This window comes from Falco punctatus, assembly GCF_963210335.1.
Source record: "Falco punctatus genome assembly, chromosome: 8".
NCBI classification, from domain to species: Eukaryota; Metazoa; Chordata; class Aves; order Falconiformes; family Falconidae; genus Falco; species Falco punctatus.
In genome coordinates, this window is record NC_137588.1 from 64,148,646 (window position 1) to 64,218,186 (window position 69,541).

The 69,541-nt window shown below is 51.7% G+C and overlaps 2 protein-coding genes across 3 annotated transcripts in view; one reads left to right on the top strand and one right to left on the bottom strand.

The window, feature by feature from the left end:
- Positions 1-1,197: 1,197 nt before the first annotated feature.
- Positions 1,198-40,190, top strand: DPYSL3 (dihydropyrimidinase like 3). Of its 2 annotated transcripts, none has more exons than XM_080400641.1 (14): positions 1,198-1,523; positions 22,606-22,694; positions 25,025-25,209; positions 26,263-26,427; positions 26,584-26,645; positions 27,020-27,100; positions 29,457-29,525; positions 32,034-32,154; positions 34,192-34,348; positions 36,801-36,942; positions 37,292-37,462; positions 38,063-38,242; positions 38,862-39,024; positions 39,493-40,190. In XM_080400641.1, the coding sequence occupies exons 1-14, from the start codon at positions 1,236-1,238 to the stop codon at positions 39,579-39,581; spliced, it is 1,962 nt and encodes a 653-aa protein (XP_080256767.1). In that variant the 5' UTR covers positions 1,198-1,235; the 3' UTR covers positions 39,582-40,190. The 2 variants fall into 2 exon arrangements, with proteins under 2 accessions (XP_080256767.1, XP_080256768.1); XM_080400642.1 differs by lacking the exon at positions 1,198-1,523 and adding an exon at positions 15,364-15,512.
- Positions 40,191-42,966: 2,776 nt separating this feature from the next.
- STK32A (serine/threonine kinase 32A) overlaps positions 42,967-69,541 on the bottom strand; it is a 39,551-nt gene continuing 12,976 nt past the window's right edge. The window contains exons 3-13 of the mRNA XM_080400646.1: positions 66,401-66,456; positions 65,050-65,201; positions 62,254-62,427; positions 58,860-58,897; positions 53,107-53,196; positions 49,599-49,696; positions 47,843-47,959; positions 45,704-45,829; positions 44,658-44,786; positions 44,230-44,294; positions 42,967-43,825 (exon numbers count right to left, since the gene is read on the bottom strand). Coding sequence (XP_080256772.1) covers positions 43,732-43,825; positions 44,230-44,294; positions 44,658-44,786; positions 45,704-45,829; positions 47,843-47,959; positions 49,599-49,696; positions 53,107-53,196; positions 58,860-58,897; positions 62,254-62,427; positions 65,050-65,201; positions 66,401-66,456 — 1,139 coding nt within the window. The 3' untranslated portion in view covers positions 42,967-43,731. The remainder of the gene's footprint in view (positions 43,826-44,229; positions 44,295-44,657; positions 44,787-45,703; positions 45,830-47,842; positions 47,960-49,598; positions 49,697-53,106; positions 53,197-58,859; positions 58,898-62,253; positions 62,428-65,049; positions 65,202-66,400; positions 66,457-69,541) is intronic.

Consider the following 69,541-nt stretch of genomic DNA (forward strand, 5'->3'; position numbering starts at 1 on the left):
CACCGGAGAGGATGTTGGGCTCAGGTCACTCATTCTGTGTAAAGAAATGAGAACCTGGAGAAAGAATTTTAAAGTTAAAACTCCAGTTTTGGTGCTGCGCGATAGATTTCACAGGTTGCTACTCCATTACGTGGCCGATACCCACGCAGGCCAGACCCCTGGCTGTCCCTCTGTCCCCCTGTACTTCTGAACCGAAGTCACAGGGCACAGCGGAGCTCTTAAAGCAGCGCCTCAGCTAGTGGCCACACAGCGCTTGCTGGTGCCCGTGGGGTACAAGGCCAGGTGCTCCCCGTCCCCTCTGAGTCCCCACTCCCCGTGTCCCCACCGAGCCCCCAGTCCCCATCGAGTCCCCAGTCCCTGTGCTCCCCACCAACTCTCTGATACCCACTGAGTCCCCATTGCCTGTGTCCCTGCCGAGTCCCTGCTCCCTGTGTCCCCACCAGGTCCCTGATCCCCACCGAGTCCCCATTGCCTGTGTCCCTGCCGAGTCCCTGCTCCCTGTGTCCCCACCAGGTCCCTGATCCCCACCGAGTCCCCGCTCCCTGTGTCCCTGCCGAGTCCCTGCTCCCTGTGTCCCCACCAGGTCCCTGATCCCCCCCGAGTCCCCGCTCCCTGTGTCCCCTGCCAAGTCTCTGATCCCTGCAGTGTCTCTGCTCCCCGTGTCCCAGTTCCCCGTGTCCCTAGAGCCCGTGTCCCCCCCGAGTCCCTGCTCCCCTGTGCCTCCACTGAGTCTCCCTTCCCCGTGTCCCCCCCAGAGTCCCCACCGTCCGTGTCCCCGCCAAAGTCCCTGCTCCCCGTGTCCCCGCCGACTCCCCGATCCGCGTCGAATCCCCGCTGCCCGTGTCCCCGTGTCCCTGCCGAGTCCGGGAGGGGGTGCTGGCACCCCGCCGCTGCAGGCGCTCGGGACCGGCGGCCCGGGGGCACCGCGCCAGCCGCCCGCGGGGGTCGGGCCGGGCCGGGAGGCGGCTGCACGTGCCCCGTCCGCCGCCGGGGCCCCGCCGCGCGCGGCTTCGAGCCCGGGCTCCGCCACACCGGCGGCGGGAGCGGCCGCGCCGCCGCGAAGCGCACGCCGCCACCCGGGAGCCCCGCGCCGCTGCCGCAGGCGCCGCCGGGGAGCGGGCCCGCCCCATCCCGCCCCGCCGGGGAGCCCCCGCGGCTCCGCCCCGTCCCGGCCCGTCCCGCCCCGTCCCGGCCCGTCCCGCCCCGTCCCGGCGGAGCGGCGCGGCGCGGCGGGCATGGCGGCGGGCGGGCGGCGCGGCGGCGAGGAGCTGCCGGTGTACCTGGCGCGGCCCGGCTCGGCCGCCGTGCCCCGGCAGAAGCGCGGGGGGCTCTTCTGCAGCGTCGAGGGCGCCTTCGAGAGCAAGACCCTGGACTTCGGTGCGCTGCGCGTAGGGCAGCGCCGCGCCCCGCCGCCCGCCCGCCCCGGCCCCGACCCCGGCCCCGAGTCCGAGCCGGGCCCCAGCGAGCCCCGCGCCGCCCCCGACGAGGAGCGACTCCACGACCTGGCCCCCGCGGACGGCAGGGTAAGGGGCCGGGGCGTGGTGCGGTGCGGCGCGGCGGGGCTGGCCCGGGGCAGCCGGGCCCGGGGCGGGCCGGCGGTGGGCTCTGCGCCGGCCGCCCGCGTTCCCCGACGGGGAGGGCCGAGCTGCCGCCGGCTCGGTTTCTCGTATGAACGAATACCGCCCCCCCCCCAAAAAAAAAAATAAGGGTGTGTGTGATTTTGGAGTTGCCAGTCCAAACAGGCAGGTCCTTATCTGCCAGTGGCACAGATCACAACTGCCAGATCAGCAGTGAGGGACAGGTGATGCCCATCCCTGGCAGTGCCCAAGGCCAGGCTGGACGGGGCTGGGGGCAACCTGGGCTGGTGGCCGGTGTCCCTGCCCGTGGCAGTGCACTAGGCTGGATGGTCTTTAAGGTCCTTTCCAGCCTAAACCATTCCATGGTTCTATATCATCCCATCTATCTGGAAGTGGCATCACTGAAAGTATCATCAGGCACAAAGTTTCTCAACATATGCCAAACTCAAGGTAATAAACAGATTCACCACCTCCGCAGCGTAGCTCCTTCTGCCAGGGGCCAAGGTGTCATGCTTTTTTGGCTCTGGTCCCATTTACACCAGCGTGAGTTTGGCAGAAGGATGATTGAATTAACAGTGCCACGTGGGTACCCGACTTGGGATTTCCGTGAGCCTGATGCTCATTTACATATGAGGCAAGTAAGTTCGTTAGGTGGCCTCTTGATCAATGAGTTCATTGGGGGCTGAAATTTTTACTAAATAGTCATCTTAAGGGCAAGGGTTTTCAAGGGTGAACAGGGCAAATTATTAAACCCTATTTTAAAAATTGGAAGCACAAATCACCGAAGTAAATAGTGAGCCTGCAGAAGTGGTGTGGCTGTCTCAGGGTTCTGCAGAAACCTCCGCTTGTGTCCGGAGCATGAACCTTGATAAACTGCAGACGTTTGGGACCTGGAGGACTAAGCTCAGCAGCCAGAGCCTGGCGGGAGAGCAGCAGTGAAGGGCAGTGGCTTGGCCTGTCTGGGTTTTGGGGAAAAGCATCAGACTGTCCTTGATGTCTCTGGTCTTCTGCAGGAGCTTCTAGGTAGGCAGCGGGTCGCTTTGAGGTTTCTTCATTGCACTTTAATTTCTTCAGCCTCTGTTTTTTAGTGTCTTATTGGCATGCGATTTGGTTCCTGTTACTGAGCTTTGCTCCTTTACAGCCCTTTTTACACAGTCAGGAGCAAAACTAACGTTACTGCTATCGGTACCGACCTTGTCTGTATGGTTTGAATAGCAGCTGCAGAACTCTGACCACTGCGTTAATTTTGTGCTGCTGCTTGTTGGAAAAGAGACAGAAACTCATGACAGCCTGCCTGTGGGTTTTACTCAGAGCTTTTCTTTATTAGCCATACCAAAAATTTGGAACAGTCTTGTTCCCTTTTAAGGTCTTAAGTAGACCCTTATCTCTGGAGTTTTGCAGCTGAGGTTTTCCTTCAACAGCTCCTCTCTTCCTGAGGATTTCTGCTCCTAGATTTCTTCCTCTGATGCCTTCCAGCTGATGAGCACCAGGAACCAAACCCTTTTTATCTGCTTGTCTTGCCTAAGAAGGTGGGAAGCTTCATGTATGTGTTCTTGTGCATATGTGGCTAGAAGGGATCGTGTGACTTGGTACTTCAGCTTTGAAGTGTAGGATGCCCCAGGATGGGAGCGCGCGCCATGTGTGCTGAGCCGTGCTGTGCCTGCCCCGCCACGGAGAGTTCGCTTGTGTTGCTCACACATTCAGAGCACACAAAGGCTCTTTTTGTCAAGGCAAATGGAGCTTCTTGGAATAATTTCCCAGACTTAAGAAACGTTAAGTCATCTCCCCTTGACCAAGCAACTTATTAGGAAAGCTGAAAGTAAGAGACTTGCCTGTGCGCAGGGCAGCAGAGATGTGTCTCCTAACTTTTGCAGTGAACAGTTTCTTGGAAGTACAACAGACCAACATACTTTTTTTTTTTTTTTTTTTTTTTGCATTAATTACAGTTAAAGCACCGGCATTTCTGCAGGAAAGACAACTGCAGCGTGTAACCGCCCAGTGATAACACGTGGTGTGGTACGATGTGCTGCTGTAACGCGGGCCCAGGCAGGTGTTTCAGGCTGACTTTCCTTTATCACGAAGCCTGTCAGAAGGACAACAGCTGAGCTGTGGATTCGGGTGCAGAGAAGCCACAGCACGGTACAGCAAGGGGTACGGCGAAGGGCTGTTAGGTGCCGGGCCTTTGCTTCGTCAGTGGGAGTTTGAGCTTTGCTGGTTAATTTGGGAACAGTGGCTGGTCGCTGGGGCTGGAGGAGACCCTGGCCGCCGAGGCTGCTGCCTGCCTGCCTGCCTGCCCCTGCGGGCAGGTGGGCTCTTGGGGCTTGGCCATGTCCCCCAGTGCCCGCTCCTGGCGCAGACTTGCCCAAACAAGAGACATGCCTTTTGGGTGCTCTTTGCTGCAAGCAGGAGCCTGCTCTCCCTGGTACAAGGATCTGCTGCAGCAGGGGTTGTTGTTGCAGAACACTCAAGGTTTGGAGGAGCAGTGCTGGGGGACCACATTCTGCTCTGGTCTAGGCTATTTGCAGAGACCTGATTTTACAAGAGGGATTTAACTTGCTGCAGGTTTCCTTCAGTAATGGCCTATGTGGACGCTACCCTTGTGAAGTTTCCTGCAGTTTTCCTTGAGAGCTGCCATGCCTTTGCCAGAGGGGATTTCAGCGCTTACTTTACGATAATGAAGTCAGAGAGCTTCTCTGGAGGTTGTAGGCAGCACCCTCTGAATTCCTGTGGTCGGGATGTTCTCCGAGGGCTAGCAGCGTACGGATGGTAGCAGAGAGCTGCACCGCTGGGCGTCTGTGGAGGCAATGTGGGTTTGAGGAGCGGGGAAGGAGTTTGTGCTCCGTGCTCAGTGCCTGGGAGGAAGGTGAACCAGCAGCCTGTGGTAGCTGCCTCCATGTGCCTCCTCGCTGCTCAGCCGTGCCGAGACCCTGCTTTTTCCTCCGCCGGTTCAGTGTCACAGGCAGGAGCGCTCAGCTCATTACATGCTTGCTGCGTGGTTCTGCAGTGAGGTCGGCATTTCCAAGGCAACTGGCTGTGATCCCACAAACACGGGATTGCAGCTTCACTGCAGGCTGGGGCAGCTTCTCAGCCTGGTGGCTGGGGAGGAGGATGAGGAGGCTTCCACCCTTTGCAGGAGCCGGGAGTGTGAGGGAAACTACCAGGCAGCGAAAGCAGGCGAGGGGTCCATCCCTCCAGATGACCCACCGGAGCCAGTCCGTAGCTTTCTCCTGGAGGTCGCCAGCGTCACGCGTGCCTCGTTGTGTCCAGTTGTGTGACACCACCCCGATTCAGGTGGTGATGAATCCTGGAAGGAGACACAAGGCTGCCTCAAATAGAGAATGAAGCTTGAACTAATTCGGTTCTCTCTTAGTTTTCCTTTTGACACATGTAAAATGTGCTGTGACTTCAGCATTCAGCTTTTTTTTTTCCAATTGCCAGTATTTTATAGTGGAAACACCAAGCCAGCTGCAGGCTTTTCTTACGCGTGAACTTTGCGTGATCAAAAAGCTGCCATTGTGCACTGCCTTTTAGCACAGTTTAAAGACTGGCATTTGTGAAAGGGGTCATAAAGCACTTTGATAACATTAATTCATAACCTCAGTATCACCCCATTCAGCAGAATGCTCTGGGTTTCGGTTTGGTTTTACTGTTTTTTAAGAGAAGTATTTGGAGTTACATTATTTCTGGTATTTCTACAAACAATAGGAACAAACCTAAGCCACTGAACTAGTTCCCACAATGCAGATACAACAGTGAAACCTACGTTATAATTCATGGAGTTTGATGCTAAAAAATTGAAAAAATTCCTGCACGTTTTTTGGTGTTTTTTGAGAAATCTGATGCCTGAAGCACAACAATAAGGAGTCAGTTCTTTGGCTGTTCATGCCAGGATACAGGTTGTTGCCAGCAGTTATGCAAAACGGCAGTGTTTGATAAACCACCCCTCCGTGTGAGAAGACACAGATATTAGATTTCATGGAGGTTATGCAGTAGGGTTAGTTTTCTAAAGAAATTAAGAATTCACTTAAGAGTTCCTGATTGCTGCAAAGAGGCTTTGTTTTGCCAAAACCCTCACTGTAACGTGGAAGCAGTTTGATTATCGCACTACCTCGTGGCAACAACGCTCGGTTCCCTTCTGTCCTCACTCAGCTCCAGGTGGCCAGGGCTTTGCCAGCTGGCTGGCCCTGGTGCCGTGGGTGTGCACTGGGAGCAGGGGGACGCGGGCACGGCGGTACCTTGCTACCACATCCATAAGGCACCATGACGGCGCGCCGAGCTCGCGCTGCCGGGGCTTTGGAAGGATGCTGCGATTGTGATTCTGGGTGATGTGTTCTGGAAAACCTCATGCTTTTCCCAGGAAAATGTAGGTCTCTCCAGTACTTTTATGCACAAAAGAAACTGGGTTTTGCAGCCAGGTGTAAACAAGATGGGTTGACTGATCGCATTGATCCAGCCTGTCCTCAGCCTTCCTGAAGCAGATCTCTCTCCCCTGAAGAGGCGGGGGGCACCGGGCAGTGGGCTGGCGCGACCTGCGGGGTGAGGGTTTCTGCTGGTGCCTTGCTGCTGGGGCACAACCCTGGGGATGCACAGTGTTCGGAGGGGTTCTGTCCAGGTGGTTTAGAAGGGGCTCATGTGCAGGGCAGGGAGGCCTTTTCTGTGTCCATGACAGGGTTTATAATGCTCTTTATCTTTGGAAAATGATGCCCCCATAGACTCTTTCTTTAAAATAAAAAGACAGTGATATTTTTTCTCAATGTTTAACAATGAATAATAGATCCTAGCCATGGCACATTTTATGGAAGCAATTAGGCATCACCAGGCATGCCACGAAGTAAGTCTACAAGATGCTTTAGCAATAGCCGGTCGCAGCAGGTAGGAGAGGTGATGCTTCTTTTAATACTGTATATTTTTTCTGAAGTTCTCAGAAAATGCAGCAAGACCTGCACCTGATGCTGTATCAGGAAAAGCTTGTTTTCCTGAGTTGCTTCCAGCGTGGCTGGGATTGCCTCTCCCATGCCCGCAGACCCACAGCGGCTCGCCCAGTACTCTGGTGGGGGATGCCACAAGAAAAACACCTGCAGCAGGACGTGGCTTCAGAGATGCAGCAGCTTCTCTCCTCTGAAGCGGCTCTGGGCGATGAAGCCCAGCAGGACATGAGCTGCCTCTGTCCCCACCGAGCTGCTGGCGGTGGGATGGGGCACAGAGGTGCGGGGCTGCTGGAGCCTGCGGGCCTGGCAGAGGTATGCGGAGGTGCCTTGGGAGCCTCCTGGCAGGCAGCGCTCCACCAACAAGCGTGCTTTGGGAGCCGAACTGCACGAGCCGCATGGACATTTCTTGTGGTTCTCACAACTTTGTGTGACTTTTGAGGTGCCTGTTTTGGGAAAGAAACACAAACAATGAAAAATTCTAAGCAGCAGCTAAACATTTTGGGATTTGCAAGGCAAGACTCATTGCTTTCTCACTGGGAAGAGGCTTTGTTGTGCTGAAAATGCTGAGCTTTTTTCTGAACATGACTGAAAGTGTCAAATGCAAACTTCAGTAGGTTTAGATTGAAATGAAACATTGCAGTTTGGCTGCAGCAAAATAGTAGGCTCTGTCCAAAATAATTTTTTCCTTTTCTTTTTATCTAAGATGTCAGTACCTCCAAGAGGCCAGAACAGCCCCAGCTCTGCCAGTTCACCGGGTGGGAGGAGTGTTTGTCTCCAGTCCATGCCAGGCTGCTGTTGACAAGGTGGCCTAGGCTTCTGGGGGCTTTTCCTAAGGCATGGCATCGTGCTGGAAGACAGGCAGCTGCCAGGGTACGGGTCTTCCAGGAGGATTCAGCAGAGTGACAGGGCTGTAGCTCAGCAGCTTTTACATGTCACTCACCACTGTGCTGCTCTGCCCTGCGGGTGCCAGCAATCTTCTCGGGGTCCGGCTCGCCGGGTGCTTGGGGTGCTGCCACGCTGCTTCGCCTTTGCAGAAGGGTTTTGCTCGCAGTCCTGCCTGGGCAGCCGGGGTCCCTCAGGGGCTGGGCTGGGGGCTGGCTGCCAGCGCCCTCCACACCAGGCACGTGGGTCAGGGTGGTCCAGGAGAAGCTGGGGTCTCACCTGTGAGGGGAGGGGACCTGGAAATGGCCTGAGTCTGTGTATACCCTGCCAGCTGGGCGGCTGGCACCGGAGCGTGAGCTTGCACATTGTCTAGGCGGATACAGCCACGTAGGAAAATTGTGTGGGTCTTAAAGGGAGGGCGTAGGAATCATTTGGTGGGAAGCTGTATGCATCTGTAATGCTGTATGCATTGAAGTGACTGTTCGGTGTCACTAGTGAGCTGGAAGGAGAAGTACAGCATGTGTGCAGGTGACAGTGGTGTTGTGGATGCCAGCTGGGGAGGGACAATCCCGACGTGGTCTTGAGGACTCAGAGATGTGAGCTGGGAATGACAAAAAGGTTCAGCTCTGAAAAGTGCAAGAGAACAGCCTTAGAGAAAGACTGTAAAATGTCGATGCCATTGCAAATGGCATCAAGACAAGGAGGTTTTGTGATGAGACTCAGAAAAGTGATTTCATACATGTGGCCTACCCGCCAGAGATGGTCTGGGCGAGTGCAAAGCTGGTCACTGGTGGTCAGCCCTAATCCCGAGGGAAACCATGGCGGAGACCAGCTAGAGCTGCGTTTGCTCGACCTCTTTACTTCAGGCAAAAGCTTTTGCTACATGGACTCCTTCCATCGTCACCTCTGCAAAGAGGTAGAAGGCAGAGAAGGTTGATTTTTCTGCCGGGGAGCAGTTGCTATGGATGGCTGGAGGAAATGGGAGGAAGAAACAAAAAGCAAACATGCCGGCAGCCTTCCTGGAGACAGGGCTGAGAAGCTGGAAAATATAGCTGGACCTTGGCTTGTTCCGCTGGGCTGGCTCTTGGCTGTGGGTCGGATCCAGCAGCATCTTTCCCATGGCTCTGCTGGGAACAGCTGAACTCCATTTTACAGCACATGGATTTGGATCCAGTGACGGGTGTTTCCGTTCAGCTGAGAGGGGAGAATTGACGCCGAACAGAGAGCTCAGGCCTTTCTAGTCCTTGCTCCTAAAGAGGCGAGATTGGTACCTGTATTTCATGGGCTCAGCTGGCCCACCTGCGCTCTGAGGGCATTGAGTCATTTCAGTGGAAATCCAGATGCTCTTGTGTAGCCAAAGCTCACCCCACGGAGGGAGCCAAGTATGAAGTGGAAGCCTCCAGGCTTGGCATTAGCGTTTTGCCAGGGATGACGTTTCAGGGTGAGCGTTCTTCTCTAGCCGGGGTGCAGCGGGGAGGGATGCAGCTGCCCGCAGCGGGAGCAGGCATCTCCAGTGGGGGGGTGCTGTGCGCCATGGTCCCCATTGCAGCATGCAGCGCAGCATGCAGGTACCCCACTGCCCCAGCCGGCTGCTGGTGTGGCTGCAGGTGTCGTTGTGGGGGCTGCGGGATATGTCCTAAAGAATGGGGTTGTTACCTCGTGTGGTGAGAGCCTGCATCCCCAGCCGTGCTGCCGTGGGTCAGGCCTCAAGAACACTGATGCTGGATTAAGGATCATGAGATGACAAAGCAGCCAGGCATGCTGTGCTCTCTTTGTTTGTAGCTGCCATGATTGCTGATAGCATCCTGCTCCACTGGTGCCTGCGGCTGTTACAGGGCTCTGGGGCAGCGCTCCAGGGAGCATCCCTGTACCTGTCGTGGATGCACAAGGATGTGTGCTGTGTCACAGCACTGACCCGAGATCCTTGCTGTGTGCTCGGGCACCTGCCAAGACCCTGTCCCAGCCATGGGCCAGTGGAACGGGTGGCTGGTGTGCCTGAAAGTGCTTGGGTAGCTGCTGATTCGGCAGTCACCTCTAGAGAGCTGTCTGCAGGCCGCTCCGTGTCACACGCAGAGTGGGTTGCAATGGCTGTGCTTTTGCTAGGGTGAAGTGAGTTCAAACTGCACAAAAAAGCTTCGCAGAAGTTCTGTGTGTCAGTGGAGAAAGGAAGCAGCAGCTTGTGCCTTTAACATCACGGTGAAATAGCTGAACCTAATAAGAATCTTGTTCCTCAACACACACATTAAAGAAGTGAGGAGGGACCCTGATTTGGCTCAGACTTTCCCTTTGCATCAGACTGATGTATGAAGGAGTGGGGAGACAGGCAGAAGGGACTGAGGTGCCATCATTGGATGCAGCACGTGCTCTGATCCCATGTGTGAGAAGAGCTGTGCCACCGTTGCAGCTGCACTTATCATGCACGTGGCACGAGTCTGGATCTGTTCGTGGGTGGGGTTTGGGTCCATCTGTGGTTTACAGCATCTGGTTTTCTCTGGGATGTAAAACAGATGATGCTTCCAGTGAGCTGAGCCAGCCCCAGCCAGGTGCCTTCAGTGTTAGAGGTGTCTCTGGAGAGGGGAGCTCTCCTTAGCCTGGCGTTTTCCAGCTGGAAAGGGGTGCCTGTGTGTCGGACCTCCCGCAGGGGATGCAGCCAGGTCTTGATGTCCCTGGGCTTCCTTTTTTCATGTGGCTCTTTGCTGTGACAGCACAGCAGCCTGCAGCAGGTTCTCTGCTCACAGCTGAAGACTGGAGAGTTATTTTTGAGCGTTTCTTTGGTGCCCTGGAGCACCACCCACTTGGCCAAGAGCCTCCTTCTCTTAGTGTTGCAGGGAGGACCCTGTCTGGCCTGGGGGTCTCATGTCAGTGGGGCTGGGGCTGTCAGAGGTGCAGGCAGGTGGGAGAAGGGCTGCAGGGAGGGACAGGGAGGGTGGCAGCAGCACCCTCCAGCAGCTGCACCAGCCGTGGGTTGCAGAGGGTCTGGCTCTGTGCTCTGGTGACGTGCTGCAGCAGGAGCATCCACCACAGCCCCGTGCTGCTGGCACTGGGTGGCTCTGCCAGGCTGGGGGCTGGATGGGGGAAGAACAGTTCTGACTGAGAATGAAACGCCTCTCGGGGCACCCCTCGTTTTTTCCTCCAAGCTTGGTTGTATGCTCTGCTACTTCCGCTTCTTTACTGGACCATTTGGACCCTACTTCTTCACCCAGGTGTTAAGCCCTTGAGCTCCCAAGGCAGTTTGCAGATTCAATTTTTGCCCTTCATGCACATGATCAGTAACAAAACCAGGGAATGCCTGCTGCTCTGCTGGGCTCTCGCATTTCCATCCTGCCTTTGAAGGGAGGAACCAGAGAGAGGCGAGGACCCACTGGAGCTGTGGGGTGAGGTGTCGCGCCCAGGTGCTGCTGATGCTGGCAGCGATGCCGAGCAGAGGGACAGGGGCGGTGGCAGTGCCCAGTCCTGCAGCCCCCACAGCTGGTGCTCCCTGCCGGCCCTGGCACCAGGGGAAGGAAAGCACGTCTTGAGCCACCCAAGTCACCGGCACTTCGTTGCTCTGCAGGTTCAGGCTGTAATTGAACTAATTGGCCTTGAAGCATCAGTCACTCGTGTACACATACTAGCATATTCCATTTGACATGTTTGGTTTCAACCCGATTTATTTCTGGCAAAGAGATGAAGCAGTTTCTCCCTTGGCCAGACACCTCTGCACGCCCGCAGGGTGCAGGAGCTTGTGCCATGGGGACGAGACTTCCCAGCTGCAGTGTGGGGACCGGTCAGTCTTTGTGGTCTAAAGCACTGACATCCCACTGTGTGAAGGAGGGGCAGCTGGGAGCCCAAGGTGGTGTGGCTGCAGTCCCGAGGCTGTGGGCATCAGGCTACCGACTGCTTTAACCACCTGAGTATGTCCGTGCCCAGTTCTCCGTGGTCTCATGGGGACAGCGCCAGGCAGCCCACAGACCTCAAGGTGTCCCCAGACCACCGGGTGGAAACTGATGTTTTGACAGGGCTGTTGTCTCGGTGTTTGCTGTGGACACACTGTGGGCTCCTGACGGCCAAGGGCAATACCTTCCAGGGACTTCTGCTTTTACAGAGCCTCTGTTACCTGCTGTGAAGCATCATCTCAGACAGGCTCTGCAAGCTGCCTCATGAGGATTTTGTGGAAGGCATCACCTTCAGTCCAAATGAGAAAGAAGGGAATGGACCTGAAGTTGCTGTGACCTCTAATCCTTAATAAGGCTGCAGATAAATTCTGGCTTGAACCCACCCTGATGTCAGTTTGGACAGGTGATTGAAATTATGGTAATCCAGCTGGAGTGGAGGTAACACCTACCTGAAAACATTCAGTGCTGACCTGGAAGTTTAGTTTGTTTCAGGCCATACATCTGCTGATTTCCCTCCTTGTTTCCACTGCCAAAGCCCTGATGTATATTCTAGCCAGGAGAAAAACTCAGCAGTTGCTCCACTGTGGAAAAACTTGTGTCAGTGCCCACCGCCTGCCTCATACAACATAAAGAAAGTCTCCTGCTGCCTCCTGGCAGACCTCATGTGCATCCAGCACCAGCAGCTGAGTTTGATTCCTTCCCATTCATGTCTGCTCCAGAGTGGGAGTTTGCAAGGCTGCAGAGCTCCATATTGCCTCTGGGAGATGGTGTGGATGGTGGGAATGGTGTGAAAGATGGCGTAGTTGTGTTTCTCAGTAACAGAGCCAGTGGGCTCTCTTCCCAGTTTCCTCCAGCTCTGGCTCTCAAGTTGAGCATCAGAGGTTGGGAGAGCTGGAGCCAGAAGCACTGAACAGCGTGATCATCAAATGCTTGTGAGCACTCATCACTTGGAGCTGGGCTCCCCCACAGAAGTAAGGGTGACCCCATGGATCCCAGTGGGAAGGGCACAAAGTGTGGAGGAAGAGCCACAGCTCTGGGTCGGCAACCACCTTCCTCTGGGCACAAGTGCAAGAAAAGCTTCTCTGAAGTTTGTGTGTGGTGGAAGTTCCTGGTGTGCTGGGTAGGAGTGCATGACCAGCCTCTTGAGACACCACGTCTTGCCAGAGGTTCCACCTGGAGAGAGCGCACCAGCTGCGGTGTTTCCATCCCTCGGATTCACTCTGCTCCGAGGAAGCTCAGGTCCTGAAAGCTCCTCTGCTAGGAGAGAAGAGGGGATGGTTTTATGTCAAGAATATGTATGGGGAGGAGAAGACCCTGTGCATGGGGACAGGCTGTCCTGGCAAGTCTACTGAACATGATGACATTTGAGCCCTGATTATTCCCTGTCTGGTTATATTCACTGTACCTCAGTTGTGTCCGTCTGTAAGAGCTGCTTGATCACAGTCACAGGGGGTTGGTGGGATCTGCTTTCTGCCTTTGCACTAGGGCTGGGTCAGCACAGTCCTCGTCTTTCCAACAGGTGTGTGGCCTGGCCGCTGAGCACTGGTGGGCCACGGTCAGAGCTGGGTTTGTTTCGGTGACGAAGTCCTTGCAACAGCACGTGCTTTCTGTTCGATGTTCACACCACTGGTGTTCCTCACCATGCTCCTGTCACCCATCGTGGCTGCCCACAAACATGTAGTGCCATGTTATCCCTGTAGGTGTTTCTGAGGAGGTTATGAGCTGTAAGAGTATTGCCATTTTAAAGTAAGTTTCAAATTGACCAGCTTTCTTATTGAGGATGTTTCGAAGCATGCAAGTAACAACTTTCGGACTGCACTTGGAAGAGGTCCTATGGAAAAAAATATAATCTTTCTCCATTCTGAATGTTTTGGGCCCAGGACAACATGTTTTACTCTATTTGTGCGAGTGTCACATAGCAACCAGAAGGAAAGCGCATCCCTTCGAAAGAGGGGTCTGAAGTCACCGTGGCTGGCCAGCATCCAGGGGGTTGATGCAAGCTCAGTGCTTGAAAGTGTCTTAAGTGCTCAAGTCAGCAGAATCTGTGTGTGTAGTCTTGTATCTATTATTAACTGCTACTCTTTCTGTTACTGGCTCCAGACAAAGTAACATGGTACCACACAGCACAGGGATACTCTTAAACTTTCTGGAAAATGGGTGAGTGAAGTTTCAGGAGATTTGGAGACGGGGATAGAGGGTGTTTCTCATGTCCCAGCTCCACCCAGTCTAATTTCAGTAGAGACCAGGACCTGTTCTTGAAGCATTGCAGCATCATGGCAAGAACAGTATGCTCTGCTACCTTACCTCCTCCTGGCATGCTCCTTGGTTGCAGGGGCTCTGGCGCAGCACTGCTTCCCCGTTCCCTTCCCGGCGCTTGCAGACACCTCCTTGCCCGCGGGTCTACCCAGGAGTGGGAAGGCTTTCAGCCCGGGTCTTGCCGACTGCTGGTGTGCAGCAGCTCACAGACAGCACAGAACGGAGGCCGGAGGCAGCGGTCCAGCTGGGCCAAGCAGCCCATGCAATCGTGCAGATATCCTGGCAGTAATGAGTAGGTTACAGAGAAGCTGATGACTTTCACTTTAAGCTGGTGAATGCCTTTTGGGTTTAGAATAAATATGTATCCAGTAAACTTTCTAAGAGCTTCATCGGAAGCACACACAGAATAACAAACTTGGTGAGTAATAAAAGCTGTGGGCTGGGTTTCTGAGCCAGTAGAGACATCAAAGCTTCTGGTAAGGGAGAGCTGCCATACCAATCGATGTACTTAAACCCTTCAGCAAGGAGAACGTATGATTAATGCTGTTGAGCGTGACCCTCCCCTGAACCCCGGCAGCAGAGCCGGCACTCCAGACAGTCCACACTGGAATCACCCACCTCTCTGGTGCTTGTGGCAGTTGGAGCTGGCTGCAGTGCCAGGGGTCGTGCCGTGAGGATTCCTTTGCCCAGGCATGCGCTGGGGAGCAGGGTGCTCTTTGGGGTCCCGCAGCCCTTGCAAACCATAGTTAGGTTCTAATTTGGAAGGTGAACTTAAGGGAGGGCTGGGTCAGGCAGCTTGTTTTTCTAGCAGGAGCTAGAAATGGGATTTACAGCAATGCCTGTGCCTGGTGTAGCTGTGGGATGTGGCTGGCAGATGGCACACCATTAGCAGCAGGATCTGTAGAAGGATCTTGCTGATGGTGTTCAGAGCTCTGCATGTGAGAGGAGGCGCAGCTGGCCTGGGAGAGCAAGCAGGATTCAGGCCCGGCCGTGACTGTGCGGGACCTGCCGGCAGCATCGGACCGCGTCAGACAGGAGAGGGCAGGCGAGTCCTTCCCATCCCAGACTCGGGCTGGGTGGTCTGGCCGGCTGGCGGGGGGGGTCCCAGGCCAGCATGGTCCGGCTTGGCACACGCGGATACTTGTAACCAATTCCACAGTTTAAACCTTCCTACCAAGATCACAGCTGAGGGGATACAGGAGTCCTCAGTACTGCTGACGGGCACAGTGTTTACAAAGGATGCAAGAATCCCGGAGTCAGACCTCCAGTGCATTTTACTATTTTTTAAATGTTTCCAATTCGTGTGCCTGTGAAAGAAAGCTTAGGGTGATGCAGATGCACTCCAGCAGTACCCAATAATCCATTCTTCTTGAAATTTCTTTCACTTTTACTTATGTGCCGGCTGTGCAATGGGCGAAGTTGGATGCGTGGCACTGGGTGCCGGTGCCGAGCACCTGAGGTGCAGAGGGTGGCAAGCCCCGGTCAGTGCGCGGGGAGTTTTCTGTGGGGCAGTGCACAGTGCCAGTGCACTGAGAGCGGTACCCAGAGCCCAGTACAGGGAGCACAGTACCCAGTACTGGCTGCACTGGGAGCAGTGCCCACAGCCTGGTATGTGGTAGCGGCTGCACTGGGGTACCTGGAGCCCAGTACCCAGTACTGGCTGTAGTGGGAGCAGTAGTTGGAATCTGGTACCAGCTGCACTGGGAGCGGTGCCCAGTAACCAATACCTGGTACTATCTGCACTGGGAGCAGTACCCGGTGGCCGGTACCGGCTGCGCCGTGGCGGGCGCCCCCTGGCGGCCGCGGGGGGCGTGGGCTGGGCGGGGCGGGGCGGGGCGGGCGGGGGCCCCGGTGGCGGCTGGCACGGCGTGCGGCGGGCGCGGGCTCGTCTTTGTGCGGAGCGGGCGCGGAGGCCAGCGCAGGCGGCGGCGAGGCGGGCCGGGCCGGGACGCGCCATGTCGTACCAGGGCAAGAAGAACATCCCGCGCATCACGGTGGGTGCCGCGGGCGGGTGGGGGGGGGACGCTGCCGGTGCGCAGCGCCCCGCGGGGCCGCCGGGGAGCACGGGGCGGGTGGGGGGCGCGGCTGCGAGGCGGCCCGGCCCGGAGCGGCGGCGGCGCGCAGACGAAGAACCGCGGCCCGTCCCGCCGCCCGCACAGGTGCCCCGGCCCCGCCGGTGAGCCCGGGCTGGGCGGAGCCGTGCCCCGGTGTCCGGCGGTACCCGCTGCCCGTCCCCCAGGGGAGAGCGGCGGCAGCCTCCCGCGGAGCCCGGCGAGCCCAGCACGGGCGGGCGCCCCTCCGAGCGGGGCCGGCGGCGGGGAGCGGGCGGCCGTTCCCGGGGCGCGGCGGGGCCGGGGCGGTGCGGTGCGGGCGGGCTGCCCGGCCGGCCCGCAGGGCGTTCCCCGCGCTCGGTGCCGCCCGCCGCATCCCCAGCTGCGCCCCGGTGTCGCCGCATCAGGTGCAGCGGGCCCTGGCTGGCGCAGTAGCGCAGGGACCACACCTACCGCCGGCACGGCTCGGCACGGCTGAGAGAAGAAAGGCGCTGGCTCACACGGTCTGTGTGGCGTGCGGAGCCTCGGGGTCCCCGCGGTGCCTGGCAGCGCTGACCCCCCTCGGCTGCCGGGCTCTGGTCCAGCTTGTCCCTTCCTCCGCGGGGCGGCTGTTCTCCCCGGCCCCCCTAGGGCAGCCTCACGGGGCTGTCTTCGGGGAGGGCAGGCGGGGCTTTCATCTTGTAGGTGGCTTTTTGCTGGCTTCGCATAGCTCCTGATTTTCCTCCTGAGGACAGATTTGGCCTCTTGAAGATAAAGGGAAAACAAAGCACTTGAGTTCCGTTACTCCTTTTAATCTACAGATGTGAACAATGCGCTCCCAAAGAAGCGCAAAGATCATTACCACTGTAAAAAGAAATCCCTTTGTCAATCCAGATTGAATTCCTTTCTTAAGCAATATTACCGCTTCACACATGTTGTCTTTTCTGTATCCTTAGACCACCATGCTGACAACAGTACTGCTGCAGGTAGGAGTTCTCCCATTCTCTGGGGCCTTTTCTGCAAGGACCTTTATGATATGCTTTAACAATATGCAGGGCTTGTTCCTGCTCCTCTGGGATCTGGCAGGAGCTTTCTCACCTCAGTGGTAACAGAATCTCACCAGTTGCTTTATTTCTCCATGTTAAATCCTTTCCTCAGCCTGCTGAGGCTGCAGGTGCTGTGGACGCACGGTGTCTGTGTAGCTGATGTTACAGGTAGCTCTCTCCTCTGACTTGTGCAGCTTGGTGGCAGCCCTCTGGGACTCACTTGCCCTGTTCTGCAGCGTTATCGTGTCCTGGTTGGGGTGGAGGGGATTGCTCTGGAATTCTGGTCAAATGACCCGTATGTCCCGAACCCATGCTTTGAGGCTCAAGGGAAGCAACAAAGTCAAGTCAGGTGTTGGGTGGTCTTCTCTGGTTCAAAGGAATGGCAGAAAGAAAATCTCAGCTACGGTGTCTCCTGTAGAACAAAGCCTCTCCTGTCCCTTTCTGCAGATTGTTTTATTTTTATTTTTATTTATTTTTATTAATTCTTCCTAGATTTCCACCCGGGAATCTGTTCTTGCATGTCCAGACACATAGCAGCTTCTGGGCATGGCAGATTGTCAGCTAAGCTCTGCTTGTTAACAGAGAGATTTTGGGGACTGTGTTGTGCCATTAGAACATAAGACATCTCAGAGACCTTGGAAGCATCTAAAGCATCACATCTGGGGAGCATGACAGTATACAGAGAATTACAGGAGCCACCTTGTGCTGGCAGGTGACTCACCTATAGATCTCAAAGCTGATAGCACTGAAGCAGTGACTGAGCCGCATAGCGTATGAAGGGAGTGGTGCCTTCCTCACTTCTGTCGCCCAAGCAATAAGCAGGTTTGGCTTCTGTGTGGGAATTAGGTAATTTGAGGATTTTTACTTCCTGACAGCTATTGTCTGAACTATCTAGTGATTTTCTGGAGATGTGCAAACACTCCTTCCTGTTGTACACAACAGTGCTGCAGTCAGAATTCATAGTTAGTTTCTGATAATAACGTGAAACCCCACAATTTGCCTGTTGTATCTGTTTGCAGCGATTTCTGGTATTTTCTAGCACAGCCATTTTAGTGGAGAAGCCAGGAGCATGAGTGAGGGGTGCATGTGTTTGTGCAAGATAAATTGCTGGGGTAAATATTCCCAAACTAAATTGTAAAAGCCTAGTCAAAAGCTACGTGTGACAGGCAGGACCATAGCCCTTGAAGGAAGATCAGGACGTGGGCATACTTGTTGGTTGTGATGTGGAGAAAACATGGGGAAGAGGTTAACTGAGTCTTTCGGCTTTCTCTGTGATTGCTTCATCAGCTTGATATGTAAGTGTTGTTCTTCACTGTGGCTTAGGTTGTGCATAGTGCATCAGAGACCAGTAAACGTAGTATTACTTTCCAGATGTGTGCTGATGCTGGGATGCCCCCCTCAGGAGAGTAGTAATTTCAAACCTTGTGTGTCTATTGAGAGACTTTTTGTTAGTTCCTTTTCCTTGATTGTTTGGAGATACAATCAAAATACTTCTCCTGCTGTCCACAGTATGTTTTCCTACCCCTGCGGAAAGAAAGGTGGAAGCCTGAAGTGGTGAAATGCCTTGCCCTGGTTTCACAAAGTAGCTGTTAACAGAGCTGTCAGTTGAATCAAAATTGCCCAGTCTTTGTGTTTTGGTTGCAGAAACCTTCCCTACCCCAGGTAGACTGGAGTTACCATATTTTTTTCTTGGTGTAAGCCATGCCTGTCCTGTTCAACCACCCTGTCAGAGCCCACAAGCACCATCTCTGTGATGTCTCTGGCACCTCTAAAGACAATGAGGTCTGCACGGGGACGGCTAGTATGTTGTATGAGGTGCAAGCAGGGAGAAAAGCCTCAGTTACTGACTAGACAGATTTTGGTAAACTGGCAGCGATCAGTATGGCGTTTCTGACCATGCCCACAGACTGGGGGGGTCACTGGGTGTAGCTGGCAGCTGGCTGGCTGTCCCTGTGATTCCACCCAGGGGTTTTTCCATGCTGTCATGTGGTACATGAGTAAGGAGACATCCAGCTACTGATGAAACACCGTTGCAATTAGTGTATCTTTTACAAGGGAAAGGGCGATAAAGCCATACACCTGCTTCCATGCTACACTAATTATGCCCTTGGGCTTTGCAAACAAGGTGAGCACTATTCTTGGCTGGATTCAGCAGCCTTCTGGAAGCTGCTGCCTCCCTTCTGCAGTGTCACGCTGAGAAATGTTAAGAGACCCCCCAATACCTTGGGATCTCAAATGACCAGGTGATGCTTAAGAGCATCAGGAGCAGAGTGTGGGCATGAGGGAATGGGTAATGGTTTTGAAAGCTTAATCCCAAATGCCAATGGGCAGAGAGACAGGGAGTGTTGGGCAGAAAGGCTTCCCAGCAGGGCAGGGGTGTCGGGGCTGGCGCTGATCCCACCAGGTTTTGGCAGAGCTGTTCTGGGGAGAGGCTGCAAGGCTTGGCCTTGTGGGACAGCACCTGTGCCTGTAGAAATGAATGCTCATGAAGGGTACCACACTGATGACAAATGGGCTGTCCCTGGCTGTGTGGAGACTTGAGCCACAGTCAGCGGAGGAGACCCACCCGGCGTGCCCGACGGGTCAGTGCCAGCGGTCAGGTGCAGTCGTGTGGCACCTTTTGCTCATGCTGCTGCTTTGGCATGCCCAACCCTTTGCACAGAGGCTGGTCCCCACGTGCTGTGTGCAGGCAGAGGCGTCTAGGCATGGCCCCTGGGCATGCTCGCCCCCCCCCCCTTCCCCCCCCCCCCCCATCCCCGCCATGCTTCTGCCAGCCGGCAAGCAAGGTGCTCCCTTGCCAGGGTGCAAGAGGGCTTTTCCATCTGCTGACAATGGCTGATAACAGCCCAACACTGCCTGGCGGGGAGACGTGGTGGGTGTGGAGACGCACAAATGAGCCCTGGCAGGGGAAACAGTGCATTTACTGTAATCTGAGGCTGCTCTGGCGGTGTGTGCTGCAGAAGCCTGTCTATTAAGTTCCACTTGTTTCCTCCTAACTGCTTCATCCTCTTCCTTTCTTGCTCCCCTGCCTCTCGGCATCTGGGTGCCCTCCTGAATGATACCAGAGCCTGTAGCTGTGGTGTCACTTGGATTTTACTCATTTTATTTAATTATATTTTTTTCCTCACAGCTGGTGGGTAGGCACTGATGCAGCCCTGCTCTCCGTGGGCGCGGGGGGTGTCTGGCAGTGCCCGATCCCCTGAATGAACGCCTTGTTTGTGCCCCAGCCATTAAGGACCTCACCGTTCTGTGTACTGAGTTAGCACTGAGCAGCCCTTCACATCTGCCACAGAATGACCATTTGTGTTTGTGGGCAGGCATATTTTCTGAGTTCATATTAACAGTTTATTCAGTAATTGTCAAGTGCTGTGGTCTCCTGCCCCCGCGCTGCCTGTGCCTGTCTCCCTTCACTTTGTCTTGTCCCATGCACAGGGAGAAGAGGCCAGCATCAGTATTTGCTGGTGCTTCTGCACTCTAGTGAGAACGAGCTTCAGGGCCTTTGGGAAAGCAAGTTGGGCAGGTTTAAAGGACAAGGCAAAAAAAAGTGGAAGCCCAGTTGTGTTACTGGATCTGGGCAGGTAGGCTCCCATTTTTTTTCTCACTATGTAGGCTAGGTAAAGCCAAGGAGGGTCTGCCAGGGCATAGGGGTTATGTGGGAGAAACTGTATGTACAGTTGACTGAAATACAAAACAATGAGTCCTTCTCTGTGTTTTGACTGTGACCCTGATTCTTGTGTGGCTGATACCTGATACTGTTGCTTGGTAGTTTCTACCTATGTTTCTTGTGCTGTTACTTAAATATTCATCATTTGCATGCATGGGAGTCATGGCTCAGCTGCTTGTCCCCTGTCACTGACAGGCTATAAGCAGGCTGTGGTCATGCTTTGCTCTTTTAGGGATTTCTGAACTTAAAATTACAGTATTGTTAGTGAGTCGACAATTGGATTGACACAAAAGGACGGACGAGTGTCCTGTGATGGGGAAGGAGAATCAGTGGCTCATCAATAGCATTTGTTTGTGCTTGGGGTCCTTAGCCCCAAAGCTGAGCATCACCTGCAGATGATGGGCAGAGATGCAGCGCAGGCTGAGATCTGGCTGTCTGTGCCAACACGTACCCAGCTGTCCTCCTGCCTCAGCTGTACTTGAGGCAAAGAGCTGCAGGTGAGAGGTGGTGATGGTCCCCCAGGTCGCTAGTTGAGGCCGGTATCATCATGTGCTGCTTGTGATCTGTTAAAGCTAGCTGTTTAAGGGAGCTGCGCAGGGAGGTCTGTGACCAGCGACATGCCCTTGCTTCCAGACCCCCGCTTAGCCAGCACAGTTCTGCTAGACTTCTGGGGGAGGAGGGGAGCTGACCCCAGGTCTGCTCGTCGGGGAGGATGGTGGATCGGATGGGAACACAGGAACAATCCGGACGTGCGCTTTTCTTGGTGAGGGGCGAGGCTCCTGATCAGTGTTACGCTGTGCTGAGGGGGGGGGGGGGGGGGTAAGTCCCACTTGCTGGGACTCGGGGTGCTGCTCATCGATGGGTGCAGCTGTGGGCAGGCACCTGCCTGGGAAGCGAGGGGAGACTGTGGTTCTTCCCCCTATGCCAGCGCTGAGCTGCTGCCGGGCTGAGCGCACCGTGCGTTCTGATCCTTTCCCCACCCAGTTTCTTTGTCTCGACTGTGTGGATGAGATTGCTGTAAAAACGCTCACGGTCTCCCCTCGCTTTGGCTGCTGCAAGCTGCAGGGATGTGGGGGGATTCTCCTGCATCCTTCTGTTGCCAGGGAGGAAACTGCAAATTACCACCACTGTGGTGATACTGCTAGAAATCACCCCAGGGGCAGCGGATGAAGAACAAACCCAGTTCTCTGTAGGGGAATTAATTGTGCAAGAGGTTCACAGAACGAGGCTGGCGTGTGAGCCCTGCTCGAAGGCTCTGGTCAGCCGCGGTCCAGGCTCGGGACTGTGGAACAGGTTGTATTCACCTGTCAAAACCTGGGCTGTGGGCACTGGGGCGGGGAGCAGAGGGGGAAGGTAAGGGGAGCTTAGAGCTGGAGGGTCGTTGGAGATGTTTTAAGCAGTCAGGAAGTGCATATTCTCTGGAACAGCATGATTGGCTTATGTCACCTGAATTCATGGTAGCCATGTGTGAGATCAGGCTGTTTGCCCCTGCCCTGCCTGCAGCTGGTGTTCGGACTTGTGCAGGTGGAGGTAGAAGAGCAGGACCTCAGCCTTCCCAGCTCCTCAGGACAGGGTCTGTTCCCCACAGGACAGGGTCCGTTCTCTCCCATCAGCGTACGCTGGGGTGCCCAGGTCCAAAAGCGTGTGTACAGGAAGGGTGTAAGAGCCGGTGTGGTCTGGGCGCTTCCCCACCATCCAGCTGCGCTCCTTCAGAGAAGGCTGCTGGCCACTTTAGGTCAGTAGAAAGGACAACAGAGGAGGTGGTAAATGATGAGTCGGGAATGCAGTTTAATGTCTTCTGGGTCTTGTGTAGCCCTGTGACGTTTCTGAAACGGCTCAGAAGGACTACCCCGAGCATTGCAGAGGCGGGATGGATTCCAACAGCAGATGCATCGTCTTCAGGGCTGCCTGTCCTGTTAGTGGTCTTTGCGAGGTGATAACAGATTAGAGAGATACACATTCTCATCTTTAATGCAACTTATTTTGTGTGGTATTTGGATAGGATTTAAGGACACGCCCCTAGTGACAAACTTGCTGTAAATAGTGGTGCTTCGCCTGTGCTGCCTGCAGCGACCGGGGAGCACTATCACCTTCACCTGCGGCTCTTTGTCTCAGGTGAACAGGCAGCACCTGTTCCGCTCAGACACAGCCCTAGGAGTGTGGGGGTTTTTCAGTCCTTGCTCTTGCCCTGTCGTTTCAAGTGTCGGTACAGATGTGAGCTTTCCACAGTGTCGGCTGTTGGGTGAGCTGACTGATGCAGGAGAGCATCCAAGAAGGGCACTGTCCTGGCCGCTGAGAAGTGCCTGTATTGCCTGCTCCTGACAGCTGCTTGTTCTTTCCTTCGCAGAGTGATCGTCTCCTTATTAAAGGAGGGAGAATAGTCAATGATGACCAGTCATTCTATGCTGACATCTACGTGGAGGATGGCCTCATAAAGTAAGTATGGGGCTTCTGTTATCTCCATCTCCCCTTGAATCAGCTTCGAGTTGGATGGCTATTGGTTTTTTGTGGATGTGGTCTGTACCCAAGTTGCTAGCCAGTAAAACTTGATAGCCTGCTCTGGTTAGCGGCTCAGCTCTCTGCAATGTGTGTGAGCACATACGTGATTGCCTGACACGTTTACTCAGTCAGTCCAGTGACTGAATTGCAGTCAGACTGGTGACTTCGTGATCCAGCGTCCATTGTACAACAAAGATGTATTTAATTGCACCAGGAACAAGTTTTATCTTTGACTCCTGTTTTGCTCTGTGTTAACACTATTAGCCTGAATAACCCCCCACAAGATCCCATTTGTTAGCACTAACAAGGACAGTGCTGTGCTGCAGGTCATCTGCAGCCTCGAGATTTTCAGGAATTGCAGGCAAACCTCTGGGTCCCCCCAGCTTCTTTGTGTGTGTTTTAGAGGTGCAGTGATAACTCCATTGTTTAAAGGCTGCAGTTCAAATGCGTCATGTTGGGACCCCAAGCTGGGTGAGTTAAAAGAACTGTGATAGTTCATAACAGGAAGACTTGAATAGGCGTTGCTTGCTCTATGGTAAGAGGAAAATATCCAGCCTTCCAACAGGATGGTATATTTAACAAATCCAGCAGCAGAGAAGTACTTCAAGCAGTGCGACTGTATTTTTATGAGGCTTTTTTTACCTAGTGGACAAGAGCATTCACGACTGACTAGTACTTGTACCCAGGCAGGGATCAGAGCCAGCTTCAGGTCTTGCTATGGCACAGACTTAGCTAGGTATCCTTGAGCAAATCACTTGGCCTCATCTGCAGCCTTGTGTGTCACAGAATCTCATTGCCTGGGAAGTGAAATGCTCTCACAAGTGAATTCTGGTAAGAATAGAGCAAGCAGTTTTAAATCCTTTGGTGATGGATTCATCTCAATAAAGGTGGTGGAAAGAGCTGCTGGTTTATTGCTGTGAGGACACTGGAGCCAGCAGTTCTGTCCATAGAACTTTTGTTATTCTAAGGAAAAAAAACTGCAAAGGGCTGAGGTTGAATGAAATGCAGAAATGGAATTTGCTCTTCATTTACCTCCCCAGTATCCCAAGGAATTCAGATGTTTTCCACTAAAACCAACTTGTCTTTTGTCTTGGTTTATTCAGGGAAGACTGAGGAAGGCTTGATGAAAATAGGATTTCTGAAAGAAGAGATTTGAAGGCTGAGTGCTACATATGGACAGATAAAGGGATTGAGGGGGCAGGGGGCTGAGTGAAAGGAGCCCTCAGGTTCAGGTGACCTGGCCTGCAGGAGGTCTTGAGTACAGCCAGGGGGGAGACTGTTGTGTGTTGGAACAGTACAAACTCCAGAGAGCTATAGTGGCGTTTTAATTTAGGAGTACACGTATGCTGGAACTTTTTAGGTTTCCTGTTTTCAGAAGATATTTTTAGGTACTTGGGATTTTAGCTGCCTTCACTACAGCGTGGCCCTGCTGATAGCAGAGGTGTCCTTCAGGGCCATGAAGGTGACAGCATGAGAGGGGAGGGCTCTGGCTGCGCTCCTTGCGAAGAGAGTGAGCCCAGCACTTCCAGGCGGTGCTGCGAGCCCAGCCGGGCTGTGCTGTGCACTTGGTGAGCTCCTCCCCAGCTTCCTGGAGGGAGGCTTCCCTTTACCCTCGGGACCTTGTGCTGTGAGCAGCGTTACAAGTCCCTGATGAGCCCTGAGCTGGTCTAGCAGTTGTGGCATTACAGTGGGAAATCATCTTTGTAAGTAAGCCTCAGACTTGAGCCTTACTTAAGGTGGGCAGAGGGACGGGGGAGAGGAGAGATTAGGGATGCAGCTTACTGGAAACAGGGCTGGTGTTGGGTTTTGTGAGCATGCACCCTCGGTGAACAGGTAGGACTGCTACACTGGCAATGCTTGCAGGACCTTGACTTGTGAGTCTGTGGGGTACGAAGTGTCCTAGGCAGCTTCACACCATACGCTGCAGAGATCTGCATGCCTGTCAGACCGTGCTCCCCAGCGACCCCAAACCTGTGCCTGCCCCAGGCAGCAGGGCTCATCACAGACACCACTAGAGCAGTCAGACAGATGGCAGCCACCCCTGGACTGTGCAAATCGTAGGTTTAAGCAAGCTGGACAAGTGTGCATTTTGCTGCAAGGTGAGGTGGTTTGACTGTGCTGGCTCCTGCAAGGCCAGGTCTGGGAGTGCGAAGGAGGGTGGCATTGCTGCTGCCGGCGCGAGCGGACCTGGCTGGACTGTTCATTGCTTATGTTGTGGCTGGTTGTCCTTTGTGGGGGGCTCACTCATCTTGGTGTCATCTCATCAGGCAGATCGGAGACAATCTGATTGTCCCTGGAGGGGTCAAAACCATAGAAGCCAACGGGAAGATGGTGATCCCTGGAGGAATTGATGTTCACACTCGCCTGCAGATGCCATACAAGGGGATGACAGCTGTGGATGATTTCTTCCAAGGAACGAAAGCAGCCCTGGCTGGTGGCACCACCATGATCAGTGAGTGCAGCAGGCAGGTCCTGTGCATGACAGCACCCAGCATGCTCGGAACATTGCCCAGTTATTTCTTTTTCTCTTTGCTTTTCTCAGTCATCTTTGCTTAAAAGGTCCATGACAGTGCGCGCTCATCTTTTCTGCGATCTCTGTCAATACAGTTTAGAGAGCGAGGATTGGGATGAATCTTTGGGACCCTTATTAATAATGAAGGGGTGGGACAGGGGATTTGTATAGGATCCCTTGCCCTTGCAGATCCGATGTTCTGCAGTGCTTCGTTGTCTGCAGCCACTGTGCCACTGGGACCCTCAAAAAGGAACAATGGCGTAACGTTTTTCCTTGTTAAATAAAAATAGGGCAGCATGATGCTCAGATGACTCTGAGCAGAGGAACAGAGCAATGTCCTGGCATCTCACACTGCCTGGAAATAAACAGTGCTAACGAAAAAGGAAACGGAATTCTGAGGTCCTTCCCTGTAGAGGGCCACTGCTGGGCACTGGTTTGAGGTCCAGGTTTTAATGCTGTGCAATGGTCACAGCTGCATGCACCGCAGGGTTTCTTGGGATGCAGGAGCAACTGTTCATCCTTCCAGTAAAGGACTGGGTTTCTTCTCCCCGCACCGGTTCTCCTTCCCCCTGGGCCAAGAGAATAAGTTGTGCGAAATGGACTGTGGCAGGGCATGAGGATTACATGGTGGGCCGTAAAAGGTGCATTAGTATTGTGGCGTGGGAGGAGGCTGTGTGTTAATGGGGTGGAAGTCGGGGTGAGGAAGGACAGGATCCTTCAGCTATCAGCTGATTTCTCAGCAGAAGCCTGTAAAAGCCCCTGGTCCCATGCCAGGGGCCATTAAGCAAAGGCTCTGTGTGCTTCCCTGCCAACAAATGTGTTTAGAGGAGCAGGGCTCACCACGGCAGCGATGGGGACCTCTTCGGAGCTGCCCTGCAGCTGCTGAGGAGACGAGCCTGGGCTTGTGGGGATGGCCGGCAGCATGCAGGGCTGCGGTGGGGTGGCCGGGGCATGGACCCCCTGCCAGCCCTTGCCCCCGCTGTGCCCCTGCAGTGGACCACGTGGTGCCAGAGCCCGAGAGCAGCTTGGTGGAGGCGCTGGAGCGGTGGCGCGAGTGGGCCGACGGCAAGGCTTGCTGTGACTACGCGCTGCATGTGGACATGCCGCGCTGGAGCGACCGTGTCCGGCAGGAGCTGCACACCCTGGTCCAGGAGAAAGGTTTGCTGCCCGCCGCTCCCAGCTCCAGCCTCAGCCAGCCCCGTCCTCGCTGAGGGGTGGCCATGCTTCGGGTGCCTGCTGGGAGCCTTGAGCTGTCCTGTGAGGGGCTGGCGGGGAGGGAGAGCCCTGGCTCACCCCTCTCTCCTCTGCCCCTAGGAATTAACTCCTTCATGGTGTACATGGCCTACAAGGATTCGTACCAGATGTCGAACACCGAGGTGAGATGCCTTTGGCATGAGGGGCGGCGGGGGGCGGCAGCCGCGGGGGGCACAGGGAGGCTGGGGTGGCAGGCGGCCCCTCTCCTCTTCCGCCTTTGCAGGGCCGCCCAGGCTGTGGCCGTGGTGGGCTGGCCAGATGCTGTGCTGCGGCTGGAGACAGGGGTCTGGCCTGGAGATCACCAAGAGCATCCACCGGCAGCCATGGTCTTCGGAGAGCAGCGCCTGGCACCGCCAGAGCTGGCCCACAGCAGGCCCTGCCACTGCCAGGGCCGCGGGCTGAGGGGTGCCATGGGGGTGTGTGGGGGGTGCCACGGCCATGCGCAGCCTGGGCAGTCTGCTTGCTTGGCAATCAGTTTCTCTTGTCTCCATTTCAGCTGTACGAGATATTCAGCTGCCTGGCAGAACTGGGTGCCATAGCTCAAGTTCATGCTGAAAATGGAGATATAATCGCACAGGTAACTAACTGCTCTTCTGGTACGCAGGGACTGAAAATCTGTCCCAGGCAGGTTCGGTGTGGGACATTAGCAAAATGACTACAGCTGCATGGATGTCTTTTGCTAGGTGATCTCTTTGCGGCTCGAGCAGCAATATCACATTTACCAAGATTTTCTGCTGTATGTGGTCCATAAATGAATCTGAAATAGCAAACTAGCAATTTAAATGGAAGAGAGCAGGCTCTCAAGTATGGTATGTTCACTCCAGCCACAGCTCTTTTTTCAGTGTGGAGAGGTGGAGACCTTTGCCTTGCACATAATTAGCTAAGAGACTGAAAGTGTATTGAGAAGTGCTGCAGCAAGAGAGGAATTTTCTCCCTGCTGTAAGCAAGCAGCCGGCTAATGGAGCTGGATTTGTGAGGGAGTTGTTATGAGGGATGTGGTTGGGTGGGTAAGTAGGTGGTCTGTATTGGCCTGCTGCTTTTTAATTGGTCCTGGATGAGAGAAAGTCCAAATGTTTTGATTTCCATTAAGACAGAGAAGACATTGCTCAGTTATGCTCTGCAGCTACTTGTTTTTGCCTGTCTCTCGTTCTTGGGAGTTGAAGGAGTGTGAACTAAGAGGGCATTCTTTGAACATCCTCTCAGACTACAAGAGTCAGTCTTTCTTTGGACATTTTAGAGCTGCAGTGCACAATTGTATGGCACTTTCACATGGATACAAAGAGTGATCAGAGGAGTTGTATTGCCTAGAGCTTACCTCTACTTCAGCACCAGCCTAACCACAAAATGCCCCAAAACTAATAGCTGGTAGCACTTCACAGCCCTGGGAACTGCTTCCTTCTGTCAGGACTGATTGAAACATCACAGGCTGGTGTGGAGCTCAGTGTTGTTAGCACAGAGACACGATGCTTGTGGTCATCTGCTGGTGGTGGTTCCCAGGAAGAAAGCAGAGGATTTGTTCTCTGTACTCGTCATTTCAGTCCATTTTACTTTCAGTGGTCCGGGCAGCTGTGTGTTTCTCTGGAGTTTGGTCAACACGGGAGAGGAGGTTGCAGGGGAAGAGATGTGATGCACGGCCTGAACAGAAATAGGACATGAGCAGAGCTCTAGACTTCAGACTGATGTGCTGTAGGTGGTGAGAGAGTGCTTCTTGTTTGACGAAGAGCAAGACGCATTAGGAGTGTTAAGTCCTTGCTTGGTGCTTTCACTGTAGCAGAGAAGGTGTCAGAGGAGGTAACACACAGCACTTACCTGCTGTGAAGCCTCATCCTTTGATACACTCCTCCAACAGCTGTCAACACATCTGTTATCGTTGCTGGAGTTACACAGTCCTGACAGAGATTGGTGGCATTATTTAATGCTCATAATATACTCAGTACTCTAGGAGATGCAAGAAAAAGTGCATAAACCTGCTTGATTACAGGCTTACTATTACTGCTGCTGTACATCCACTTCATGCTCCACAACACCTCTTGGAGAAATGTTGCTTGCTGTGCAGCTGCACATGGTTTCTGCAAGTCAAGGGCAGGTGTTGGGTGGCAGCAAACATGGGCATTGCCACAGGCAGTGACAGCATGTGGTTGAAGATGTGAGGGTCAGAAAGATCCTCCAGGCCTGAAGGCCTCCAAGGCCAGAAAGGTGCCTTGGTCAGGGCAGACCATGAAGTCCCCTTGCCTGTTTCCTTTGACCTCTGTCAAAAGGAGATGATTAAGATGAGGGAATATGAGAGAAATCTCTAGGGTACAGGCAGGAGATAGGCAGGCCAGTGCATGTGGTGCACACACACAGTTGTCCATGGTCTTAATTATAACAGCAAAATACTTGGAATAACATTAATACAGGAACCAACACCCCACACCACCCGTTTCTAAAGAAATTTACACAGGACAGGTTTTAGCACTTGCTGATTTCCAGGTGATTAAATAACATCACTGGGGACCCAGGAGTAACCTTGGGAGGAGAATTTTTTTGCTGGTTTTAATGATTGTTTTCTCAATAGTTTCTACTTGGACAATTTGCTTTTCAGAAGGGGAGTCAGGGAGAGCCTTGGAAAGGGACTGTAAACATCAAGTGGTATACGTGGAACTGGGGAGTTTTGTGCCTGTTTTTCACCCACACTGCTCATTTCATCCAAGAGGTTTCCTTTGGTGTCCGTGCTCCCTCCAAGCCCTCCTGTTTCCCCATCCTCCCTTTCTTCTCTCTCAAACCCCAAACCCCTTGAGGGTGCAGCAGCCTCTCGCTGTGCATGGTGGTCCCACAGGACATAAAGTGGTGGCAGTCCTGACAGAAGGGCTCAACACAGGAGGGATCTGCTTTTCTGTGTAGTTGATAGTTTCACAGTCTTGTAATGTCCCTCTGTCCTTTTGATGTCCTAGGAACAAACCAGGATGTTGGAGATGGGAATTACTGGCCCTGAGGGCCACGTGCTGAGCAGACCTGAGGAGGTAAGATGCAAAGGACAGTACCAGCCTTGCTCTGCACTGAAGAGCTTTCCCCACAAGTCACGGTAGAGCTTAGTGTATGTGGTGGGGCCAAGCAAGCAGTGTGTGTGTATGCATCCATGGGTATTCATTTATACAGGCAATACAGTCTTATTCATCAGCAGCTCAGGAAAGAGCAAAGTGCACATTTGTGACAAACGCTTTCCAGTCTTGCTCAAGTCTCCTAGCAGAGACGAGGGCTTCTGAGCCTCCCAGAGATTAATCTATCGACAAAAAAGGTCTATTTGGCTGTAGCAGCATTTGGGGCTGGTCTGGGGGCATTTGTCTTGTATAGGTGCCTCCACGGGTGTGAGAGGCCTGGGAAGAACCAAATGGTGAGTTTTAGTTTCTCTGAAAATTCACTGTTCACGTCTGTCAGAGTGCAGACAGATTCCAGCCTCTTTCTGCTTAATCTCTGCTTAGGGTCTAAAGTGTGTTTCAAAATCAGATGGACAAAGACGTTGGTGGAACGAGTGGGAGGGAAGGAGAGGGGGGGAATTCCCTGGTTACAAATCATTGTCAAGACACTAATTAGATTACTTCTAATTTTAGCTCACAGGGTATTTTTCTGTTTGGTCCATTAATCTGAGTTGAGTCTAATTTTAGATAGGTTTTCTTGAGATAGCTCCCTGCTGAGAGGTGCTTTTAACTTTCTCCACAGCACGTGAAAGAAGAAAACAATAGGAATTTGGTACAATAGCAAAGCCAAGCAGGGGAGCACAGGAATATATTTGTACTTCAGGAAATAGAAATCAGTTGGCTTAAACTAAAAGTGTAAGAAGTTGACTGTATTGTGGCTGGTAACAACATATATAGCCTAGTGTACTACAGTGCTTATTCTCTTTGAAGTGTGAGAGTATAAAGCATTTTCCTGTACAGGGAAGACACTCAGTGTCAAATCCAGTAGATCAGAGTCCCACTGTGTGTAAACTGCCATTTATTTTTATGGCTCTAGACCCATTGCCTCTAGCTGGCAAGCTAACCTGCAATTGCAGGATGCTGTGGTTGTGCCAGGATTTGAGAACTGTCCTATTATCGTAAGATAGCACTGTGGCTCTTCTCGTCCAAAGCCAGTAAAACACTGTTGAGTGTTTGATCTTGAAATGCCATTAAAGCATAAGACAGATGAGGGCAGTGGAAGAAGGCTCTAGGTGCCATCTGTTCAGCCAAATCCAGATCTCATTGCCTTTGAAAATGAACACTGTCCCTTTTCCAGAACATAGTCTACCTGGGAAAATGTTAGGTAGACCGCAAATAACCCTTCTACCTCCTGTAAAGCCTTCAGGTTGATAGCAAAGGACAGGGAAAGTGGTCCATAGCTCTGTGGGTCTGCTCTGTCCCCGAGGGACCTCAGTGGGAGTTAAAGACATGCTATTCTGTCAAGTGCTGGTGGTGATTTGGTAGGGCAGGGTGGTGCTGTCCTGGATTGTTGCCTGCTCTAAAGGGTATTCAGTGACGGCTCTGTTTGCTCCTGTCCATATGCTAAACCCTGTCAACTACTCAAGTCCATAAGTGTGCTGACAAAAATGTTTTCTTGTTTAAATTTGTGTTTAAAATGTCTTTAAGCAGAAGAGAAAATCCTGTTTTCACTGTGCAGCAAATAGGCCTGCAGAAGTACTAGAGGTGTACGAGTGCACGTGTGTCTGGGTGCAGTGGTCTGATTCTGCTGCTGCTGGGAGAGTTAAGCTTACCCAGCCAGCTGCTGCGTTCCCTGCAGCTGGCGGCCCTGGCCTCCCCCGGGAGCTGGCTGATTGGTACATTGTCTTTTTAAGGCTTCTGTTTTGAACTTTCTCATGCCGAAGCTTGAAGCCAAACTGTAGAGCAAACACTTGGAGAACCTCTGGGGTTGAACTCAGGCTGAGCACGGACTGATGTAATAGTCCAAAGATATCCCCTGTGATGGAAATGCACCCTCTGCCAACAGCAGGACAGTGAAGCGTGGGGCGGGTGTCAGCAGGCTGGGATGAGCAGCAGCTGCCCCAGACAGCCAGACCCTGACGGGGGCAACCTACCAGCATGTAGCTCGTTGCACCCCAGCCACGGGCAGGGTGACATTTGGTAAAACCAAATTCAGCCGCAGGAGAGCCTGGAGCAGTGGGTGGTCTGGAAGGGCAGACCCTTTTGTTGTCTGGCGTCAGCCTGGGAGCCATGCTGTCAGGCGTGGGCAGCAGTCCCTGGGCTTCTCTGGCTGTCAGGAGAGCTGGAACCAGGCAGTGGAAAAAACAGCAGATGCAGCTCTGTGCTGGCCCCTGAGCACCAGGCAGTGCTCCCCTGCCAGGCATCCTGTGGCTGCAGCCTGCGGGGAGGCCAGGCCCTGAGGAGACTGAAGCTTCTCCCCTCGGGTCTTCTTGGTTAACCTGCCCTTGGGGAGCCAGGGGTGCTGGCAGCAATCCGTGGTGTGCCAAGAGGAGCACGGGCTCCTCCCTGGCCACCCAGTGCTCTTCTGCAGCCATGCACTATTCTCTCTTCCAGCTGGAAGCCGAAGCTGTCTTCCGGGCCATCACTATTGCCAGCCAGACCAACTGTCCTCTCTATGTGACTAAAGTGATGAGCAAAAGCGCTGCTGACCTCATCTCGCAAGCCAGAAAAAAAGGTGAGTGGCAGCTGCTGCCGCACACAGCCTTGCTGTTGCCCCTGGAATCCTGGACAGCTGGATTTAGTGGTCCCTGTGTCATCATGGTTGTTTTGCCAAGACCACCACTGTGTCTTGAGTGTAGTCTAGTACTTTCCCATAGGCGGGGGAGCAGCTAGTTCAGGGATTTACCTGACTTGTGAAGGGCACGGGAACACTGCACCAGATCACATGGAGCCACCTCCTGTTGCACGTCAAGTGACATCAGCATGTGGGTTGCAAGTAGGAGCAATGTTCTAAACACCAAAGTTTGCCTGTGGCTGTGAAGGGCTCTCTGAGGAGACGCGTCCGATCCCTGTGCAAGTGGTTTGAGCTGCTGCATATAGCTCTGGCTTCCCCTTGAAGTGCCAGCCCCTCTGAGGCACCTGAGTGCCTTTTCGGGTGGCTGGAGGCTCTGTTTGTCACCGGTGATGGAGCACAGGGACTCCCCACATGCACATGGGCACATCCAGAGCCACGTTCAGTGAACTGTGTGCCCCTGCCCCATCAGCTGGTGCACGAGGAGGCTGGTGGGCAGCTCTTCTCTGCCAGACCCCAGGTGCCTGTAGTAGCAGCTGCCTGCTCATGTCCATCACTCCTGGCTGGCAGGAAGGACACGTGTAAACACACACAGGTACTTTGAAAGGCACCGCTCGGTGTCCACCCCAGGTTTCCATCTGGGAACAGCCCAGCTGGACCTTTCTTCCATGCTGCACAGCCAGCTTGCAGAGGAGCACACGTGCAGTCTGGGGTGAGTGAGGCGCCCTTACAAACAGGACTGTAGGATGGTGCTGGTCCACAGATTGGGCTGGGTGACCAGCAGGTACCTGTGGTTAGCCAATGTGCATTGATTCCAGCTCAGACATGGGGGTTCTGCCAGCCTGGCTGCTTTGGGACCAGGGTTTCTCCTGGGGGTTAAGGAGCAGTGCACCCTCCTGCCTTTGGGCAGGGAGAACAGAACTTTTAGCTGAGTGGTAGTAAGGTTCTGAGGATCTGCAGCCTCTATAGAAAGAGGGGAAGGGGAAATGTAAAAAATGAATTTGTAGAGAGGGTCTTGGTGGAGTTGGTAGCTGTGGGACATAGCAATGCCAAGTGTCTCCCAGAAGTACTTGCTCGGGCTGTGGAGCATTTGGAAGGAAAACCACAATTTCTCAGTCCCCATCCTAGCTTAGCAGCATGACGAGCCCTGCTCCGCAAAAAGCGTTTGGTCACCACCTGCTGCTGTCTCCCCGGGGCTGTCCCTGGTGTGGGGCACCAGAAGGTGAGTGAGGAACAGGAGAGGGGGACTAGCCTGCCAGTCTATGGTGGCACATGGTAAATATTTATGAGGGATAAGGGAGGAAGAATGCACAGCCGATGACGAAGGACATGGTGAGAGGCTTGGTTGCTGGTCTGGCATGGGTTCAGTGTCAGCGTTGTGCTCTGCCTGCCATTGTGGGCTGTCATTTCTTATCAGGTTGCCAGTCTCCTGCCAGGTGTGCCTGTGCAGCTGGTCAGCTCTGAGGTGTGACTGTTGCTCTCGGACTGAAAGTCTGTGGGGTGAAATGCCCCCGCTACAGCGTGGGGACACCAGTGCTTGCAGGGGGGGGGGGGCAGGGACCAGGGGCCTCACTTCCCAGGAGAGTGGTCGGGGCAGGGCAGGTTGGAAAGCAGCCATCAGCTAGAACAGGAGACCGGGTTGCAAGCGTCGTTTGTCTCCGTGGTGTCTTCTGGGGAACACAGCTCTGTGGCTGTGCCTTCCTGCACTGTGCTCCAGCCAGGCTTGCTGCACCAGCAGGACCTGTGCCCTTAAAGCAGGAGGGCCCTACAGGGGTGGTGGACAGGGCTCACCCCTGACATCGATGCGGGCCTTGCTGTTCCTCCTGCCTGCCCCAGCACCTGAGGTCCAAGCAGGCAGTGTGGGACAGCCCAGCATGGGTCTGGGTGTTCTCTGGGCACGGCAGGCTGTTGGTAGTGCTGTGGGACAGAGAATGTCTCCAGGCTCCACCAAAACGGTGTCCTTTCTGTCCCCCTTTCCAGGCAATGTGGTGTTTGGTGAGCCGATCACGGCCAGTCTCGGGACTGATGGGACACACTACTGGAGCAAGAACTGGGCCAAGGCTGCAGCATTTGTGGTCTCTCCACCTCTGAGCCCAGACCCAACAACTCCTGACTACATCAACTCCCTCCTGGCCAGGTGAGTGATAGCTCTGCTGGGCAATGCCGTTACTGGCAAGAAGTGGACTCTGACCTCAGGTAGGGAAGCAAGAGGTTGGGGTGGGTAGGCTGGGGGTCAAATACAAAATGGGCATTTTCTCACGCCTGTGCAGGTGAGCAGTAGTACAGCCTGAGGAGTGCCGGAGGCCTTTAAGGGCAGCTCGTGCACATCTGACAGGGATGGTAGGTCGTTTTTTCACCCTCAAGGCAAGGGGGTGGGGCAGGGATTTGTTGAAAATAGAGAGCAAACAACAAAAGCACTTCAGCAATTTGCTTTGACCTTTCACAGTTATACTCCATCCTCTCACTGGCAAGGCACGCACAGCAGCTAGGGACACAGAGCTCATTGCTGGCCCTGTCCACGCGCCACGTGTGAATTGCACACCCCTCTCACCCGGTGCTTGCACATGGAACTGTGCGTGTGTCGGCTGCTCTGTGTTAGCCAGGGGATGACTGACGCTGGGCGGGTTGTAAATGGAAATGACCTTTGAAGTAATGCTGGAAACATTAGGACTAGATGAGCAAGGGATGACTGGTCAGTAAGAGGTGTCTTGGCAGAGGGACATGTTAGAATAAACCTGGGTTATGCCAGGGTGGAGATGCCATGGCTGGTGTAAGAGAGGTGCCAGTGCATTTGCAGTCTGAATATGCAGCTCACCCTGGATTTTGCTGTGGTCAAGGAGTAAAAGATGCCTCTGTTCGGTCTGGATGTATGAATTAGGAGAAGGCCTTAGGTTAGGGACTGGCAGGCAAAAGCGAGCCCAGCTCCTGAACTGGCTTTCTAATCCTTCCCTTCCACTTCAAATACACCCCAGATCTCAGAGAGGCAAGTCCCTGCAGCCCACAGGCATCTGTCCTAACACCTTTCCTCTGCTGTTTTCTGTAAGGCTTCAGCAGGAGGAGAGGCTGTGAAGCTCCAGCTGGGCTGGGTGGCTTTTCTTCCACCGGGATAAATCTGGTGGAGATTAGGAAGCGTGTTGTGTCATCAGCCTGGGCCTGTGGCTGTGCAGTCAGTCAGACATATGGCAGAAATTATCAGAGGAAGATGGAGATTACTAGTGGATTAAGGGCTGATTCGCAGCCCCGAGCAGAGACGTCATGGCCACACCGGTTCAGGTGCAGGCAGTCTGGGAGCCCAGGTGCTTGGACCACTTGCCTCCTGCGGGAGTGCTGGGAGGTGGCCTGAGCTGGTCTGCTTCCTTTTGCCCAGTAGCGATGACTTTCCAGCTGCTGCCTGTCTGCTGCTCCCCGAGGGCTCAGCAGCAGCTGGGTGACTTCCAGGGAGCCATGGGCTGTTCCTCACCTTGCCTTGCCTGTCAGCAGCTCGCTTGCTCTGCCTGTTCCTGCCCTCTGCCATCATTGTCAGTAGCTGGATGGGTCAGGGCATCTCGTCCAACCAGTGGCCCCTTTTGGGCAGAGAGCTCTGGATAACAGTGTTGGGCAGCAGCTGTGCAGAGCACCGTAGTGAAGCTTTTCTGGGCCTTCTGGAGAGAGCTGCTTCCAGGGAGTCCTGACTCTCTTCATCCCACTGTCAAGTTTTTGTGTGGCCATGGGGGACGTCTGCTTTTGTGGTAGCGGTGTGGCAGAGATGCTGCAGCTTGGGCCAGGCTGCCCTTCCAAGCACACCTTCTCAGTCTGCGCTGTGGGCTGCTGTAGCTCGTGCTGTCATTGTCCGTGCAGGGCTAAGAGGAGCCTTTGGTGAGCTCCTGCCAGAGGAAATGTCTCAAGCCAGAGCCCTGGAGCAGGGCTGAAGTGCTCTCCTCACTGGGGAAGGCTGGCATTGTGAGCAACGGTAGCCCACAGGCTCAGCCCCCTGTAAGCCGCTCCTGCAGCCGTGTCCCCTGTCCCAGCCTGCAGCAGGCTTCCTGTGGGGCAGGGGAGGGCTGTGCTTGCCCCTCGGGGTGCAGGAGCTGGCAGTACACGGTGAAAGGGCTGGCTGTGGGGGACAGTCCTTGGGTGGAGAGGCTCTTCCTCCCTGTGCAGCAGAAAGGCTGCTTTCCCAAGCAGACCTGACAAACTACCAGAAATGTTTTTTCTGACTCACAGTGGGATGTTTTTTTTTTTTTTTCTGTGTTAGTGCAAATGATGGAGTTGGTATGGAAGGACATCTTTTGGCCTGACACAAAGGCCACCCTGTCCTGCAGAAGCCAAGCTGCTGACTCCTCTCGTGTGCAGGGTACTGGCTGTGCCACTGGCGGGCAGCACAGCATGGCAGAGCTCTCTTGCCCCCGTGCTGCCAGATGACGCAGCTGCCACAGGGGCAGAGTTGGGTAGGAGTCTTCAGACTGAGGGGCTGTAGAAATGAGGGTGTGGAGTAAAACAGAACTGAGCCAGGGGCTGCCCGTGCCCAGAGGGGATCCATGGCCCTCGTGTCCCTGCTGTTGTCTGACAGCAAAACAACTGACGATGATTTTGTTACCACCACCCCTCAGTGGTGACCTGCAGGTTTCGGGAAGTGCCCACTGTACATTCAGCACCGCACAGAAAGCAATTGGAAAAGACAACTTCACAGCGATTCCAGAAGGGACCAACGGCATAGAGGAACGAATGTCTGTCATCTGGGACAAGGCAGTGGTAAGAGTCATTCCAGGGAGAGGGCAGAGCGGGCAGGGTTGGCAGGCACCTGAGACCTGTGCTTTTGCCCCTGCAGAGCTGAGCACCCAGCTGCCTGTCTCTCCTCTCTGGCTTTGAGAGTCAGGACAAGCCAGAGCAGCAGAGGCAGCTGTCATGGGTTCAGCATGAACAACCAGGAGCTGTGGCCATGCTCCCCGGTTTCAGTTTGTCTGGCACCAATAACAAGATCAGCCGCAGTGGTCTGGGTCCAGCCAGCCAGTGGCTTGTGTGGGAGTGAGTCTGGTACTTGCTGGGGCTCTTACTCTCCCTTTTCCCATAAGACCTCTTAGTTCTCTTCGTGTCTGAGCAGGCCACAGGGAAGATGGATGAAAACCAGTTTGTGGCTGTGACAAGCACTAATGCTGCAAAAATCTTCAACCTGTACCCACGGAAAGGGAGAATAGCAGTGGGCTCAGACAGTGATCTGGTTATATGGGATCCCGATGCAGTGAAGATCGTCACAGCAAAAACTCATCAATCTGTAAGCCCTTTGCTTGTCTGTGGGAATGCTGGAGGGTGGGGTGCGAGTGGCACTGGGTGAAGGCTGCCTGGCTGCTGCGAGTGTGGTGCTGCACTGCTGTGCTGGGCTCCAAGGAGGAGGGACTGAGTCCAGGCTCCATGTGATGCCAGCTGTGACTGTGGGGTAGCATGTTTGTGAACCCTGGGCTCTGCATACAGGGCTTTTCTCGCCCTGCTCTGTTGCTCTTCTCCTGAGCCTGGCCCATGCAGGTGTAGGGGCACACATTTCTCCTTATCTGGGTTCCTCTTCCAGGTACAAATTTCTCCTGGCTTTGCCAGCATGCTTTGTTCATGCCTTACCTCAAGCCTAGGTCCTGCCCTCCTCTGTTGTTTGAGTCCTTGCTCACAACGAGCTCTAAAGCAGCTGGTCCTGGTTTGTGTTGGGAGCTCTGGTGGGTTCTTAGTGTGAGGGACTAGTGACATAGAGGTATCCTCTGGGGCAGGGAAGGCTGTTACTTTCCCTGCACTAGTGACTTCAGCAGTGAGATGTGGGGACTAAACAGCCCTGAGTGGGCAGGCAGTGCTCCTGTCCCTCCTGACCACCATCCTCTGGTTGCTGCAGGCAGCTGAATACAACATCTTTGAAGGGATGGAGCTACGTGGGGCCCCGCTGGTTGTCATATGCCAGGGGAAGATCATGCTGGAGGATGGCAACCTGCATGTGACCCAGGGGACTGGACGCTTCCTGCCCAGCAGCCCTTTCCCTGACTATGTCTACAAGCGCATCAAAGCCAGGAGGAAGGTGAGGAGATGGAGGTGCCAAGAGACAAAACTGGGGCACTGTTAGCCCAAATTGTCTTCTTCTCTAATAACGGGTTGGTTTTCTGCTGCTGTTCTCACTGGACCCTGGAAACTGTGGCAGACTGGTGTATTCTGAACCTACGGCTGGGATAGCTAAGACTTGGGTAGAGGGCTTTGACCTTAGCGTTGATGGTGTGCTAGCACTGGAGGCAGATGCTCGTCTGGTCAGCAGTGTGGGATGTGTGCCCTTGTTGCTGTCCTGCTGCAGCCAGAGTCTGGAGGGAAGTGCAGAGTGAAAAATGGAGAGACTGGGCAGAATGACCTTCCCCATCCATCAGCATACACCTGTGCTGAGGGGTTGCCTGTTGCACCAGGCTCTGCACACTCTGCAGGGTGGGAGGGAAGGGAGGCCCTCAGCTTGCGGTGGGTGGGGGGCTGTGCCAGGCTTCAGTGCTGCAGGGAGGTCTTGGGTGTGCAGGGCAGAGGGGGGTGCAGGGTTGGCAGCGTGAATTGCCTCTGCAGTGGGGCTGGGGAGCCAAGGATCGCTGGAGCGTGGAGCTGCCATCGGCAGGATGCTCCCTGGGAGCAGAGAAATGTCACTGTCTTCTCTCTGGTGACAGATGGCAGAGATGCATGCTGTGCCCCGGGGCATGTATGATGGACCCGTGTTTGACCTGACCACCACGCCCAAGGGGGGCACTCCTGCGGGGTCAACCAGGGGGTCCCCCACGCGGCAGACACCCCCCGTCAGGAACCTCCATCAGTCTGGATTCAGCCTGTCAGGTGAACAGATGTGGTGGCTGGGCTGGGAGAGCACAGAGCCACTGGCCACGCTGTCCCAGCCTCTGGGCTGGGGCAGGAGGCTGCTGGGAGATGGCCTGGGGTGAGCCGAGCATGAGTGGAGCATGCCAGGGAGAGACCCTCCATGTCCCTTAAAGGCCACGGCTGGAGCTGGCCCTCTGGCATGCTGCACCTTGCAGTAGAAGCAAGGCAGACTGTGGCTGTGGAGGTGCCGGCACAGCATCAGACCCTGCTTCTGCCGTGTGGGTCTGTTCATGGAGGAGTGTCTACAGAGACATTCAAGCTGCTGCTGCTCTCAGGGCTGTTACTGGAGTTGGAGGGGGAACAGGTTGCTGCAGCCAGCCTCAGGATGCCCTTTGGCAAGACCCCAGGCTGCCTGACTACTCAGTCCTGTGAAGAAAACACTCTTTGCTTTCCCCCTTCCTTTTGTGCTTTCTTGTCCTCTCCCAGGTACCCAGGTTGATGAAGGTGTTCGCTCAGCGAGCAAGCGCATCGTCGCACCCCCAGGAGGCCGCTCCAACATAACCTCCCTGAGTTAAATGCCCCTGCCGAGAAGGAAACAAAATCCCTGTTCAAGTGAAGGAAGAAAAATGGTACATTGGTGTTTAAGAAGGAAAAGCAAATAAACCTGTTCTGAAGAATCAATAAGCCTCAAGCCTTATGTTTCACAAATGCTACTTGCTACCTAGCTTTAAAGATACTGCTTCATTTTGTTTTATGCATAGCCTTAAAATTCTGTTGTTGTGGGTTTGGTCGGGTTGTGTTTTTACTCTTCCTTTCTGTATGCATGCCGCTCAGACAGGTCGCTCGGTTCAGTGTGTTATTCGTGTTGAACGCGTGTGGGATGCCATGATGTGGGACAGCAGAAACGACCTGGTGTGAGTGAGCCAGCCAGGCAGGTGAAGTGGTGGGGGCCGGCCGGAGCCACAGTGTGGGACGGGGAGGCCAGGTTCACGGGAGCTGGTAGGGGCAGGTGGGTCTCTGTCGTGTTCATGTCCTTTGTCTCCACTCAACGCTTGTTGGAGTTTCACCATGAGGCCCATGAGGGAGCCCAAATCATCTCTGTAACAGCTGTCACAGCACCTCATGTAAGGAGTTTTACTACTTTGTACACTTTATTAAAAAAAAAAAGTTGTTCCTTCAAACAACTCATGTTGCTGGTTGGCTTTTTTTTATTCCTCAGGCTGCTGCTGCTGGGCAGGGGTGGTGTGAAGCTGTGCCCTGTGGGCAAGCTGGGCTCCAGGAGGGGCTTTGGGCGATGTTTGAGCTGGAGGAGCTGTGGTGCAGGGACAGGCTGTCTGGGGGAAAGCGTGGGGTGCTTGCTGCTGTAGGTGTCAGCGTATTGGTGTAACTTCATGGGCAAAAGCAAAGCTATTGGCAAAAGACCACATTGCAAGTGTTTGTAAAAGTCCATTTGGTTTGTCCGTCTGGTCTCTGGCTGCAGCCTGACCTGGCTACCACAGGCTGTTAATGCCCAGCCAGAGCTGCGCCTGTCACCTGTGTGGTGACAAGAGACCAGCTCCGCACGGCCCTGCCTGGGCAGTGTTTGTGTCTCCCCAGCTGGGGCTGGCTTGGAGGCTGTTTTCTGTGGGCACCTGTGAGTTAAATGCTCCCCTTCTATCAAGCAGTGTTTATCAAACTGAGGGTCACAGCCTTGTAAGGCTTGCAAAGCATGCAAAAAACCCTTGATTGTTTTTTAAATTTTACAAAAATTACGTGTCAATTTAGGCTATGCTAAATAAATACTTTTTTTCTTCCTTAAGTATTTGACCTTGAAATATTTGTTTTTACATGCCTGCAACTCAGACAGGACAAGTTGTCCGTGCAGCAGCCCTTAAGGGGCCATGCCAGAATAGTTGTGCCAGGGGTAGGGAAAGCTGTTCGTACTTTAAAGTTTTGTGAAGTCCCGCTATTAAGTAATTAAAGATTTTTCCCTGTTTCCTGGTAGTTATTAAGCTGAGACTGTGCCTCTGTTTACAGAGGAAGTTGGGAAAGGAGAGATGGTTGTAGGAGTCGTTGGGGGATTTTTAAAGGTGCCATTTAAAGTACTTGAGTTTTTTGGGGGGTTGGGTTGTTTTTTTTTCTGTCAGCCAGTACAACAGTATTTATACAGCAGTCGTTTTTTCCCTAGCGAGGAGCAGGACTAGATTCCTTGTCTGTGGCTCCAGATGAACACAGGTGGTGTACGAACTAACACCCACACCAGAGCAAGGTGGTGATAGCTGTGTGCTGTGCAGGGGATGGGTACAGCTGTTGGCACAGAACCTCTTGACTGTGCCTGGCCCCAGACCTGGTGCAGGACTGGGCAAAGAAGAGAGAATCCATGGGAAGTGCTGCGGGTGCTCTGGCTAGCCTCCCTGGGAATGACAAGAGTGAAGGCAGAGAGACGTGGAGACCCCTACTCGGCTCGGAAGTCTTATTGCTCAGAAGCAGGGGTGGCTGGGGAAGGGTGCTATTAATTGGGGCGTGCTGTGACTTAGCAGGGAAAGGTGGCTTTCCCCTTGCAATGACCCCCTCTGAGGACTCTTGATAACCCCTTACTGGTGAACTAAGTCCACTCCAGCTTTGCAGCTCCCTAGACAGAAGAGGGTCGGTTGTTTCCACACTAGCAATGCACAGCAATGCTGCTGCCCCCCGCTCCCTGGCCCGCATGCACACACTGTGCTGCAGCTACGCCAAGAGCCTGACCTGAGCAAGGTGCTGGAAGGTGGTGGCACAGCACATCCATCTGTGCGCCTGCAAGGCCCTTGCCAGCTGGGCAGAGGAAAGCGGGGTATGCTGCATAGCGAGTGCTGCAGCCCTCAGTTCCTGCAGCCCTCCCTCAGAACTGGCTTCCCCTTTCCCTGCATCTTCATGTGATGGCTGCAAAGAAACGGCTGTAGTCATCTAAAACTGGGGACTGCTTATCTTTATTGTACACAGGTGGTAGTACATGCTGCGATGGCACCATGTCAGGAAGAGGATGCACAGGGCAAGTCGGAACAGGTCCCCTCGGAACCCAGGGAGGTGCTTGCACTGCTGTGCCAGCAGCCCCTCTGTACCCTCCTGTTAACAAAGGTATCAGGACCTAGAACCGTGTTTGGTGCCACTCGCATTTCTGTTAGAAATTATTGCAAAAAAAAAGTTTCTGCAAAGGCAGTGCAGAAACTGTCCCACAAGGGTTGAAGCTGGCAGGGTGGAGGCACAGAGGCAAACACCAGAGCTCTCAGCGCAGAGCTGGGGCTCTCCAGCATCACCCACACAAACCAGGCTGCCCAGAGCATCTGTTCCCAGTCAGTGGGACAGGGCTTGGTCAGGACCCTGTACCAGACCCATTGTGGCCACACTGCTCTGCCCTGCTTAGCCTTCCTGCAGCACAGAAATGTTCCTGATTCTCCACTGCATCCCCCAAGAGACACCACCGCCATGGAGGGGAGACCCAGGCATCCAACGCAATCCATGGGAAGGCTCACATGAGCCTTTCATTTGCTGTTGCTTTCATTCAGCTCTTCGAGTTGATCAGATTTAGCCAGAGAAAGACAGGAAGGCACAGGGGATACAAGGAACACCTTCGGGTAAATGGGAGGCAAATAGTTCATCACAAATTCATTATATTGCTGAGTATAGGAAAAAAACGTGAAATAAGGACATGAAAGCTCCAGTCTGCCAAAGCATTTAAATAACGACATCATTCCCAGCATTACTGTAATAGAAATGCTTTGGCCAATCTCAGCATTGGCAAAGACCGCACCAGGACTACAAGAGCTGCTTAAATCAAGAATGATTTCAGTGGTAGAGAGATTAAAAAAGCACAATCAAATTTACCTCTGGTGTTGGAAGCCAAATCCAATTGGATTCAGTGAACTGCAGTAGTTTAATGTGATGATCAATGTTTTTTTCAGGTGGGCCTGGAAAAGCAACTGGATGCTGGTTATTTACCGGTGCCTGCATCTGCTTGCATGCTCTGACCACCCACCACGCCAGTCCTGCTCTGCGAGAAATGGGAACAGGAACCAGCATGGAGAGTGGGGAAAGGGAGGGGAAACCACTGCTGCCTCCTCCCAGCAAAGGAAGGAGATCGATCAATCATTGCCACTTCCAGCCCTCCGTGCCCACACTCACGGGGTGTTCACAGGAGGCAGCTGTAGGCAAAGGGCGCCTTTGTCACTGGGCACTGGTGGTGACCCTGCAGCTGAGAGAAGCTTCTTCCAGCTGGAGCAACCAGCAGTGAGCCCGTGGGGAGTCCCACCCTCCCCAGAGCTTGGACTCACAGCATCACCAGGACTGGTGCAAGCGGTGACACTGCTCTGAACAACGCGCACTCAGCCCTTCAGTTATGCCGTTGGCAGCCGCCGCGCAGGCAGCGCCAGGGCTGTGATGCCGGCTAGCCGAGCCAGAGGGTGAGTACTGCCATCCACGATCACACGGTCACATTCCTGCCGCCAAGAAAGGCAAAATAATAGGAACAGAGTCCAACTGACTGCGGGGAACGGCGGAGGCAGCACCCATAGCCCCTCCCGCACACCCAGGGTCTGCCGGCCGTGGGCTGGAAGGCAGAGGGATGGGTGTCCCCGCTCCCACGCGGCCACCTGCCCTGGGCCATCAGCACTGTCCCGGCAGCAGCAGGTGAGTTCGGTGGCCCAGCAGCGTGAAGGTGAGTGGGTGGGTGTGCACTGGCCCCCAGGACAGCCAGCAGGGGCTGTGCCGCAATCAGAGGTGGTTGTTCTGGTTGTCCTCCTTGTAGGCGCCTCTGCTTTTCACCAGCGCTATGGCTTCCTGGGTGTCGCTGCGGTGGTCTCTCACCCTTAGGGAGAGAAAGGGTGGGCTGAGCCGTGAGGGAACACCAGGCAGTGCCGGCCACGCAGCGCCACGGCTGCCCACGAGCATCCCGTCCTCTGGCCGAGCTGCCACCCACTGCATGGCTGCACCCTGCAGCTCCAGGCTCCTGCAGCCCCGAGCCACCCCAGCCCCCAGCCCCTGCAGCCCTCCGAGCCCCCAGCCCCAACAGTAACAGTCCGTGTGCACAAATGAGGCAATTAATGCAGCTGGTGGCCGTGTGCCCAGCCGCTGCCTCAAGGCCAGAAACGCTGCCTCTGCCCTGGCAGATGCCCCTGACCCCCCTGTTCACCAGGGTGCCCACACCCCGGCTCTGCCAGAGGCCCTGACAAGGGCCAGGGTCTCATACACTGCCTCTGCATCAGGACTTACTTTTCTCTGTTGAAAACAATGAAGTCCCTCTGGAGCATCTCCAGGTGCTTTTGAAGATGGCAGGTCTTTCACATTCAAGTAGAAAAATAAAAACACGAGGAATAAATTCACAGTTGCCACAGAAAGACATTACAAGGACAATTTCAAGGAGACGGGGAGATGGCTGTAAATCTTAGCTCTCATCTTTAGCCCCCCAGTGGGGAGAACGGCATTGAGACTCTCCTCTCATACCAGACTGGCGGGTATATATGCTGCCTTCCACTCAGGGGAAGATATGGAAAAGTTTTGGGAATAAAGTTGGTCCCAAGGGAAAAAAGTGGTCTGTTTAAACAGTTTGCTGTGGTCTTGCTAGATAGCTAAATGACAAACACCTTTCTTGCAAAATGAGGGACTCCCTTGACCACATGCTTGTACCTGCGTGCTCTCACCTGGGAGGAATTGCTTTTGCTGGTGTCTTTCTCCTTCTTAGCCAAGCGCTTTTTTTTCTTGTGAAGAGGTTTGGATTCTAGGATCATTTCTTCTAGTTCAAAGGTTGGGTCACAGTTCAGTCTGCCTTTCTGGAGGAGAGAGAAAAGGTGGCCCTAAGTGATCGGAGCCTGCCTGGAAATGTGTCTCAAACTGCACCGTGCCTGGGAGCTGAATTTTGTAAAAAATAAACTAATTACAACTGCACACATAGCCAGAATGCCTGCTGTACTTCTTACATATTTTATCAGTTCCTTCAGCCAGGGGACATTGTCAAGGTGTGACAATTGCTCGTTTTGTGCTCACTGCTTCTACTCTGCCCTTTGGCTGCTTTGAAGTGACAGCAAGGACGGGGTGTCTTGGCTGAGAGGACTGCAGCAGCCTGCAGGACTGGTTTTAAAGCAATAGCAAAAGCAATAAACCCACCACAGAGAAAACCAGCAACTGAGGGGGGAATAGATAATAAATATTTATATTTAATAAAAATATATAATAATACATTAACAAATACTCATAGCTTAGCCCAACTTTTGTTTGGCTGAAAAACAGTCAGAGTAGCACTGCACACCACAGTCCTTGGATTATTTTCCCTAAGGGTTATGTTACATCTGTGCTGTTTTAATCCAATTAAAAAAGGATCAGAAACAGTAATCTACTGTATGTGTTATTTTACTATGAACAATGGGCTTGTTAGGGAGAGCCATTACGGGAAGGAACAATTATGGCAGAACGGCAGGTGCCCTCCAGGCTGCTAACAGGGAATGTTATTAAAAAAGCAGATTAATTTTGGGGCACCCACACTTTGTAGTCATCCCCCATTAGTCTTTACTACACCCACAGGAAAGTGAGAGTGTTGCCCCGGCGTCTCTTTTCCCCCGTCCTCAATGACATCTGATGTTCTTCTGGAAATGTTTAAGAATGTCCCACGATGTGGTGCCAGGTGTGAGGGCAGGCTACAGCGTGTAAGACTTGGGCACACTGAGAACCTTGTAAAATCGAATTGCCTTACCGTGGGAATGAATCCTGGCATGATCCTTTTCTGGAGAACAGCATCCCAGTTCACATCGGACAGATACGGGAAGTCCTGGATATCTTTCAGCTGAGAAAAACGCCTCTCAGGGTTCACCTCAAGCAACTGCAGCCAGAGTTAAATGGAAGAGGTGAGAAAGCAAGACCCTGAGATTCGAAGTCAGAGATGAGGTACTCACAGAAGTGCCTGTAGCACTGAGCGGGGCTCAGGACCGCTGCGTTATCGCCCGCACTTCAGCTGGGTGCCTCTCCTCTGTGCTCTGGCTCAGCTTCCCTTTGCCAGTGGATGCCAAGGGCTCACAGTCTTTAACTCTATTCATTATCATTTTTACGAACAACTTTTACCCACGTTATAGGAGCCGGCAACGAGGCAGTACCATGACATTAAACAATTTGCCCAAGGTTAAAAATAAGCATTTGTTTCAGAACAGGGAGTTAAACTCATGCCTTTGTCTTCCCAACTTAACACCGTATCAGAAAATCATCCCCTGTTTTCCCACTCTAGTAATGGAATATTCCTAAGTATAATTCCAATGTGAAATAATGCATTCACACAGCTTATTTTCAGCATTTTTTTTAAACATTGCTGTAGGAATTACTGCTGTAGAAAGAAATGATTGAGGTTTGCCTCCAAAGTTCAAGGATTTGACATTGCATCAACTCCCGATATCATGCACTCCAAAACCTAGGAGGAAAACCAAACCACCCAAACCCTTGGGAAAGGGGTGGATGAGGTGACCCCCCCAGCCCCACCATGGGGCACCGGCTGTGGGCAGCCAGGGCACGGAGGTGCGTCCCCCAGGTCGCCCCCCGCGCAGCCCTGTGCTCCCATCAGCTCTGCAATCCCATCCTCACGTGAGCAATGAGGCTTGGCGAGGAATGATTATTTACCTTGAACATTAATAAACACAGAAATTCACAGATGTCTGAGCCAGGACAGAACCACAGTGGCCTCATAAATAATACATCTGGCTGTTAAACCAACTGCAGAGGGGCACTGGGAAATTTAATTGTGACATTGCATTATTTATTCACAAGGGAACCTATATGGCTCGCGGCACGCTGTGGTCCAGGGAAAAACTTCCAGCATAACAACACAGAGGACATCTGCAGTAAATATCTCTGTATTACTGTTAGGCTTAATGAAATATTAGCTCTATTTCATTTTAAGCAAATTGAGATATTCTTCAACTTTCTTCTTGGAAAATACGCCATTGGTTCTGTCTCATGCAAAGAATTTATGTCTCATTTTCATTTAAAACTTTTGAGAGTATTTCATTAGAGACGGCAAAATACTTCTTCATACTGTTTGGAACAAAAAATAGATGAAAGCTACATGAAGTACTACTATATTGCCTATACTCATTTGAAAATTAGAAAACTATTTCCATACTATCCAAAATACGCAGCTAGTGCCGTTATGCAAGGTCTGGCATTTCGGCTTTGCTGCCACTGTATGCAAACAGTGCCTGACACTGTCAAGCAATAGTTTTGTTTATTGAAGCTATGGCTCCACTTCAAACATGATTTCAGCTTCAGAATGATTCCAGTAATGATTTTGAAGCAATTTTGATAACAGCTTTACTAAAAAAATAATTACAGTGGTGCATAAACCACATGGCACGGAAAGATTTCAACAGCATCAGCACTTCTTGCAAATCTTTTAATTGTTGGGAGAATTTTTTTTTTTCAAAATAAAAAAATGTATGCTGTTTTTTGGCCAAATTTTTTGACATATACATTAATATCTACTTCTAAGTTACGTCATTCCATAGAGACAAAGTCAGAGGAGGAACTCTGGAAGCAAAGACTGCGTGTGACCTTAGAAGAGATGCATTAGCAGCAGCTGCACTCGCCGGCACAGATTTCATCCCACCAGCCCAGGACACTGTACTGCTAACTGGTTATTACACTAGTGCGGCTACAACATTAAAAGCTGGCTATTTATCAGATGGCACCATCTGAAGGTCACTAACACTGCGTCTGGACACAGCTTGCGATGACTCCCCACAATTTACTGCAACGGCTACAAAGCACGAGGGCAGGTGCTTTAGCAGGCGCCCAGACAGGACCCACACGTGGCAGCCCCTGCGCCAGGCGCTTCCCTGGCTGCCCTCACCTTTTTGATCAGTGCTACCATGTCCGCAGACCAGGCAGCAGGGTACATCACTGTGGCCGTCCTGAACACGTGAGCGATTTCATTTGTGGAAGTGCTGGAGCGGATATGATACGGCCTCTGAAAAACGCCACAAGGAAAGCGTTTTAATTTATCTGCTTTGTCAGACTCCTTGGGAAATCTTTTTAAAGCAAAGAAGCTACAAACGGTCTCTGCCTATTCCTCGGGCCTCCTGTTGAAAGTCTCCCCATGTGATGGCAGCTCAGTTGAAATAAACAAAATAATAATGTCAGTAAGAACAACAATCACTAGATATTTAAACAGCACAACAGACAATGGGAGCAACACCCACAAGTTAGCATCGTTAGCCAGCTTGTGTTTGCCCAGCTGTTTCAATACCTGTATCTTGCAGGGGTATCAAAAAGGCTTTTTATACAGCTGGTGCTGTGGCTAGAGCACTCCCAACATTCCCTGTAAAACGTGTTGCTCTTTTCAGTTCTTCACTCATGTTGGAGACACCACAAGTGAACAGGAGCAGGATTTCTCCCACCTGTCAAACCGGCTGAAAAAAACATGTCCCAGGAGGGTTACAAGCACGGCTGGGACACCAGGCTGCAGGATGACCTGTCCCTTTGGAGCACAGGGCTGCCCCAGCCCCAGCTCAGCACCTGGCCACCTCCAGCTATAGGCAACGTACAGCCGGCGTGACGGGGCAGGTGAGTCACCTCCCCGTTCAGCTCCCAGCTACAACACCACTGCCCACCTGGGAGGATTTACAAGGGTAGAGTGTTCCCATTTTGAAAGATTTTTGATTCCCATATTTTTACAGTGTCTTGGGAGGGTAAGGGTGTTAAATATACATTTAAAAAACAGTAGATATAAATTGTGAGATCGAACCAGGTGCATTATACTTAATGTGTACTGGCACTAGACGGACCTCAAGGTCTCCCTTCACCTCCTCCCCACGGTGACCACCACTGGTGCCACCCTCTTACCACGGCTGTGCCATCAGCTGGAACACCTAACCGTTTCTGCTCCCACCTGCTTGCCATCAAGTCAAAAGTCAATGTGATGAACACTCCTGCCATTCATTTAACATCACAAATGGAAAACTCAAGTATTATATTAGTATGTTTACAGGGGGCACATGGCTTCAGATACCCAGCAGGTCAGACAGCCACGTCCCCTTAATGTGTGCTACCTGGGTCACTCACAATTTGAGATACACAAATTAATTTGAAAATCTGTTCTTTAAAATATATTCATCAAAACATCTTTTTTAGACTTTCTGTGAAGACTGACGATAGAGTTTCTTAAAAAGGTGTTTTGCATGCTCGTACCAAAAGAAGTTTCCTAGCTTCACAAGATTTTAAACAACCTTTTGCTTAGAAGAATGTAATTTAAATAATTTTGTCCCACTTTTTTTACACTACACTTCTAAAACACTAACCTAGCCGTCTGTCTGTGAGGCCCCCAACCCTACCTGAGGTAGAAGCAGACCACTGATGGGGCAGGCAGGGATTATGCGTTATTAATAATTCATGCATTGCAGTTTGTGTTGACTCAAACTGCTCAATCTCATTACAACAGCAACGAGATTTTTTTCAAGTTTTCTTTTTTTCCCCACAGGATGGGAACTCAAAGCCAATTATATCACAGACCCAACTTCAGGCACTGCCACTCGCTCGCCTTGCCCAGCTTATGCCAACCCAGAGCTTATGCCAACCGGCGACGGGGACCGGAGCCACGCGCACCGTACCCGGGTCCTGAGCAGCTCGTAGGCAGTGACTCCCAGTGACCACCAGTCCACAGCAAAGGAATAGCCGGTGGGTTTTGCAGAGTTAAACATTTCAGGTGCTGTAGAATACAGAAAAGGAAAAAGTTTGCCTTGCTGCAGTCTGGAGTGGAAATGAGCAACACAGAATGCTTGACCCGTGCCGAGAGAGCATCCCTGCTACTCTGCCCTGGGCACAAACCCGTGTCTTACCCTTCACCTGCCTTTGCCAATTTCTGCTTTTTTCTCCAGACCAATGGCACATGGCTGTAGATCGGCACTTTACCAAAACACCGCTGCAGTGGGCATGAACCAGAGCGCAGAGGTTTCCCTGGGGCAGTTCATTCTGTGGTCTCTGTCAGGTTCCCCCCACTCTCAGCCTTGCAGCGCAGAGGCATCCCGCTGCACCCACTCTGCTGCTCCCTGCAGCCACACGGCAGCACCCACCGGTCCCATCCTGCCCGGCACTGCACACCTCTCCACCCTGACCCAGTTCCCAGCACCCCGCTCTGCCCAGACACGTGCCTGCCCTGGGAGCAGCCACCCCTTGAAGCCCTGACCCCGCCGACTAGCCACATGTGCAATTAGCACCGGGAGGAACATTTTCTACTGTCTTGAAACCCAAGCAAGCGTTTCAGCTGCTCTGCCTTACCCTCCCCACCGGTGGAATGGGACTGCCAATAATTTCTGCTTCAACAGACTGTTACAAACCTTGATTGATTAATGTGCATAAATGATGGGATGGCCTGGAGAAACAGGTTTGCTACCACCTTGGTAACCGGAATGTTTAACATTCAATAAACACAATCCAATTCGTTTGGATTATAAAATGCTTTATGTGACTCCTGTAATCACCAAGAGATTCATCAGGCCCCGTTCGCTCCTGCGGTATACAAAGCACTGAAAGCCCAACCGTCTTGGCGCAGAGCCCTGCCTGCGCTGCTGTGCTCCCGGGTGCCCTAGAGCCCCACGGTCCCCTCCACAGGGATCCCAGCACTTCTCTGCCCCCAAAGCCCCAAAAGAACAAACTCTTTTTGCCAACACAGAACTTGCTCGTTACCCCACAGTGAACGTGCTTCAGAATAAGGACTGACCCTAATTCACCGAATCTGGGTGTAAAATTGGCCTGAGCATCTCCTCACCTCCCCCAGCTCTCTGCCCTCAGCTAGTGCTCACTAGATCTTCATGCTGGAGAGCTGTTCCCATCCCACTCCTATCTCTGTTTCATATTTAAAAGTACTTCAGTCTGGCAGAGCCTAAATACAGCCTCACCCAGTGAATGGAAGTGGCTCTTCAGAAACATTAACATGCAGCGTAAACGCAGACATAGTGCCAACTGCACCCTGGGCAGGGGAAAGCACATTTTAACTGCGCAAAGCCCGAGAGCCACAGCTTCTCAGAAGGAGGTTACCAGGCTAGCAGGCAGTGGGCAGAGGCACAGGCTGAAATGTGCTTTCTTAGCCAATACATTTCCCTTTCGAGAGTAAGGAAAAAAAAGTACTGCGAGATTTTGGTGTCAGCTGGGAGGCAAGAATTGCTCTACACAAAAACAAAACAGGGAGCATGTTTTGTGTGTGTTTTCCTTTTTGAAAGGACTGCACCAGTGATGCAAAGGTGAAAGATCAACTCAGTCATCTTGATAAAAAGGAGATTCCCAGGGGATCCCCCTAAGGGACTGGGCTATGCAACAGCTGTAGGGAGGCTGCATTATTTAGGCCTGAGAGGCAGCATTACTGTATGTGAAAGTATGGATTTTGTGTGTGCGGGGCTGTAGCTGTACCGAACTGCTTTCAGTTGGGGAAGCTGAATTTATGGTTACAAAGACTTTTCTGTGTCCTGTCTGCACAGGAGTTCTTTTAGCATTAACTCAGGGTGTTTCTCTCTGGTTCACCAGCTGCATGCCCTGGCCCCAATTCCTCCCAGATCTGTCACGGTTATTTTGCTCTCTGTTTATTACCTGTGCTTGTGCGCTAAGTCTTAAGTGGGTCTCTTGCTGTCTGAAAAGTCAGCTGCTTCACTGATTTGGACAGTAAGTGAACGTAAGTAAGTTTTCTGTACTCCCCTTATAAAGCAGAAAAGAAGCAAAATTTTTTGAGTACTAGGGAAGTGAGGTCTGCATGGGGGGCAATCACTGCGTGCCCTCCTTCCATGCGTGATGATTCGCTCATGAAGGCTGTTCCCCCAGCCGACCCCAGACTGCCACGGAGCAATCCACCGCTCCAGTCACCTTGTCCTGGGAGAACAGCTCTCCCTGCACACTCCTGCAGCTGCCTGACAAGTGCTCTTGCCTGGGACTAATCCCATCCCATTGCCTGGATGGTTTTTATCACTTCCTAAAACCTGCAGCTTTTGTGAACTGAGGAAAGAAGGGAAGGGGATGGTACAGAACTGTAGCAACCAGCCCAGCTACTCAGCTCCGCGGGCACTGGAGGCTGGTGCCACGCTGGCAGCGCAGCGTGCAGGATGTGCTCAGCACCAGGGCACCCACCCCACTGCCCCTGTGCACCCCCATCGCCCGGGCTGCACTTGCTGCAGCGACAGCCACATTTACTGCTACCAGCAATACAGGTACAACAGCAGGGGTTTTGGAAAGACTGAAAAATAGGCTCAGCATTTATCTCCCGGCCGTGGCGGCCGCTCCCACCCCAGCTGTGCCCCTTTCCTATAGGCACCGCTGCGCTCTGCACCCCCAGCGGCGCTGCCCTCCTGCCCTGCTGTGGGAAGGCAGGACGCTGCCTCTGCAGCAGGGGCAGAAGCTGAAGCCTCACTCGCCTTTTTCTGATGCAGCCTGGCACCAGTGCAGCAACGCTCTCGACCACGTCAGCCCGACGCTAGAATATGGGCTCTTCCCTACCGCGCCAAGTGGATGCTGCAGCGCAGGAACACAGCAAGCCTTACATCCACTTGGCCCAAACACAGGCTAATTCTAGTTTTTAAAGCAGCCAATCTATATAAAAATTCCAATTATTGCTGGTGGTGCAGCAGTGTAAGACACGCTAATGTACTAAACTAGGGACTAACGTACGTAACTGGGGACTAAATACAAGCCTTTGTGCTTCGTTTTCCTCCTCAAGGCTAGCAAGAGCATTCCGTCATTGCTACACAGATTGACTGCTGCTTGTGAAATGCTCCAAGATCTCAAGAGCACAACTCTCTTTTTTTACAATGAAACCCATGCTGCACAGCATGCCATAACGGCACTAAACCCCCTGTTTGCAGTATGCTGGCTTTGGTCTGTGGTGTGGTATCAGCAGCAGGCGCACACTTTCCAGCTGGATCAGGGGGTGACTGGGGCAGGACTCCCACCATGTTCCCCTGCATCACCTCTCCAGTTTGCTCCTCATTTCAAACAAATCCACGTGTTTGGTTACATACCAGGAAAAAAAGAGTTCAAACTCTCATCAAAAAGGACTCCATCTGTATCCCACCGCAGCTGTCAAATCAAGCCCATAAAACGCTAATTCAAAAATACATAATTGTTATCGGTACTCACCCATATACGGCTTTGTGCCAGCAATGGTGGTGACTTGTATTTCTTTAGTCAGCATCGTGGCAATATTGAAATCAGTGATGTGCACATGTCCTGAAAGAGAAAGGTTAATGTGTAACTTGATTTGTTTTAAATTCCCACAAGAAGCAGCTTTGAATCGGAAACATTAAAGTAAAATACTCCATGGAAAGGAATTTCCAGGAAAAAAAAAATATTCTGGTGGGAGAACTGGTAGAAAGTATTTCAGCTTGCAGGCTGCTTACAGATGTATCTTGTTACGTCAAACATCCTCTTATTTACCCTTTGGGGAGAAAAAAAAAGTATGGAGTTCTCCAATAAGTTATTTTATGATGATTGTTTTAAGTCTTCCTAAACTTGGGAGGAAGAGAGCTGAACTTTTCTCACAGAAAAAATTCCACTATGTTTTTTTTGGATAAAAAAAAAAATCCTTTATATTTTTGGCTTTCTACCTGTCCTTTGCTCTTCCCAGGTACTGAGTACTCTCCATCTTCCTCTCTAGAGGATGTCTCTAGAATGGAACAAAACAGCTTTGACAGAAAGCAAAGGAGCCTCGCGCAAGAAATTCAGACACTGCGAAAACCCCCTTGGGGGGCGGGTAGGAATGGTTTCTGCTATCACTGCTACCATATGCACCACTTTTGCCTGCAAGTGAAAAGGAAACAAGAGGTGGACCGTCACTTGCAGGGATGAGAAAGGAAATGCTTCCACCTCGCTCCTGCTGGCTCTTTTTCTTGCATTCTTTTTTTTTTTTTTTTTCCCCAAGCACTTATTATTCCTTATTCACTAAACTCATACCAGTGAGCAGACGGTCTCATACAGCAGTACAGGTGGTAGCACAAGGCTGGCTTCATGGAAGTGAATTGCTGTGAAACTTGCTGGTTAATTCAGCCTAATTCTGATCAAACGCTGGCAGCCTTTTCCTCTTCCTGACCTCGGGCATCTTCTCCCAAGGCACTGAACTTGCTCAGCCCTGACAAAGGTGAGCTCATTGTCAAAACATCAGGTGTTTTGTGTTGTGTTTTGCAGACTCATCACCCTCCTCTGCAATAACAGGGGGTGGCTGAATTGCTGTTGTTTCCTCTCACCACAGAGATCAAATCAAAGTGGTTTCCTACTGATGGAGATGCTGTGACAGTACTTCCCTCTGTCATTAGCTTCAACAGCTAGAAATTCACTGCTGCTTTAGTTCATGAGTTAAAATAGAACACAGTCACCTCTGTACATCTCAGAGTTGATGCTTTGGTAATGAACTTCTGTTGTCTTGCCTGGATGCTATGAAACATTTAAGTAAATCTTTACCGTTGTTCCTGTCTGTTATATGAGGGCGGAGATACAAGTTTTCCTGCTGCAAATACCTGATCTAGCTGGGAAAATGTGAGGAACAAGAGCAGAATTTGTGATTTCACCCAAAAATGCTGTATCACATCCCTGTTCCTGCCTCTGTCTCTTCAATGACAGGGTGCAAAAGGGACCCTGGAGCGTGCGCGTCCAGCCGGTGTCCTGGAGGAGGGCTGGATCCACGCATACAGCTCTGCTGGAGACAGGCTCAGAGCAGCTCATGTTCCCAGCAGAACCGCTGGAAGCACGTGGCCTGCCGTGCTTTATGAAAACCCAGGCACATTCCCTGTTTGCGCTGCAGTTTCCAGGGACAGGGACCACCTCTCTGCTAGTGCTGGCTCCTGCCTCGTGCTGAGCCCTGGCACACGCACCCCCCAACGCCGCTGCCAGGCACACAGCCCGGGCAGATGTGACGCTGATCCAGAAGGCCCTGGGATCACACTGAAACCACTTCACTTCCACGTCAGCATCTGGTGAGGATGAGCAAGTTCTCCAGCCCCTCCCTGTGAAGTTACCATCCAGCTCTCTGGCAATTCCATATTCCACCATCGGAGTGCCTGGGGCAGGGGGAGGGCAGCCCCGTTCAGGTGGGACCTGTCCTCACACCTGGGGGTCTCTGGGCTGCCAGCCCCACCCAGGCACAGATTTCCTTACCAAAGCTGCGGTGCTTGCCAGGCTTGTGCTGGAAGGAAGGAAAACGGGAGGTCCCTCTGGTGAGCCGTGGGCACTGCTCGGAGAACGCGAGTGAGGTGTCAGAGCTCACCTCTCACACCGTACCTGGTGGATCTGTCAAGAGCATACATCCCTCCTCGCTGCTTACACCACTCTACAAAACCAGCCAGGTCTGTCCACAAAAGAACAGGCGTCAAATCGCTGGGGAATACTTGAAAGAAAAGATTGACACACACCTGTCTTGTCTGGATAAGTCCTCTATGTCCTTGCATTGTTTTTCTTTCATCCCCAGCTCTTGTTCCACTTTGTAGGGAGCTGTTTTCATAAATATGAATCATAAAGACTTATGAAGAATTTGATATTCCAAGCACAAATGCGCCTTTCTCTGGATGCATCTTTTAAACAATTCACTTCAAATAAATCACAAGTTTTATCAACTAGCCCACTTGGGGAATTATCAAATCAGGTCAATGAGGCCGGGGAAGAAGGCTCAGGACAGTATGAGGAGGCTGAACAGCAACGGCCGCGTTGCAGACTGGGGTGGACTGGGCGACCAAGGACAGCAGCTACTGGTAACCGAGAGGGATGTGCTGGGTGCTGCTGCTGGGCTTTAGGGTCAGACTTCAAGGCTGGTGTTTTCCTGATTGCTCAGCGTCCCTAACTCAGCCAGTTTCGAAACAGCACAGCCAGAGCTGTCCTGCGGGCACCATGTCCTTCCCGAAGCACATCCCGCCTGCCTGAAATTGGCACTTTCAGATCAAGCCTTTGGTTCCACATTAAGGCAAAGAATTTTCTTACTATATTCAGCACCTCTGTTACTACGTAATTCCTTCACCTTCCTAGAGCATCTTTCGTGCAAAAAATATAAGGCTTCTGCAGATTCAACTAAGATAACATTCTAAAGAATATGAAACAAGAGACATTAGGAGCTGTGGGGTATGGAGGATCTTGGACAGGCTGTGCCTTAACTTTCTTATCTGTGTTGAGAGGGCAAACAGGCTACGTGTGCAGTGCCTGCATTAGCGTCAGCTCACCCATTTTAGCACTGCCCTTGAGAACCTTTCGGCAGTGGTACGAGAAATAACACTGAGCCAAGTCATTATGGGGCTCTTGCAAAAAAACCTCTCAGTTTTACTAGAGATAAAATTGAGCTTTTCTTCAATTTTATTAGACAAATGACCTGGCCAAAAACTCCTGGTGAATTAGTGACAATTCCTGGAAACTGCCATCTGTTATAGTCTGTTATTCCCAGGTGAGCCGTGCTGTCACTGAGCCAAATCAATAGACTTATTAAAGGAGGAAATCACTTTGTGCTTGGAATGACTGCTGAAGGTGGTCATCTGCTGAGGATCTTTTCATCGTGGGACCTGATCCCAATCTCTGATGTTGGACAAGTGCTTTATTTATTGCACAGCAAGACATTTGCCCAATATTCTACTTTATTTATGGCTCACTTTAATTTCTTTGCTGAAATTGATATGGTAATACAGAATGTCACTGACTGGGGTGACAGAGGCAAAAGCATGAGGTGTGTGTCAAGTTCATGACCGTCAGCAGCAGGACAATACACTTCAATGTATGGCATCACGAGAGGCATTTGTGCTATTAAAAACTTGAGCCAGCCTCCTACACAAAGATCAGACGATGGACACAAGGGCTCCTGCAGCCTTTCCAGCAATTTATACCAGTAAAAAGAGTGCTGTGGTTTGTAACAGACGTGGGTGCCTTTTGACATGCAAATCTGAAAGGGTGAAGGAGTCACAGCTGGTGAGGTACCCTACAGCTGGAAAGGCAGATGGGCCAAAGGACAGAGTTAGGGGGCAAGAAGAATCTAAACAACGAAGGACTGAAGTCTGATTGCTGAAGGTCTTTGGGTGTCTCCGCCTCTCAGAGGACTGATCTCAATCAAGAACATTATGAAAAATTAATATTGGCAAATAGCATCTATTATGTGATCATGGTTGTGAAAGCCTGCTGAAGGGAGAGGGGGAAGAATGGGGAGCTGCAGCTCCGTTCATGGGGAAAGAAATCCTGAAAAACAAGCACAATCTACTAGGCTAAATATAGATAAACAAGCTACAATAACAGTTGCTCTGGGGACAAGAAGGAATTGAACTGTGTGCACGAAGCTTTCTGTATGCATGAGGGGACACACCTTTGCTGCCATGGATGAGGAAAAGAAATACTCCAAGTCATAGTCAGAAGGACACTGAAGTCAAGGGTACAGCCACAGAAAATGACTCTGAAACCTCTGCAACAGACAGCTAAAAGACCACAGCGAGCAGAGAATGGGCTCAAAAATCAACCTAAATTGCAGTGTCATTATAGAAGTCTGCAGGTTCCGTCCTGCTGAGCTGAATGCAACCGCAGAGACAAGCGAAGCTTCCCCTGCCCTGTTCCTTCCCTCCTCGGGGACTGCTGACCTGCACCTCCGCGGCCCCAGTGCTCGCGGGGGGCTGCATCACCCTGGTCCTACAGGGTGTGGAGGCTCTTGGAAGATGGTGACAGGTCACTCGAGAGTGTTTGCTGGTGAGGACGGACCGACCACAGCCCTGCGCAGCGCTGGCAGGGAGGGCAGCCCCAGGAGCCTGGTCCTGCCTGGCCCAGCAGGTCCACAGCCCATCGGTGGGGGCTGGCAGGAGGGAGGAGGGGGCTCTGCATCAGTCCACGTGTGGGGCAACAGCAGGAGAAGCACCGAGTGAGGCAGGAGAACGCCTACTGCACTTGGGGGCAGAAGCACCTTTGCTGACAGCTCCTAAATAAATAATCAGCTAGCACTTTGAAATTAGAGGTCATATGCAAAACGGGGAGAGTCTGGGCTCTGGTGCTGCCAGGCAACCCTAGTCACCAGGAGAGCCACCAGCATCTCTATTACAGCCTCTGGAGTCATAATGAATTCAGATACGCTTGCTCCTGCACTGACTCTTTCTCTTTGAGTGCCTTGCTGTAGTTGCTAATGAAGATTTTCCACCACAAGCCAGTTACACAGGTTTTCAGAAAAATATGAAATGACAAAGTATTTTTCTAATGAGTTAAAAGCTAATAAATGTCAGAGAACTCTCACTGTGAGAGCTTTGCCAGTGCAAAATGTGTCTAGAGAGTAATGCATGAACATAGAGTTTTGTCTCAGAAAAAGAAAAAAAAAAAATGATAGCAACAGGTATGATAAATCCAGCCCCAAATCCTCTTTGGAGCTCCCTCCCAATGTCAAATGCTCGAGAAAGAAGACAATACCTAAACGAAGACTATCTATTCAACCATTATTCATTCTGTTTGTGAGCATACGTTACACACAGCCTGCAATTACATGAGCATTTCCATTCAAATATATACAATTTGTGCAAGTTTTAAGCAAGAGCCAAGGTCTTAAAATAAGGTCTGCTAGGCAACTGACCACAAGCAGCACAAAATGTCTCACCACTGCCTTCCAGGGACACCATTAGTTCAATCGACCAGAAGGAGGTGCCGATTAAACACTAAAGCCCCAGAAATACCACAGCATCAGAGGGTGCCCAGCGCCCTGAAGGTACTAGATGCTGCTGCTCAAAAAGCAAAAGACAGCAACCAGAACACAAAGGGACGGCCCTGCTCCCGAATGAACCGAGGGAGAGAAAGGAACACAAACCGAGGAAAACTGCAAGCACCTGAACTTCAGCTTGGATGTTCCTGTTTCTGACTCTGCTTTTATGCATATGCATGAGGACTACAAAGCAACTGGCACTTACCATGCTCATCCAGTAAAATGTTGTCAGGCTTGATGTCTCTAAGAGAAAAGGCAGAGAAAACAGCCATTAGCCTAGAAAAGCGACATGAAACACAGCTGCAGGCAGTTCAGGGAAGCCCAAGCTCTGGACGGACACACTTCCAGCAACATTGTGCCCTAGAGGGTGCCTTTGCTGGGGGTCTCCAGCTCTGATGTTCCTGCAGGGTTTGATTTAGGCACAAGAAAATGAGTAATCAAACATCAAAAGCAGAAATGGTGGTACAGGGCTATGGCTGCGAAGGCTGCTGTGGACTCAGGCAATCCACTGAAAAGGTTAGGGCTTCTTTTTATCTTTTTCCTTCTTTTACTTCTTGATCTGTTTCAATACTATATTGAGAGCTGTTCCCCATCTCTGCGCTAGAAGCAAAGGGGTACCCCACCGGTTTTATTCCTCAGTAAAAAACCACCAACAAAATAATAGTACCTATAGCAGTGCTGTAGGGAAATGCTTTCTGTTGAAGTGAGAACATGTACACCTGATACACCTGCTGCATCCACCCGAGTGACTTTACAAGACACTACCTGGTTTTAATGAGCTCATTACATCAGTCCCCATTCACCCGCTGTCAGCCTGAGCCAGGCACCTGGCAACTTCATGCCCCTGAGACCGTCACCTCCGCAGGGCAGGCACTGGTGCATTAACCCTGTCCCCTCTCAATGCTTCCCAGCTGGCCCAGGGGTTCAAAGGGAAGAAATGAGCAGGTTTAGGATTTTATCTTCAAAAATGCAGTCACTGACCTAAAGTTTGGATTCACCTAGCCACCTGGAATCAAGAATAGGCAATATATCTAATTACCATGTAATAGCTTACAGTGCTCTGGTATCTTCTCACCCAAACTCCTTCCAGTGGGTTATAAACACCAGTTGCCTTCCTCGTGCTGTGCCCCATCACACAGGTAAGCGTTGTGAATCAAAAGAGTATGGGGCGGCTTCAGGTAAGCAAAGCTGTGCCATAAGTTTAGAGCCAAATGGTCCAGGTGCTCAGGAGCTCTGAATTTGATAGTGAAAAATGGTGATGCTGCACTTGGCATTTCTGAGAAAGCACTAATTTAAGCAAAAACTTTAAGGAATGTTTCAGCAAAAAGAGTTTGGAACAAAATGGATTCTTTCCATCTCTTGATACAAAAATATTTTCAAACTTTCAAAATGAACTATAAAGACAGGTTTTCATTTCTCATCCAGTTTCCGACATTTTAACTTTTTTTTAATTTCCACTGGGGCCTTTCCTGATCTCACTCAGTCTGGTATGCAGCCTATGGAAATACACCAGCACAGTGAGATCATTACCAGGATGCAAACAATGAACCGAGATAATTTTTTTTAGTTTATTATTTGTACATTTATTTTCTGTAAACTGGTTATACCATTTCCTAGACTGAAAAAATTAACAAATATTTCCCACTCTTCTACATGTAGGTGGGAAATAACTCCAGCCATCAGTCTGTGCTTGCTGTCTCTGCATGGCTTTGTTCAAGCAACATAAACAACCACTTGCCTGTCTCCTGATGTTCCCAATTACAGATGTTGCAACATAATTGACTCAGCCGAGTCACTTTATCAATATAATTCTGTCCCACTGGGTTACAGTGTTAATTAAACAACTTGCATCACAGCGTTGATTAAATAACTTGCAAATTTTACAGATTGCCATACATGTTTTGTTGTACTCGATTCACCTTAAACATGTATAGCTGCTGGAAATGCACATTGCAGCCTAAACTTTAGCTTCTCCCACCCATATTTACAAATAACTTTCCAGGAACTCGCAGAGGCTTTGCCCTTTGGCTGTCTGCTTTGTACCTGGATGGCCACAGCACCACAGGGATGTGGCTCAGAACAGGGACCGCAGCCCCCTGGGCACCCCGTGCGCCCACAGCTGTCATGTCCTTCATCATTATGAAGAACAGTCTCCTTCTAACACAGACTCATTGAACCTCTAGCTCTGTAGTCCTATAAACCCTACTACTAGTTGCAATGCATTGCTAACAGAGGAGGATTTCCTCCCCGTGCTTCCCTTATGCCTGTGCCCCCCTTGGTTTGCTCGGGCCAAGGCAACAGCGTGAGGATTCACCCCTCGCAGCCCAGGACGGAGACAGCTGAGCCTGCACTCCATGTTTAATTCATGCTCATCCATTATTTGGTGCGGGCGCACAGGTGCCGGGTGGTGAGGGCCAGCGTGAAGCCCCCGTCACCGCACACCAGCCTCGTGTCCCAGGGCACAGCAGTGCCCGCAGAGCCGGAACGGGCAGCAGGGATGGGCTGCCTGCCTGCCCGCAGCGGGTGCATCGAGGTACAAATCCATGCAGGTACAAACCAAAACCAGCAGCATGGGAAGGTGAGACTCCTGAGAAAGTGGGAGCGACCCCCAGGGTGGGCTGGCTGCAGCCAGCAGGGCAGAACCCCCAGGGCTCCGGGGCTCGCTGCGGGCATGGCAGCCCTTTGGCTTCCATCACTCAGGGACGGCGGCCAAACGCTACCGGCACCAACACACATTAGTCTTTACCAGCCCCTCAGCAGCACGTTCCTTCCCCTACTGACAACCCACATAACTTCAGGTTTACATTTTGTACCATGCTTCATGTTTACACCTCAGGAGAATGCTCTTCTGGATCGATGTTTATACAGGAGACGGTAACCTTGCCGCCTCTATTAACCCCCTGCGAGTCCCTCCCTGTTCGTCACCCCTGCCAGCAGCCACTGAGTCACAGCCCCCGGGCCGGCGAGGCTCACATCGCCCGGCGTGCCAGTGGGTGCCAGCCCGTCTGTCCGCCCGGAGCCAAACCCTGGAAAAGCTCTACCTCCTGTCACCTTGCAGGCCTTCGAATGTGTGGGAAGAGCTCTAATATTTTTTCAGTAGCCATGAAAGGTCTTGGTGGCCAAAAAGAAACTCACTGCTTCTAGAAAGAGATTTAACCTCGCACAGAAAAAAGCTGCATGTAGTCCCGTTCCTTGTCTTTCAGTGCAGCACAGAGAAGGGAGCAAAAGGAAGAGAGACCTCCAAGTGTGACAGCAGGGGAATTCCGAATGCTGATGCCTACTCTCCCTGGACCAGGATGGATATTAATCAGCTACAACTAATTAAAGGTATTGGAGACAGCTTTTTGCAGGATCAGCAAACAGATCAAATACGCTGTATCATAACTACCCCAGAGGGAGAAATAAGATGTTCTCTGTTGTATAGGGAATGCTCTTCTCTGGGAAGCCTAGTGTTTTACATAAAAGCAAACACATGTGGGAGAATATTTTGTTTAGCTCTTCAGCTTCTATTTGTCTTTTCTGTCACAGAGGAATGTCTACCCCTACTGCAATCTGCGAGCATCAGCCCCCCACCCCCCACCCCGAGGTCCCCGGCTGACCTGTGGATGATGTGCCTGCTCTGCAGGTAGTCAAGGGCCAGCACCAGCTCACAGATGAAGAGTTTCACGGTGCCTTCTTGGAACCGTACGTTTTGTTGGAGATGGTAACGCAGGTCCCCTCCAAGCAGCAGGTCTACAACCATAAACATATCTTCTTCATCCTGGAACGAGTACCTAAAACGGCACAAGCATGATTCAAGGATGACAATACTGAAAAAAGACAGGTTATAGAGGGACGTATGGCACCCCTGGGGATACTCATAATTTCTTGGAACTTTTTCACTTGGGAAATAATAATTTCAAGACCTTTCCATGCTCCATTTCCCGCTGTGACTCTAACTCCCATTGTCATACTTGAGATAACGAAAATTTAGCTTCAGATCCATAACAGAGTCAGAGCAGCTTGCATGACTGACTGCCAGCAGCCCACTAGAAGAAGAGGAACAGAGTTCTGATGTCAAACTTGCTGCTGTCAGCCACTTCAAAACCAACGCCACATCCCAGCGTCCCCAAAGCCATCACTAACAGCCTGCCGTGGTTTCCTCCTCCCAAGGGCTGTGAAGGGAGATGGATGGGGTCAGCGCTCAGGTGTCTATCGCGGGACACGAGTGGCAGTGACTGGCAGCACAGACCACAAAGAGCCCAGGAGGTGCGGACCACGCATTTTCATTTGGGGAGGACTTATTTGTTTATTGTTTGTTACCTGAATCTGTGCTGGCACTCTGTGAAAATTGTCCATAAAGCCTCCACTGCCCCAGCTAGCACTTGTGGACATGAGATCCCTCCAAGGGATCTTGGAAGATCCCTTCACTTGCTGCCAAGTGCCAGCTGGCCCAGCAATCAGTAACTCAATACAGCAGTGGAAATCCAGCTTGGAGCTCTGGATAACTGCTGTCTGTTCCCCTTGGGGTTCACACTCTGCTCTTCAAGATGGACATTTAATCTTCTCCAAGCACCCAAGGGAACGGCTGTAGATCAATGCAGAGCAAGCACAGCGGTAGGCTGTGCACTGCAGGCACTCATAGCCAGGCTCTGGCTCTCCTGGCAGCAGCCTGTTAATAAATCCATTCGCTCAACACAACAGGGGATGCAGCTCCTATCTGCTGTTCCTCTTCAAGTGACCTCATTTGATGCAATTGTTTACACCAAGTGTCCCTTTCAGGCAGCTTATCAATCAGCTATGAGCTTTTTTCTCATGGATTTTTTTTTTTTCACCAATACACCAGCTTCTTGATGTGATGAGCAGCACCATGCACTAGAACACCACTCCTCACAAAGCTTGTACTGTGTGTATCACTCAGAGTGCAGGAAACCTAAAGGAATGCTAAAGGCATCCCGAGGCCATGATAAGAACAGAAGTAGGGAAACTCAGATGATCTGCTCTGTACAGGTCTATACCTATGCATATGCTGTTTGGTTCTCAGCTGTGGAGTGAGTTTTGCATGGAACTGCCCGTTCAAGCAGGAAAGCAAAGTTTGGAGGTAAGCCCAAAGCTCCGGGAGGCCTAGATGTGTGGGTTTCATTCATACCTTAGAACAACACTGAATGGCAATACCATCAGAACCATGAGAGCTCACCTAACAGCACTCAAGTTACAAGAGATTTCAAAAAGGAACACAAAGTTATTCACAGAGCTGTGATTTTCAGTGTCTTAGGCTCATCTTTTGTGTTTAGCATTGGTAAGTTCTACCTCATTCTAAAAATAAATTCAATATCCAATAAATGTAATTACACCCCTGCCTGCCCTGCCTCGAGGAATCCTGTAACTACAGGATGTTGGCCACGTTGCATGTTATTGCATCGTGCAAGACCACAACGCTTGAAATGTTACTGGTGCCCTAATAAAATTAGCCTGGCATGCTCTAACAGTAATTCAGTCTTATTCAAAATTCCTTCCTACTGCCCCACTGCAGGAAAACATGCTGAATCAAATGAAGGGGGAAGAATTAGTGCGTCTTATATCACTCAGCTGGTCAATCCCATTGCTAACGGTTGAAAATGGACTATAACCAGAGACCGTAGGCTGCATTTATCAAGTACTCTTAAAGGAAAAAGACTCATGTACACATTTCCCCAGTAGATACGTGGGTTTCTGCAAAAAAAATCTGAATGGTGTTATTTTCCTGTCAGTAAATTCAATGATAAATTGCTTTTATATTTGCTGATTAGCATCAACTCAGTCAAATACCAATAAGGTATTAAGGCAGCCTGTTTAAGGTACAAAATAAACTACAAAATCAGAATCCAGAGGGGATGAGAAGGAAGCATTGCCAAGGGAAACCCTGCAATCAGAGCACTGCTTGGCTATCGATCCTGTGCCCTTTCCGTTTGGTCCTGGGAGCTGCTGTTTGCTGCAAAAGAGCATTATTAAATCAAACTGGGTTATGGTAACGAGCGATACCTGTCAAGGAAGAAACCACAAGGGAACATACAAATAAACTCTCTTGTGCTTGTCTGGGGAGGGCCAAGGGAGATAACTTGTTTAATTAACCAGGATTCCCCTGAAGCCAGAGCCCTGGGACAGACAAGGAGCCCTGGGGCCGCTCCACAGGGCAAACACGTGTGTCCTCCTGAGCAGCGACGGGCAGGAGCTGCCGCCAGCCTCAGGCAGCCCACCCACTGCCCACCCACCCACCGCCAGCACCCGGCTCGGCGGGCAGCACGCCGCTGTCACGCAGCAGCACACCGGCTGCTCCCCAAACAGGCTGGCAGCGGGCAAGTGGGCAACTCCGGTCCCAAAGGCATTGTTAACTGACAATGCCAACCCAGCCAGTAAGCAAAGGGACATTATCTTACCATAAATTAACCAGGAAAGGGTGTTCCAGGCCCTGCATAATCTGCAGCTCCTTGAAAACATTTCTCACTTCATTACGCTCCACGCACTTCTGTTTGTTCATGTATTTCATGGCATACATCTTCTTGGTGTCGTTCTTTTGCACCACGCAGACCTAAGTGAGCAAAGCAAGGGATAAATCAGGGATGATCCGTCAGCACGTTTAGGCAGCTAAGGCATGGTCACGCCAGCGTTCTCCAGTGGTGTTAGTGAAGTCCACGCTGCCGAGTGCTCTGTGCTCTGACGCTGCAGCATGGGACACGGCCAGCAAATCTCTCACCTGGTTTTCAGCCAAAGAAGAAATTTTGCTGGGGGGAAGGTGATGGGAAGGAATTTATCACCACAAAGATAGGAGACAGGGAATCACACACAAGTCAATATTTTATTTTATAGCACTAACTAATCCCAGCCGCGCTCGTCCCTCCCTCACCAGTTACTGTCTGGAAGGGTCCTTTCCGCCACAGGACTACAGGTGAGAAACTGGGGAGCAGCCCCTCATCTCCCCCTTCTTGCTAATTTTCATTCAGCTCACAATCAACCTTGTGCTCCCTTTGGGTGGTACTGGGGTTTGAATTTTAACCCTTCTTATATTTCATCAAATCTAGATTTCATCAAACATGGCTTCAATGAAGGACTCAGAATTTTTAAGACCGCAAAACGGAACAGACTGATTTTTCAGATTTGTTTCCACATCAGTTTATGAATTCAGGATGAATTTGCACAGTTTCAGCCAACCTTTTTTGTTTCACCACCAAATACATCTCTAGAGATGTTTGTCGCTCTCTGCACCCAAGGCACACCCCACTTCTGGCACAAGTGTGCTTTCACGGCAAGGGGCAAATGGCCTTCCAGAGTTCTGTCAGTGTCTACAAGCAGAGAATTCCACAACAGCGTAACATTAAAACGTATGACGGTAACCTGACACTTCTCATAACACACACACTGTTTCACAGAGAAACATCCTTTTGAAAAAACTGCCGGGCCTTTCGTGTCAGTTGTAGTTCTTTAATACAGATGCGTCATGTTGTTCAGTGTTGATGTGCTGGGAAATGGTTATCCAGAAACATAATGAAATTCAGCTCATTTGATTTATCAGTTTCTCATTTTAACCTCTGGTAATATAATTTGTGGCTATGGAATGGATGAGGGAATCAGGCTCTGATTCCTTCTTGATTATCAGGAGTTGAAGCTCAGGTCAGAGCTCCTGGACAATGCAGGGGCTTATTTCTTTACTCTCGTGTCAGCCTCTAATTCGCCCATTTCTCAGTTACATTTCCAGCTGTCCAAACGGTGATTAGTTCACAAAATACTTACTTTTCCGAAGCTGCCCTTCCCAATAGCTCGCAAAATCTCAAAATGGTCGAAGGTGACTGCAAGACAGAGCAAACATTCAAATATTAAATGGCTGAGCAAACATTTGATGACATTACACTATTTCTACTTGTTCTCCGTAAGATAATTCCTGAGAAAAACGAGGGATACCCTAGCAATTTTCTGTTGCTTTTGGAGTTCAGGTGCTGTTTAAAACTTGGTGTTTAACAGGCTTTTCTTCTTTGCAGCTGAGCTGCAAAGGCAAGTTCCCTGGGTCAGCCTTCGCCAATGGCAAATCAGGCAAGGAGTCATCGGGCGGCTGTTGTCACTCTGCCCTGCATGTTAAACACACAAGCCTCATCTCGCTCCTGCTGAAACCAAATGCAAAGAAGTTTAGCCCATCAAAACTCTATACCACGTGAGGACATCAACGGGCAGCTAGACCACTGTATCCTTGTGGTGTTCTGCACAACCGTTCGACAGCTGTGCAAGCTAAGCGCAGCAAGCCTGGCTGCCAGCTTCGCACCAGCCAGCATCCAGGGCGGCTGTTGCTGCTCAGAAGGAAACGGAGGAGCAGCGCTGTGGATCGTGCGTCGCAACACGGAGGGAGGAACAAGAACATGCATTTCACTTCACCTTCTGGCCTCCGGCTGGAGATGGAGCTGGGAGGCGGACATCTGCACGGCAAGGGGGAATGTTTTGTAAGTGCTCATCTGAAGGACCCTACATATCGAGTGTTCCTGATCAGCCAGGATGAAGCTGCCTGTGTTTCATCTCAGGCAATAAACAGATGCAGAGAAACAGCAAATCAAATTACTGCACAGCTAACACAGATTAACTGGACTGGGTTCAAACCCTGCTGCCGATTGCCGGATAAGGCACCACAGCAATGATTCTCATGCTGAATGCTCTGAATCCTGCTAACGCTTCTCCAAGACGCTGGTGCAGCAGCGCGCTGCGCAGCAGCCATCAGCTACGGGGCCACGGTCAGAGATCCGCTCCTTCACCAGCCACTGCTGGCTGAGCCAAACCATGCCCAGATGCTCATTCAAGGCATCAGAGAAAGCCACTGACAAGATTTATAATAACTCATCAGCTTTAATCAGCGTGACCTCTGGAACCAAGAGGCAGCACTGATGTTTTGATGTTTTGAAAAAGATGAGGGTTTGAAATCGCAGGGTTCATTTGCCTCGTGCCCCTGGCATTTCCCCGTGGCAGAAGTGGCTGGGGTCAGGGCTACCAGCAGCCAGCACGGGGCCACAAGGCAGGGCTGTCCCCACGCGGGGACCACCAGAGCCAGCGGGCACCGAGTCCTCGCACGCCCTGTGCCACGCTCAGGTCCCTGCTGAGGCTTACCACTGCCTGCGAGTTTAACAACCATCTCGGAAGGCAACAGCAACAGATGAATCCTCCTCATGACAGGCTTGTGCATGACAGCGGTCAGAAATAAACCCATTTTCCCCAGGACACGTCCTGCCTCTAAGCTAACACTAGAATAACAGGGCAGACACTAGATCCTTGCCAGAACACAACTGCAGGGAAATGTACTCATAATTTGCTAGCAGATTATTTTTTTTAATGTAATGTATGTATTTCCCAAAGAAATTATCCAGGCAGAAGGGATTTCATACAACATAAACATGATGCATGAGGGTCACCAAACTGCCTCAGACATACAGTCCACTAAGCCTGCCCACATTTTCTCCAAAAAAAAAGGCTGAAAACAGGTGCTGCATACCTGGCTGGGAGTGTAATACCCATTCACAGAATGACTTTTTAAAACAGGCACACTAAATTAAAAAAAATATTGTCCTTTTCATTGCCATTATCTTTTCAGGCATGATGCTGCAATCTAACCAAAGCAAAGTTTATGGTTTCCAGCTGTAGCACTTGCAAACGAGACCAGCTTTTAGGCACAGACACCCTTTTTCAAACCCGGAACAACAGCTGCAAATATCAGAGCTAACAAGTTGATACGATTGAGTCTAACTAGACCTGTTTACCAGTTAGACCATCTGAGGGAAGGGTGGTGGATACCTGCAGAACAAAAAGGAAGAGTGAAGATGCTTATCACCCGCAGGGAAAAATGAGAGGAGAAAGAAACAGCCTGTGCTCGCCAGGGAGTGGGGTGAGCTGCAGGAGCTGCGTGTCAGGTCCCAGGCGCTGGGACCCTGTGCAGGGCAGACCGCGAAACACAGACATCCAGCCAGATGTTAACATCTGGAACAGCTGCAAATCCAGGAGTTAAGCTGGCAGCCAGATTTTGCATGTGAACACCCTCTACCTCCTTCTCTTTTAATATTTATGTTTTCATTAACATTTTAAACACAGGTCTGTAACTGAGCTGGTCACAAGGAAGCTAAATTGCATACTTTTTATTTAAGACTCTCAAACTAGGTACGGTCACATTTTAACCTCTCGCTGTTTTAGCTTTCCTAGCATCCCCAATTTTCACAGCAAGCCAATCCAGTCTCCCTTCCAAAGACTACTGAAAGTTCGAATCAGGAACTAAATTGATGCTCTTCATCCTGAATCCACATCTACAGATTTGACAAGCCTCATTTCACTGCCTGATGGCATCTAAAACAATGAAAAAGCCAAAGCATTTGCCCTTCAGAGAGAAAAATCATGTGATATGCCAACTCAGACAAATAATGTTTAAGAGATGCCAAGGAAGATAGTACGATTCCTATAAAGAAACAACTGAAGCATAAGCATGAAATACCATTTTGAAAATAAGGGGTTGTATTTCTAAACCCAAGTTCAAGGAACAATATTTATACAAAAAAAATACAGAACATAACCAGCCATGAAAAACACCCTACCAGAGACAGGTCGGCACTGCCAAAGCCCCCAAATTCCACCTGCCAAGTGGAAATCAATCATGTGGGGGCTCAGGTCCTCTCAGCCCTGTCACCCACCCCAGTATAGCCAGCACAACACCACACAGTCTGTTAGGAGTCATCTTCCTTTTGTCACTGTAATTTCCCTCATTTTCATTAAACTCCCTCCCTCCCTTCCTACTCTGCTCTGCAGCCTCAGGAAAACAAGTGCTACCACAGCATCAGCAGCAACAACGCAAGTCCCTCCGTACCAGGGAGCTGAACTCCGCACAGACACAGGCAGAGGAACAAGGACAGGTCT

Bases quoted from the DNA above. Each gene is read 5' to 3' on its own strand.
- DPYSL3 (XM_080400641.1), top strand. From the start codon at position 1,236: ATGGCGGCGGGCGGGCGGCGCGGCGGCGAGGAGCTGCCGGTGTACCTG. The intron at 1,524-22,605 runs GTAAGGGGCCGG...TTTCCTTCGCAG, and splicing joins TGGCCCCCGCGGACGGCAGG to AGTGATCGTCTCCTTATTAA. The intron at 26,646-27,019 runs GTGAGATGCCTT...TCTCCATTTCAG, and splicing joins ACCAGATGTCGAACACCGAG to CTGTACGAGATATTCAGCTG.